We start from the raw sequence: 72,089 nt of genomic DNA on the forward strand, positions 1-72,089 counted from the left end.
GCAATCGGGGTGCACTCAGCCCTTGTAAGGCGTATTGAAGAGGTACTTGATTGAGAAGTATCAGTTCCGGTCACTAAAACTGACTATAGCCGCAAGAGCCGTGTGCTGGCCACATGTCTGCCCATATCCGCGTCTAGGGATGCCTATCGCCCAAGAATGACATGGAGGTCGAACGGTACCCTTATGCCTTCTGAGAAGTGTTCGGGCGGAGATTAGTAAATAATTTTCTAAGACCAAGTTCCTTTATTCCAAATACTCTTCCCTGCATGAATTTTTAGCTACATGAAATCGTAGCAACAGATTAAAAGTTTTCAAGACTAAGTTACTCAATTCCAAATACTCTTCCGTGCATGTATTTTCTACTGACGTCAAACCACAGTAACAGATTAAAATAATAGTATGTATAAATACTGTTGATTACTAATTGCTCAAAAAGAGAGGCCTCCATCTACTACACCGCCTTTGACTGTTCGATACAACAGTGCCACTAAGAGATTTTCAGCAGTATCTGGGTGACGAAGGCACACGTGACATTCTATACCAATGAAAATGCATATGAAATCCAAACTTTAAACTGCGTACAGGCGTTGACAAATATTAACGGGGACAGTTGAAAATGTATGCCCAGATCGGACCCGAACCCCGGATACCCTGATTACATGGCAGACACTTTATCCGACTGAGCCACTGAGGACACAAAGGATAGTGGTGAGACTGAAGGGAGTTATCTCTGGCACGCTCCACGTGAGACATAAACTTATAACTACTGCCCACACTCTACATTTGTAGTGCCCCTGCCCAATTTACTCGTTACTCGCGGCAGTCAATCTACTGATTCCCGTAAGAGTTCGGGAAATGTGAGTGCACCCGTACTGAAGAAGATCATTGGCCGGTAAGCCAATGATGGTATGGTATCGATGGTATCAAACAGATACTTTTGCTGATCTTGTAGCTCGCGAATAACGAAATTACAATGAAATCCAGACTTTTAGCTGCATACAGGGGTTGATAAATATCAACGGCGACAAATGAAAATGTGTGTCCTGACCAGGACTCAAACGCGAGATCTCCTCCTTACATGGTAGACGTTCTATCCGTCTGAGCCACCGAGGACACAGAGGATAGTGCGACTGCAGCGACTATCTCTGGAACGCTCCTCGTGAGACCCTTACGTCCAACAACTGTTCACACTCTACATTTGCAGTCTCCCTGCCCACTATACTCATTACTCTCGGCAGTCAATCTACCTATTTCAGTAAGAGTTCAGGCAATGTGAATGCATCGGCACTGAAGAAGATAATTGGCCGGAGATAATTGGCCGGTAAGCCTTATCTATATGAAGAAGGTATCTGTTCTTTCATATATGTAAGCAGGAGATCCTTCATTCGAGTCCCGGTAGATGTTTAACAACGACTGTATGTAGTTAAAGGCCTGAATTTAATTGTAATTTCATTCTTCGAGAGCTAGAAGGTCACCAGTGGTATCTGTTCTTTCGGACATAACCGAAAGAACAGACACCATCTTCGTATGAATTCTGTACCAATGTCTTGCATCTGCTATACATATTACTTGACTGATTGACTCTTAACATCCATCTCTAAATCTTCGACTTTCAATTTCACTGCCACTTAACGCTGTGTGCGTTGCGTGCTCACGCTGATGCCTGTAGAAGTATTATTTATGCCACTGACAGTGAGATGAAGCGGTCACGCCGTTCACAGTCTCCCACAACTCGCAGTCTGCTCATTACTCACATACGTCAGACCACGTCGTCGCTGACAGAACGGCCTTCCATGTGCGGTTTATGACTTGCGTGACATGTGCATTGCTACAAGGACATTTCCGTGATGGTAACACGCAATGCACATTAACTATTTCTACAATAAGAAATCAACCTTCAGAATACTCGAAATACTTTATCAATAGATTGGTAAACTTCTCGAGATTTTTTTCTATTGACTTCATTAATAAACCATTTGAAACCCACGTCAGTTAAGAGCTGTACTTGTAGCAATTACATAAATGTAAGGACCACCAAAAATTGTGCTGTAAAACAGGATGAAACAGTCACATGCATATTTCATTTGATCCAGCAGTTGGTGACATACGTGCGATTGTGATGACTGCGCTTCTTTGTGGATGATTAACAACACGTGTAACTATGAGCCGTGTGATTTATACGTATTGTAATTTTAAGTCTACCACCGCGTTCTTCTGTTCGTGGTGGGAATCTGCTTCTACAGCGGGAAGAATAAGCAGTGATCAGCGGTAGAAGCTACTGCATTAAGGACGCGTAATGTGGATCCACAGGATGTTAGACCTGTAACTGAAAAAGGGTCATGATGACCTCTCCATCGGCGTAAGATTCCGGAATAGGCCCCTTTCGGATCTCGGGGAGCGGGCTGTCAAATGGGAGGTGATCGTGAGAAAAAGATTGAATGACCAACGGGAAGATAACGTTCTACGAGTCATGGCGTGGAATGTCAGAAGTTTTAACGTGATAGAGACCCTAGAAAATCTGAAAAGGGAAATACAAAGTGTCAGTCTAGATTTAGTGGGGAGCAGTGAACAGTGGAGCGAAATGGAAAGAAGATAAGGATTTATGACCAGACAAATATTGGATAATATTAACAACAGCAGAGAATGGTATAAGGGCAGTAGGATTCGTTATGTATAGGAAGGTAGGGCAGAGAGTGAGTTACTGTGAACTTTTAAGTGGTAGGATCGTTCTCGTCAGAATCGACAGCAAACCAACACCAACGACCATAGTTCAGGTGTACATTCCAACACCGCAAGGTGAAGATGAAGAGATGGAGAAGTACATGAAGGTACTGAACGGGTAATTCAGTACTAAATGAGACGAAAATCTAATACTTATGGTGGACTGTATTGCGGTTGTAAGGGAAGGAGCAGAGGAATCGGTTACAGGAGAATTTGGAGAGAATGAGAGGGCAGAAAGACTAACTGAGTTCTATGACAAATTTCAGTTAGTAATAGCGGATACTCTGTCCAAGAATCACGAGATGCGGAGATACACTTGGAGGAGGCCGGGAGATACTGGAAGATTTTAGTTACATATCGGTGCTGAGAGTACACTGAATGCTTCTATGAAACGTAAGATTTGACTGGTATGATAGAAGATCGAGCTGGAGTCGATTTAGAGGAGATAGGCGATTCAATACTAAAATCAGAATTTAAAAGAGCTTTGCACGACCCATGATCAAATAAGGCACAAGGGAAAGATAACGTTCCATAAGAATTTCTAAAATCGTAGGGTGCGGTGGCAACAAAACGACTGTTCACGTTGGTGTGTAGATTGTATGAGTCTCGCGACATGCCTTCTGACATTCGCAAAAATATCATCCACAGATGTCTGAAGACTGCAAGAGGTGACAAGTGCGAGAATTATAGCACAATAAGCTTCATCGTCCAAGCTGCTTTCATTAATAAATTACAGAAGAGTGAAGACCGAATCATAGGCCTTGTCAGTTTCGAGAAAGAATTCTAGAGTGTAAATTTTTACAGGAAATAAGGGTAGCTATAAGGAGAGACGTTTAATATACAACATACACAAGAGGCAAGCGGGAATAATAAGAGGGGACGACCAAGAACGATATGCTCGGATTGAAAAGGGTGTAACATAGGGTACCACCGTCCTGATCAATCTATAATCTAAGAACCAATGATACAAATGAAATATTCAAGAGTGGGAATATAATTCAGGGTGAAAAGATATCAATGATAAGATTAGCTGATGACATTGCTTTTCTAAGAGAAAGTAAAGAAGGATTACAGGATCGGCTGAATAAAATGAGCATTGTAATAAGTACAATGAATTGAAATAAATCTAAGGAAGTCGAATATAATGAGAAGTAGAAAAATTGAGAACAGCGAGAAGCTAAACATCGGAATGTATGATCACGAAATAAATAAAGTTAAGGAAATTTCCTACGTATGCAAAAGAGTATCCCTTGGCAGACGAAACAAGGACGTCAACAGCATACTGCTACAGGCAAAAGGGTCAAGTGAAGTATATTAGTATCAAACACAGGCCTAACTTAAGGAAGAATTTTGTGAGAACGTACGTTTGGAGCATAACATTCTGTGGTAGTGGAACATGGATTGTGAGAAAACCGGAATAGAATAGAATCGAAGCATTTGAGATGTAGTGCTACGGAAGAATGTTGAAAATTAGGTGGACTGATAAAGTACGGAATGGGGAGGTTCTGCAAAGGATCGGAGAGGAAATAAGTCTGTTGGTCAACGGCCAAACACTGGTATAATTAGGGACGAGGGAAGGTATTAGGACAAGACAAATGGGAAATATAAGGTACTTTACGGATACTGAATACAAAAATCATTAACAGAAGATATTATCTCTCATCAAAATCATACCATTCTTATGAACCCACGCCTTTCCACGGTCTGGAGGGTCATAATATAATTAGATAAAATTTAGCTGTTTCACTTGCACACTTCATGAAAAAATGGGATACCGTTCCTTTCAGTTGCAATACTGAATAAGATTCATAGTCTCGCAAACTGCCACGTGATACATCCCAATAGTGGCTGTGGAAAGACTATTCTTGAGAATTATATAACCAGTGAAACATCAAAAAAAGCACTGTGGCAGCAGAAAGTTGTAAATCGTTCGCTTCTTTAAATAAGTATGACAAATGTTTTATTCTAGTATCCGGTAAAATCGAAATGACACTTGAATATTTTAGTACAATCTTTATTATCAGAGAGGGACTTCAGGGTGACACAAAATTCGCGTTAGAGAATGTTTCTCTACTGTGATTTAATCGTGTGCCAGCATTGCTGTATTTTGGCTCTGAATATTCTATACAGCTCACTCAGTGATGTCTCATTTCACATTTCGGAATGGGAGCGCTAATAATGGAACAGTGGTACTGGAGCCCAAACCGAAGCCGCTGATCCACTTCATCTATAAAAAGTTAATTTTGGTGCACGTTCCGAGCACAGTGCGTTACTGTGCTCATTCGTACTGAAGAACCCGTCACAGCGGACAACTACGGGCAAGATCAGGAAATTAATTTCTAACGACCGCACGACGACGTCGGAAGTTCTGAGACTACTGCTTTATGCAAGACGTCTTCCATTTCCTTCAGGCGACATTCAGACATCGGATAGTTGTCATGGATACCTTAGCACTAATTGGACGTGGTGTCGAATTGCCCTTAGAATCGCAAACTGAACCCGAATGAATGTTTCTTATGGGGTCTGTCTAAAGAACAGAGTGTTAAAGATGTAGCTGCCGCACTCTAGGATCTTCACACTGCAATATCCAAGGAGATTCGTGCAGCCGGAAATGGTGTTTTATAGAAAGTCATCGCGCAATTCTATTAAAAGGTCTACACACTCATTGCTGCAAATGGAAACCATTTTGAAAACCTTCTGTATCAAATTTTGGGTTATTTTCTTTAGCATAAATATAGTGACAAACATATATTACGCCCTAATGTGTCGTAGTTGACAAAAACTTTCTAACACATATTTCGTGCCACCCTGCACGTGTAGCACATAGTTACATGAGTGTCTACTTGAATCTGCGCCATTACTATAAAACTATTATTTAAGCATGTACACTACGTGAAATTTTTAACTGGTTGTAAACTGTCTGTGTTCAGTTTCTTCTGGTATTGGTTACTTCTACTTATTACGCCACTGTAAGAGACATTTTCCGATGATAATGAAAAATTATTTGGAGCAATTACACTAATTTCCATACGCCAACACACCCAAGTACTAGTCACTTATTACATTTTTATTAGTCATCGGAATACGTTTCAGCTAGTAACAACACTTTGTCCTTACATTCGATAAGTGTTGTATTTAAGAGAAAATGAAGCTATTAATTTCCTCTTAGATGTTTATTATATTAAAAAAGGCTGGCGTATGGAGGTAATGAAACTAACTGTAAAATCAGTTGTATATTTTAAATGGGGTGTAATATGTGTGGCAAAATGTGGACTTATTTGGTTATTTTCTACTTCCAATAAGTGCAAGCTCTTGTGCCTAGTGTCTTGTGCATAAGTTTTGGAACAGTAAATATACCTATACAGATGATAATAACGACCATTCTCTGTTCATTTTGAAGGATGGTGATATTTTGCATGCAATAATACGAAAAGATTATTTATTCGTTAGTCTGAGATTAACAGGAGTTAATAGCAAATATGGCTACAAAACACAATATCGTTACCGGGACAATACCTCTAGCTTAAGATTTAAGTTCTGTATTAATGACTCCCAAATTTAAACCTGTACACATCAGAGAACTATGCAAAGTGATATCTATTCACTGTAACGTCACTGAGTCACAAATAAAACAGTCGACTCGAACAAATACGTGGGTGTAACATTTTGAAGGGATGTTAAATGGAAAGATCTTATTGGTTCACTTGTGGTTAAGTCATGTGACAGACTTCGGTGTATTAGCAGGAAGCTAGGAAAATTCAGTCGATCTGCAAAGCAGACTGCTTACAAATTATGCGCGTGTCATGATAGAATGCTGCAGAAGTCTGAGGGATTCATATGAAACAGGGCTGGTAAGGGGTAATGGACCCATACGAAGAACGACAGTAAGATAGTTCACAAGTTGGTTTCACTGATGCGACCGACTCTCGGAAACGCTTTATAACATAAACTTCACACACTTCCAAATTATTGCTCATTGTTCCTCGAAAAACATCTTATAGAGTTTCTAGAACCAGTATTTACCACAGACCCTAGAAATGTTCTTCATGCCTCTACGTACAACAGCTTGCAGGGCCGTGAATACAAGATTTGACTAATTACAACAAGCAGAGTGGTATTTAAGCAGTTATCCTAGCAGTGCTCCAAACTCCTTTGAAACAGGAGGAAAGCCTAATATGTGTGATTGTACGAAGTACTCTCTGACATAAGTAATAATTGAGAATATACATGAGCGACAATCGTTTCCACCGTAAGAGATACTGTATGATAGAGGAACCATCAGGGTGTCAGTTCTGTGAACCAAACGGAAGATTGCCACTCATTGGCATCGAGCAGTGTATGCTGTATTGCTCTTTGGCGTTCCGTACCTCAATCACTACAATCTGAACCCTTATATAAAGGCCAATAAAATGAAAACCAGTCACTTGCAAAAAAAGTTCGTAGACTTTCTGTTATTTCAAAAGTAATCGACATCGTCCATTTATCCCACTGTCAGCCAATGCGGTGGGCGGACCCACGTGTTACCAAGGTCGTTCCGACTACCTTGCAGAAGTTTTGCTGGGAAGCCCTTACACATTCTCCATACAGTCCCAATCTTTCCCGTGAGATATCCTTATTTTTGGAACCACAGAGAAAGGCGTTCGTGGCCAGTGATTTGCTTCTGACAAAGAATGCGCACCTGCGTACAATCAGGGTTTAGTAGGCAGCCGCACACATTTTTCCCAGAGGCATTGGCCGTCCTTACTCACAGTGGAATAAATGTATTAAGAGTAATTTCGATTACCTTATAAATAGCAAACAGTTTAGCCACTTTCTTTCTACCTGCCTCGTTTCATTTTGACTGCTCCTTAGAGAATCAATTTTCTGTTCGTCTACTGACATTCCTTTGTTTCAAAAATGGCTGAAGGTACTAAGTTAAAATATACCACTGCACCACTTCTGTAATTATTTGACATTGCTAGGCTTAAGTTATAAATTTGCTTCAAAAACCTAAAACTTTCTCTGTAGTGATAGAAAAGCATGACACTTCGACGTTTTATTTCCGAAATTGCCAGTGTCGCATCCCTCCGTAATTACAAAAAAGGAGAGCGTAAGAAAGGAGGGTGAAAATGTAATGTGCACCCTTTGCTGGTTTGCATCACTTTCAAATTTCATCGAATGGTTTTCACTACCCCTTGTTGTTCCATACTGTGTACGGAGTAAAACTGCGGTCGACCTGACCTTCAAAATAGGACGATCACGTTCAGTGGGGTTAATTGCCACGGTGTGTTTAAAGAAGGCTTCTGGTGTCCATGGGATGTCAGTAATGTCAAAGATTGTGAAGATCGTCGCCATGGTTCTGATCGCACTGTGAGTTTTCGACAGCTAAATGTGTGGCAATCAACGCCTGAAGTGAAGGGGTGTTTACAGTGACGCCCTTTAGGCAAACACTTGAGACATTTCCGTGTCGCTTCTGAGCGCCGATGTGTCTGAAACGTTTTCCTCGGCCACACACAAATAAATTGCGTGATTTCAACGCTGGAGGTCGCTGTTCTAACCACTATCGCTGATGCGTCAAAAAAATGGCTTAAATGTGAGAGGAGATGCGACGATGTTCCCATCGCGTGATATGTCTACGACGGTCTTTGGCAGAGTTTTTTAAAAATTTGTGCCTATGTAATATCACTAACTCACCTTACACCTCGCATGAACTAATGAGGTCTGGTCCGATTCGTGGCATGTCTCGATACGTTGCAGTTTGAAGCATCGCCGAGCCAGAGGGTGATGTCATAGACAACCACGCTTTTGAACTTTAACGGAGAAAGGTTGTAGGTGAGTCAGAGCCAAATTTCAAACATATACTTGGCAAATGGAAATAATTACAGCATTTTGAATCAGTGATCCCATAAATGTGTTGCACGGTGTATGTCAAGTAGAAAAGTCTATGGCCCTCTGGCGGTGTAAAAAATTTAAACTTCTAAGTAAGTGCAATCAGAAGACATGTCCGTCTCTGTCACATATCCCGATACTCGAAAACTCAGTCACCTAAATCTATAGATGAACCTAGCCGAGTGGTCTACAGGCGGCACGAGAGCTCAGCGTGTTCCGTCAAAGAGCTGGTCGCTCTCTGTAATAATAAAATAAAATAAAGTAGAACTGATTGAAGAGATCAACAACGAACTTCAACGGATGTCGAGTGATGTCCGCTATGGCCAAACACAACGAACAATAACGAACAAAATACAAACAACAAAAAGTTCGCGAAATCGAATGTCGGCCAGCCCAAGAATTTTACAGTCTCTGTTTTTGCTTACCGATCACTTCGCATCAATGTGAGGAGTTGTCAGAAATGGCGTGTCGTTTGCATGCCTCGGTAAACTGCAGGTCCCTTTCCGTGAGTTGGATAACTGGGGTGGGATAGCGACACTCAAACGCCGTCGGCCTTCGCTTAACAAGCGAGAGCAGCAGCGTTTGTATGTTGTCAGTGCTAACAGTATCCGTTAGTACACTAGCGAAATTTTGCAGTAATGGGCTATGGCAGCAGACGACCGACTCGAATGCTTTTGCTGACAGCATGGCAACGTCTCCAACGGCTCTCCTGGTATCATGACCGTATTGGCTGGAAGAGTATTGGAAAACCGTTGTCTGGTCAGATGAGTCTCGATTTCAGTTTGCAAGAGCTGATGGTAGGGCCCGCATGTTGAGCAGACCCTACCAATTTCTTAAAAAAAGCACTGTGCAAGGCTCCATAACCGTGTGAGCTGAGTTAACTTTGTATGGACTGTGTACTGTGGTAAAAAGTGTTAGGTTTGGCTACTTGGAGATCATTTGCAGCCAATCATGTATTCCATGTTACGAAACAAAGGTGGAATTTTATGGGTGACAGTGCGCCATGTCAAGGCCACAGCTGCTCGTTATTGGTCTAATGAATATTTTGGAAAATTCGAGCGAATGATTTTGTAACCCCTATCGCCTAACATTCATACTATCAAACATATTTTGGACATAATGGAGAGCTCAGTCCGTGCACAAAATCCTGTGCATGCAACATTTTCGCAATTATGTTCGGCTGTGGAGCCAGCATGGCGTAATACTTCTATAAGCAACTTCCAACGACTTGCTGAGACCATGCGACGTGGTTTTGCTGCATGATGCCATAAGCTGTAGTTCATTCCAGGCAAAAGGAGATCCGAAAAGATGGTGGGAGTCATACAATGACTTATGTTACCTCAGTGTACGAGCCCTATTTCGTGTCATCTCGTTTTCTCTGTAGGCTCGTACCATGGGAAGCAAGAAGAAGATGATGTTTTGTGGCCGGTATCCTCTTTCTATAACTCAAACTGGATTCTTTATGAAGATGAACATAGAGCTACTTAAGCTTCCATGTGCTGTGGATGAAGCTGTTTGTAATAGTCCATGTTAGCCTCACTGCTGGTGAAGTACAAGTACGCTATATGTACTTTTCTGGTCGCTATGTGCTGCCTGCAACTGTAAGTGACAGGTCTGCGACTGATGTCTCGATGACTCCCAAGGTGACTGACAGGAACTAACAGGGCCCTCTGGTCAGCAGCGTGATTTAAATATTGGCGGTCGAGAGGGCGTTGGCCGCACGTTTCTTGCCAGCCTGTCTTTGGCCTGTATCAATCTTCTCGCAACCTTTCGCTTACACTAACGCATTCCTCCACCCCTGAAATGCCACACCGTTGTCGTGTAGTGAGGATGACAACGAGAATGGGGAGGGAGGCACGACATTGGACATAGAGACGACCTGCGAGTCATAGCTGTGGAGGACGGCATACTCCATACCTCACCATCTGACTTGCGAGGCAACCAGGGCACACGTCGAGGCCTGAGGTCATGTCCTGGAACGCTTAAGGCGACAGTGATGGTGACGACGCTGGAGTGTGCAGGTTCCTATTACCAGCCGGTGGGGACGGGGGGGGGGGGGGCGGGGCGAGGGCTCATCGTCCATGAACTTCTCCTGGGGTGTCCTGGTGGCACCAGCGGGCGGTTGTGAAGGTTGCACAGTCCAGTGAAGCCATAAATCAGAGAGAAGAATCACGGGGCAAACGAAATGTGAGAATTTCGTTCTGATTGGGGTGCTGCAAACCATCAATATCTGCAATCAAATACATGTAAGAGCAATTGCGCTTCAGTATCACACCTCTTTCCCAGAGGCCACAGTTACCATAAACCCTGAAAAGAACATGATTGCACGGTGAAAAGGTATACCTGCGGTCCATTGGCGCCGTATGCTCGGTGGTTGTAGGAACTGCTGCCGCATCCGATGTCAGCAGCCATGCAGAGGTTCCGCTGGTGATCGGCCGTATTCTGAGTGGGAGCAATAGGAGGCGAGAAGGAGTAGCATGGCCTATTCCCTTGTGTGAGTGGTGTGAAGCTTAGCCATCTGTCGGTTAAATGTGCGTACGATGTGTTCTGATTCTCCGTTGGACTGGGGGTGAAACGGAGTACTTGTTAGATGATGAATGCCGTTTCATTCACAGAACTGTTCAAAGTGACGTGAAGGGAACTGTGGTCCGTTGTCTGACACAAGTATTTCTGGTAAACCTTCTACGTAAAATATGACGGACAACGCTTGCATGGTGTTACGTGATGTAGAGGTCCAGGCACCGCAAATGGAAACACGCTAAAAGAGTCTACCACTGTGAGCCATCGAGTGTTCCAAAATGGTCCTGCCATGTGAGTGTGCGCACGCTGTCATGGCGATTGAATCTTAGGCCAAATTGGCCATATTTGTGATGGAGCGGACTGTTTCTCTGGGCATGCTCGACACCATTCTGTCATCTGTTCAATGTGAGCATCCATCCTCTGCCAAGTACAGTGCCGGCGCGCTAAACGTTTAGTGTGAACAATTCTCCTATTTCCTTGGTGGAGCAACCGGTACACACCCTTTTGCAACATTTTGGGAATAAGTACACGCCGTTGTCCATTGTCATTTTGAACTAGAATCACATCTTGTACTGAAAGATTACGCCGACGTGCAAAATATCGGCCTACGACTGAGTTCTGTACACTGTTCAACGAACGGGTCAAAGACGGGCAAATGTAATGCAACAAAATCATCTTGAGATCTGTATATGCTTCCGTGCCCTGTGCAATTTTTCTGTAATTCAAGATAAACGATTTCAGCAATTCAGAGTCATGTGCATCGATTTGGCAAGAATATGCGGTAGATACATGAAACTCAGAGTCTGGGGCAATCGGAAGGCGAGAAAGGGCATTTAGTTCTGTACACAATTTGGTACTGATACTGCGATAAGAAAATCCATCGTTTCAGTTTTTGAGCAGTCCTTATAAGAACCGGCTTTCACGTATGAAAGAAGGACTGCAAAGGTTCGTGATGTGTCACTAAAAAGAACTAGCGACCATACAGACCAGTGATGGAACTTAGTCACAACACACACAATAGCAAGACTTCTTTTTCAGTTTGAGAATAATTGCACTGAGTTTGAGTTAACATCTTTAAGGCAAAAGCAATAGGTCTGTCTTGTGCACCAATTCTATGCAAAAGCATAGTGCCGATCACATAGGAAGAAGCGTCAACTCGCAGAACCACTGACTTAGCTGGGTCAAAATGCACTAAACATGTGTCACTAAACAAAGCATATTTCAGTTTATGAAATTTCGCTTGACAATCTTCAGTCCACACAAAAGGTACATTTTTGCGACACAAGCGAAGCATTGTAGCCACGATTAGAGCGACATTCGCCATGAACCGAATGTAGTATGTCATCTGGCCTAGCACTGACTGGAGTTCAGACACATTGCGAGGAACAGGAAGGCCACGGACTGCCAGTAAATGATATTGGAGGGAGTGCAAAGCCTGACTGTTTATCACATGACCTAAGTACAGTAGTTCAGTTTGAAACAAGTCACACCTTTCGAGACGACACTTGAATCCTGCTACGAAAAGGATTACGCATATTGGCCATGTGTTCCTCTGGCGTACGACCTGAGACAACAATATTGTCAAGATAGTTTGAACAAAATGTTACTTTTGCAGTCAGCTGCTCCAAGTCACGTTGAAACATGGCGGGTGCGGAAGCACTGCCGAAGAGCAAACACAAATACTTGAATATTCCTAAAAGTGTATTTATAACAAACGCTTTCTGTCATTCTTCATCGAAGGGAATTTGCAAGTAGATATTATTCAAATATATCACAGAAAAATAACTTCATGCACCAAGCTTGTCCATGAGTTCCTAAGGGCGATGTAACAGATAAGTGTTAACTTCTTTCTGGGGGTTGACTATTGAAGTCAACACAAATGTAAATGCGAGCAGAAGGCTTAGGCAAAGAAACGAGTGGACTGGCCCACTGGCTAGGTTGAATGGGAGAAATTACACCATTATCTTTTAATTGTTTCAGTTAACTGGTTACCTTCTCTCTTAAAGCAATTACGGGCCGGGAAAATCTTGAACTGTGCAGTGTCTTTCAAAGTAACATGCGCTAAAAAGTTATTAGCGTTTCCTATTCCTTCGCAAAATAGTTCAGGAAATTCTTTAAGCAATGTAGCTACATTGTCTTTCGGATCAAAAGCCATATGGAAAGTACGTTGTCGTGGATGCTAAGTCCAAACAAATCAGGGCATCTAAGCCGAAAATGTTCTCACTGTCTCTTGATTTCAACACAGTAACATTCACTGTCCTACTGTATTGTGTATTGAACCTAGGGACCCGGTAAGATCGCCGACATAGTTTAACTGAGACGGAATAAGGGTAAGAGCCCACATTCGCCGAGGCAGATGGAATACCGATTTAAAAACCATCCACAGGCTGGCCGGTACACCAGACCTCGACACAAATCCGCCGGGCGGATTCGTGCCAGGGACCGGCACACCTTCCCGCTCGGGAAGCAGAGCGTTAGACCGCGCGACTTGCCGGGTGGGCCTTTGTCCTAGTGTGAGACTTGTAAGTGGCACGGAAACTACACTGTCCGAGCACAGGAATTTCCTGTATGTTGTTAGCAGCAGATTTAGAAAGGCGTGGTGAGCATAAGTGTTCGTACATCGCATGATTAAGCAAGATTACTGAGGCATTTGCGTCTAAGTGAAAGTTCTCACGACTGCCAGCAGTGCGCAAGGAGATAAAATAGTTTGTTAGTATGTCATTCCACAGCACTAGGGCGAGAAAGAGGCACAACCTGAATCTTACTTTTGTCAGAACCTGTTGTAGGTTTGGAAAATACAAAGTTCACTGCATGTGTACGAGACTGTTTTTAATGGGAGTGGGCAAAATATTCGTCTCTCTGGCGTTGCAAATAAACTGCTTGCACATGGCCTTTTCTCCACACGCTTAACACGTTCCGTTAGGTGATGGGCAATCCCGTCTTTTATGGCGGGAAAATTTGTAGGCAACACTTCACTAAATTTACAGGTCTGTTTACCTGTCTACGTGGCTCTCTGCGCGGCTGTGTACGCTCTAGATGTTGTAGTTGCTTGGGACGCTCGCGAGCAAGGGCGACTCAACCCGACAAATCGGAGCCGCTACAGCACCCGAATCATATTGGTCCACAATTTGCAACACTAGAGAAAGAGACGGATCAAAGTACTTTACGACATGTTCCCGTATTGTGCTATCTGGGATGCTCTATGTTATTGCGTTCCTAATCATTAAGTCATTGTAAAAGTCCCCACAAGTACACTTATATTTACACATCCTAGTCTTGGCCGTTAATTCTGTGTACCACTGACGGTACGTCTGTTCCGGCTTTTTCTGCAAGCGAAAGAACTGATACCTGGCAGCAGCTACTTGAACTTGCTTGTCATAGTACTTTAAAGCAGAGGTTACTTCGTCATAGCTAAGTTCCTCGGGAGACGGAGTTCGGAATAGTTTTTGTATCAACACTGGGGACTCATCGATCGAAGGAAATTATTGTAGCTTCACAGTACCTTGTACACGATGAACTTGACGATGTGCTTGGAACCTGTGTCAGGTTTCCGAGCCATTCCTCTTCGGTGTCGTTAAATTGCCGGATCGGTAGTACGCTGGACGGCGGCAATTGTTGGGTTGTCGATCTGTCTACTGTTGTGCGGCCGATGCGGCTTCTGCAGCCAGAAGGTGTTGTACAGTCGTCAATGCTTCAACATTCAAAGCTGCTGTTAGCAACTGATGCTGCAACTACAGCAACAAAGTTATATATTATTTTTACTATTTGATATTAGGTATGTAATAAACAAGTATCTTAATTCTCTGTTCGCGAACACCATCTGCTCCCCATTCCTGTATCCACTAAAGAACCACATAGCATGCACGGAAGTTATAACACATACTACGTTCAAAATTTCCCTCTGTGTCCCCATGACGTTCATCAATGCTGATTTTTCCGCCATTAAGTATGTTTCCTGCCCCAAGGGCAAGAGAAAGTCGTAAGTCTCTGTTGGCTTCTGCAGCCTCTCTGACAAGAACGTTGGCAGCACCGGTGTGTCATGTCATACCGGAAGTATTCATGATACTTATTCGAAATTTGGGCAGTGGCGACTTTTGAACCTGGGACGCAAGACCTTTTTACTTCTAGTCATAGACGTTCCCCATAGTCTACGTATACGGTAAAATACTACATAACAAAATGAAATTAAGTTTCTAATGTTCCTGAGTTCAGCACATTCATGTAGGAATGCATTAGTAACAAAAAGGACAAAAGGAGAGATAGGAACTCACCTACGCATTGCATTGCACTTTATACAGGTATTACATGTACATTAGTAGACACCGCTAACTTCCTATTTCGCCTGCTCCCTACATTCACGGTATCCTTATTTCAACCATGCACTTTTCCTGCAGCGCCTGGTGACTGCCCTTTCCTTTTAAGCATACCAAACATAATACGTTATGTGATTCAAGACATGGGGCTACATGACCAGGTCGATTACATTATGTACACATAACTCACGGCATTGCCACGTCCCTTGGGCCATTTCCAAGTCACGGAACCGAAACGGTTCCTGGCATAATGGGAACAGGACTGTGGGAAAAGGAAATATCTATGGATAACAGCTGCAAAGACCAACGAGTGGTCATAAAATGTTGATGTTGCTACTCATTTCCATTATCGATGATCCAAGCAAATTTGCCAAATTGACTCAAGAACATAGCGTGACCGCCATGGAGGGGTTCTTCCAGTAGCCTGGATGGCATTCAGCTCTCCACCCTGGGCTTTGGCAGTTCAATGGGTTGGCAATACGTGTGAACCCCAGAGAAGAGCAAGCTGGCTGGCTCAGGAGAGATGTTGTTCTCGTAACTTTCCACACGTTGCGGTAATTACTCGTCCATTGGTACAGCCTTACTTTGATCTACGTTGGCCTGGTTTCACTACTCGTCAGCCGTCTTTCTCGAGGCATTTGGTGGTAAGAAGGGGTGTCAGAAGACAGTAGTAACTCTTGCCCAGTAATGCCCGACCTAGCGTGGTCGGTATTCTTTGACAGTACAGCACCAGATGCCACCGCGGCAAATTTTTCTGCTGTGCCCAAAGCCAAGTCTATTTCGTCCCGACCAACTGAGGTGATCTTCTGGTGCTGGTAGGTGCCCAGAGGCTCGGTGAATAAGCGGGCTTTGGCTTGACCCATAGCACGTTAAGTGGCGGCGAGGACATCAGGCTGATGGTCAGGTTGGGCTGGTGGAATAACGCTGAAGGAAACACGTCGGGTTCGAAGCACAGCTATGTCACGACCAGACTGGCCGGACAGCTGAATGCTGCACACGACAGAGCAGGCTTTCTTGCGACTGACGCCATACGCACACCAAGCACCGCCGATGCGCTTCGAACACTCTCCATTAGCTTAGCGACCTGCTTTGCTGTTGTAGAGCCGGTGACATGGTGGAAAGCTGACCTCCTATCTCCAAGCCGCTGTGTTGTCGCACCGGACCTCATCTCAGCCCACGCTGAATCAGTTGTATACAGTGGCCTCCGTTTACTTTACTGATTTTCGATTTAATACACTACTGGCCATTAGAATTGGTACACCACGAAGATGACGTGCTACAGACTCGAAATTTGGCCACGCGGGATTAGCCAAGCTGTCTAGGGCCCTGCAGTCACGGACTGTGAGGCTCGTCCCGGCGAAGGTTCCAGTCTTCCATCTGGCATATATGTGTGTGTTTTCCTTAGGATAATTTAGGTTACGTAGTGTGTAAGCTTAGGGACTGGTGACCTTAGCAGTTAAGTTCTATAAGATTTCACACACATACTCGACATTTAACCGTCAAGAAGAAGATGCTGTGATATGCAAATGATTAGCTTTTCAGAGCATTCACCCAAGGTTGGTGCCGGTGGCGACACCTACAACGTGCTGACATGAGGAAAGTTTCCAACCGATTTCTGAGACGCAAACAGCAGTGGACCGGCGTTGCCTGGTGAAACGTTGTTGTGATGCCTCGTGTAAGGAGGAGAAATGCGTACCATTGAGTTTCCGACTTTGATAAAGGTCTCATTGTAGCCTATTGCGATTGCGGTTTATCGTATTGCGACACAGCTGCTCGCGTTGGTCGAGATACAATGAGTATTAGCAGAATTTGGAATCAGTGGGTTCAGGAGATTAATACGGAACGCCCTGCTGGATCCGAACGGCCTCGTACCAATAGCAGTCGAGATGACAGGCATCTTATACACATGGCAGTAGCGGATCGTGCAGCCACGTCTTGATCCCTGAGTCAAAAGATGGGGGTGTTTGCAAGACAACCATCTGTACGAACAGTTCGACGACGTTGGAAGTAGCTCGGAGACCATGCATGCGGTTACCCTTAACGCTGCATCACAGACAGGAGCGCCTGCGATGGTGTACTCAACGACGAACCTGGGTGCACGAATGGCAAAACGTAATTTTTTCTGATGAATCCAGGTTCTGTTTACAGCATCATGATGGTCGCATCTGTGTTTGGCGACATCGCGGTGAACGCACGTTGGAAGCGTATATTCGTCATCGCCATACTGGCGTATCCCCCGGCTTGATGATACGGGGTGCCATTGGTTACACGTCTCGGTCACCTCTTGTTCGCATTGACGGCACTTTGAACAGTGGACGTTACATTTCAGATGTGTTACGACACGTGGCTCTACCCTTCATTCGATCCCTGGGAAACACCACATTTCAGCAGGATAATACACTACAGCATGTTGCAGGTTCTGTTCGGGCCTTTCTGGATACAGAAAATGTTCGACTGCTGCCCTGGTCAGCACTTTCTCCAGATCTCTCACCAACTGAAAACGTCTAGTCAATGGTGGCCGAGCAACTGGCTCGCCACAATACGCTAATCATTACGCTGGACGAACTGTGGTATGGTGTTGAAGCTGCATGTGCAGCTGTACCTGTAGACGCCATCCAAGCTCTGTTTGACTCAATGCCCAGGCGTATCAAGGCCGTCATTACGGCCAGTGGTGGTTGATCTGGGTACTGATTTCTCAGGATCTATGGACCCAAATTACGTTAAAATGTAATCACGTGTCAGTTCTAGCAAAATATATTTGTCCAATGAATACCCGTTTACCATCTGCATTTCTTCTTGATGTAGCAATTTTAGTGGTCAGTAGTGTATATCTGTACCTGTTGTTTGACAGTTTATATCTCGATAGGAATATATGGAGATTTCCCATGTTTGTTAATCAATGATGTTGGTGTAGGTGTTTCGGTATACGCGTGTTTGTGGTTCTCCGCTACCTTTATTTTTTCTAACAACGATACGTTGCAATTAACATGGGGAACTGGTGGTTTTTCCTAGCGGAGTTTTTGAAGTATTTTAGCTGGAAACAGTAAGAAAGAAATCTGCGTGAAAGAATTGTAGATAATTTTTCTTTAAATCAATTATATAATATACGATGAGTTCATTAAGGTAATGGGATACCTCCCAAGATCATGTCGGACATCCTTTGGCCTGGGGTGAAGTACAGCTCACAGTGTAGTACAGTAAGTACAAGTGATATGAACTGAACGAGGTATTGCAAGCCCCCTTCAGAAATATTAAGCCATTCTGCCTCCGCAGCCGACCATTATAGCGAAAATGTTACCGGTGCAATATTTTGTGCATAGTATGACCTCTCCATTATGTTCCATAGATGTTTTATAGAATGCATGACAGGAGATCTGGATGGCCAAACCATTCGTTCGAACTGTCCAAAATATTCTTCCAAACAGTCAAGGGCAGTTGTGGTCCTGTGCCATGGCGCATTGTCACCCGTAAAAATTCCATCGTTGTTTGGGAACATGGAGTTCATGAATGGCTGCAAATGATGTCCATGTAGCCGAACTTAACTAATTCCACCACACGACCCAGTCTATCCTAAGCAAAGGCAGCTTATACCATTATGGAATCACCACCAACTTGCACAGTGCCTTGTTGACAGCTTGGTGGGTTCTGCACCACATGCAAACCAAGCACCAGATCCTACTAACAGAAATTGGGACATATCGAACAGATCATAGTTATTATGCCGTCTAGCGTTCAACCGATATGGTCACGAGGCGAGGAGATATGGTGCAGGCGACGTCGTGCTGTCAGCAAGGGCATTCGTGTCGGCCGTCTGCGGCCACAGCCCATTAATGATACATCTCTCCACGATCGTCGTACGTCCCACATTGATTTCTCCGGTTATTTCAGGCAGTGATGCATGACTGTCATCAATGACAACTCTACGATTCTGCGTTGTCCGTGTTATGAGGTCTCTTGACACTATGGATCTTGTAATACTGAATTCCCTAACGATTTGAAAAACGTGGTATGCCGTGCATCTAGCTTCAACTACCGTTTAGCGTTCAGCATTTTCAGAAGAAAACTTTGCAATGTGGTAATGAGCTGGTGTTGAGTGGAAGAATACTGATCCTCAGATTTATTGGCATGCTTATGGAAAACACAAACCAGTTTATTAAAACATAGAGACTGATCGAACAAAATCTGAGCACATACTCCAGAATTAATTAAATTAATTCCAGCAACTGAAGAGCAGGTGGATATTACTGAACCTTCACAAATGACTATATAAAATTTTAAAAAAAAATTGAGAAGAGCATTAAGTTAAAAAAAATTTGACAGATTCTTAGCAGAGAGCTCTAATGAGATCACAAATCTGTAGAATTAACCTGCACATTCCACAGTGCATGTTTCAAAAACATATTGAAAATTGCTAACAGGTCATTCGCATCAGCCATACACTGTGACGTGACTGTTTGCAGGTAATTAGAAGCAAGAACATTGGTACCAAGCAAGCGAAATAACTTGAAATCATGAAATTCAAAGTGTGATACAAGTGGGAGTTGCAGAGCTAAAAAAATTCTCTTTCTTCAATTCAGTGTGGTTGGCGATCGCCACTAGATGGACAGACGCTCTAGTAAAGCCATTTATCGTACACAAGCCTCTTTAGCTCTGCCCGCAATACAAACTACACACACACTGAGGTATCCTGTAACATAGGAACCACTAATTAATAATTTCCATTTGCAACATAAACAGACACTCCCAATACACCTGAAAGAAGCGAACGTTGCGCGTGAAGTACCTGAATCCAAAATAAACAAAAAATTTTCATTAGATGCGTGCCAAACTTATGTAAATAGCTCGAGTAGCACTAGTTAGCTCACGCACATTAACTGGAACGTATCTTGAGTGAGTTCAATTAAAGTACTGGTGAATGATGCTGTTTACATGTCATGATGGTAGCCATGAGCTCCATTCGCGATCAGAGTAGGGCCTCTCCAGTTATGGATGGTCGTCCTTACTTTATTCTCATGATCAACGTCACTGCGTTGTATGCCTTTGACTTAAAAGACTATTTGATCGTGCGCAGGTTGTCAGTTGCTCCTTCAAGTTTTGCTCCGCGATGGTGCGAGGATACTCCGCGATGTGGCGTGTCACGCGTCTGCTGTCAGTGTGAGAGAGCGAGCGGATGGTGAAGTGAAGAGCGTGTTGTCCGCCGTGACTGTGTGGAGGCGGATTGGTCGTTCTGCATCAGCCTGACGAAAGTACTGTGTTCGAGTCTGAGGGGCCACTTTACACTGGTGTTCACAAACAGCGGTGGCCGTTTCTTGATTTGGTGGCTTGAAGGCTGTTTACAGCTTCTGTCTGTCCCACAGCTTGGTTATAATAGAAGCACGACTATAGTTTACGCTGTGATGTACTACACTGTGACCGGAGTACACTACTGAGTGTACATGTTTTAAACTGACCTTTGGCGTGAGTGATATGATGTTAGTAATTGGCCAAAGTTGTACCGTTAAAGTTTCTTTGTCGCGTTAAGGAATGTCTTAACTTCAATTCACTGTAATTTAGCTGGGTGTGCGTATTTAAAGAAATGTCACGTCCTGTTGTTGTTTTACTCCACTTTAAATATTTTTTGCTTTGAAGAGAGTTTATTTTACTCAACCATTACCTAAAGGACAGTTCGGTTGATTATCACTGAAGTGTCTATAATTCTTGTACAATTAAATGGGCTGACGCTGCTACTTCTCATAAACCTAGGGGTGTTTTGTGAACTAGCCGATGATTTACTGAGTGCATGTGGAATGCGAGTAACTGGCTCCAACTATTTGCACTGCTGTTCATCCGGAACCGTTTCATAAAGTCAAGTACTCTTGTTTGCGTTGGCCGAGTAGTCACTTCTTGCTTGCAGTGTCTTGAAGTAATTCAGATTGTTGGATTTTGAAGTTGGTTTGAAAGAAACAATCATATATCGGATTTTTTTCACAGACAGCAAAATTAAATGATTCAGATTAAATGAGTTTATGATGTTTAATGCAAAGAGATAATTCTAATATTTGTAATCGTTTTTCATTGAAAATTTTCTCTGTGTGTGTTTGTGGGGTCACGTGTGTCGGTCACCACTATTAAACATATTAAATAAGTGCTGTGACTCCTTGTCTACGCCTGGTGCTAACAGGTTTATGTTGTAGGTATCGTATGTTATTCTAACCGGAAGGGCCAAGACATGGACCGTTGTAAAGAGAAAGGCCAGCAAGTGCACTAAAAGACGTACCAATATTGTAGTGCTTAGCCCCACCCCTCTCCCCTCGACACACACACATACCTGTTTAGGGTTGTTGTTTATTCCTTGGCTGTCAATGGTTTTAAAAGGTCTGTACCTATTGTTTCATAGAGTTTCTTGAGTGATTTATTGATTCAGTCTGTTTGTGACATTACGAGTTTTAATTATTTCTTGGCATTCATTGAACATATTGTTTATTACCGGTATTATTTTACTGTCAGCAGTCAGACTTGCAAAGTCAGTAATGTTCTATAATGCTGATTAACAGAATGTGTGCAACGATTTCTGCATTGACCACCTGCATTAAAGTGTTTGAAGTTTTGTTGACACTAGCAACAAATCTGTCATTAAATTATATTTGTGAAGTGGTTGCGCACTGAGAACTCCCAATGCATCAGTGTTATGTATGATATTTCTGTTGTTGTGTATTGCAAATTTTCCTGGGTAGTCTCAGCATTATGTTTATCCACTAAGAATGATAGAGTTTGACAATTTTTTCAATTATTCATCTCAGTGAGTAATCCATATCTCTATACTGTTTCAGTGACCCCTTCCCTATATCCATGTGGGGTGTTGTGCCCTGCTTCATAGGGGCACTATTAACTATCTTTAAATATAAAGTCGGCACATGCCATGATCTTATGGGGAGCTTCCCTTATGTGTAGGCCACCAGAGATCAGTCTATAGCATCATAGGGTATGCTAAACAGTACCACCACTGACCCACAAGACTCACTTTTGCAACTCTAGTTTGCCTGGGCACCCCTTAATAGATAATGATCAGTTATCAAAAGATGCTACCCTCATCTACTATGTTTTGTATTTAGGGCGAGCTAACCCAGTAAGTTACACATCATGCATTGAACAGAACAACAACGATGAATCAGGAGAGGAGAACATGCACATTTCCATTCTGAACAAGTATGGGCAGAAAACCGTTCGACCTACTCTCACAGGTATACCTCCGCAGACACCCACTTCATCAGAGAGGCTTTCCAACACAGCCTTTTATATACTCTGAAAATGCCCACTCAGGTTACGTAATCATGTCATCAGGCTGGATCTAGCATGCATGGATCGATCACCTCCGGGACACTCCAGCCATGCATGCCAGATCTTAAAACATATTTTCATTCACTATAAACCAGATTAAATGAGTAGGAATGAAACAGGTTAAGAAAACGTGCACACTCTGTTAAAATACCGAAAGTAACTGTATGTTTGAAGAAGTGCACATTTCACCTACCACAGAGATTGAAAATGTGTTTATGTATGCAGAAGTTGATTATGTGGAATACTTGATCTGGCAATGGAGGAGTGATAAGAAGAAAGTCTGTAATATAAGAAGAAGAAGGATATCTGACGTTCCACCAGATTGTTTCGAGATGGTGATGACCAGTTAACTGATCATAAAATCAAAATCAGTAGCATAAATGGCATAAGTACGATGTCTAGTAGAAAAATGAGTGTCCATTACGGAAATGTAATAGGACCGCCTTATGCTCTAGATGTATAAATGATCTGACAGACAGGGTGAGTAGTAATTTACATCTTTTGGCTGGTAACGCAGTGATGTATGGGAACGTGTAGTCATAGAGTAATTGTCGGAGGATGCAAGATCACTTACACAGATTTTTTAGCTGGTGTGAAGAATGAACCCTTCTTTATCAATAGAAAATATGTCGATTAACGCAGATGAGTAGGAAAAACAATTCTGCAGCATTCGAACACAACATTAGTAGTCTGCTGCTTGTCATAGTGGACACCACCAATTCGTTTTTCTTGTATGGTGATGTATTTATTGGTATTTTGTCCGTATGGTAAGGAAGTTCAACTCGTGAGTAGAAAAACAGTTACGTTCGTACTTAAGTTCGTAAGATATCTTGTAATTCTTCAAAAGTTATCAGCAATCCCAAAGTTAGCCAGAAATGCAACATTAAACTGTTTAGTGGCGATAGTACAGTGCAACGCTATGTGCATTGTATGCTTTAAAATACAGACATACCCTCATTACATCTATGCTAATAAATCTCAATAACTGCTGTGATTGTTGTCGTTTTAATTTCTGTTACTGAGAAACTCGGCAAAACAAAATCACATATGTGTGAAACTTGAAATAAAGAGACGAATAGTAATTGTACCCAGTTACAGTTAGGGTAGCTTGTGGGAGGCTGAGGTGGGGTTGCATGTTAAAAAAAAGAGTGAATATTACTAGAAGCCAGAATATTAGGGAAAATTTTTAAAGATGCTGAGGAAGGTATAATGTGGCAGCTGGCACTGCACTTATCAGTCCGTCTTTCAAATAAACGGGAATATATTCACATTTCTTTGGATCCAACAGTATTAGTAGTATTATTATTAATGCAATGTGGGTTGAAGAGCTGAGTTTAACGGCTGGATTTTGCTAATGCTCTAATACATATGCACCCACCGCCTCCGCATCCAGTTCCACTACCTCTACACAAAGTGTACTCTCTGAGATATGTGGATGCGCTTTTAGGGTTGCAACCGCCGTCTCCACATCCACTATTGCCCACAGTGGAATCACCATTACCGTAACCAGATCTACTGATTTAACGAGTTCAACCTGTGAGAAATACTCTGAGGAGATGCTGTTAAGAGTCTCTTCAGGACCAGCGGAGCTGCGGTGATTCCTTCCAGTGCCAGTGATTATAAATACTAAGGATTTCGCCATTTATTATGATGATGGTGACGACACTGGTGATGATGATGACAATACGGTTGTCAGAATCTCGCCACATGATGATGGCAATGTAATTATTTTAAATCAACCCACAGAGGTCACCGATAATGATGTGAATAAATGATTTTCAAACGGTGTCTAAGTCGTTTGCATCGTATGCTCTGGTTTTATGTCAAGACTTGTGAGTGTTCTGATGCACTGATGATTTCATGTTGAGTTGTAGCCAGGAGATAATAATAAAAAGTGGTTTTCCTTTCCCTACATGCGGTTTCTGGTACTGATAAGGTATGCTGATGGTTGCTGTTTGTCCAATATCGTGTGGCTTATCTTCACATGCTACTATGATGACGTGTGAAATAATATCATTTAGATGCTTATTCAGACAAATACTCTGCATGTGAAGTTCTATTATCATACAATAGGTAACCTCCTTGCAGTTCACACTTAATTGGTTGGTACAGGCTTCATACATAGTTTCTCATCCATCGTGCCCATGTGGAAATACTACATACGTCTGTGTGGCAACCGCTGTTGCTCATAGTCTGCTTTCATAATGTTTTAATGATTGTTAATCATTCAACATGTGAAAATCTGTGATTATACAGTAAGAGAATGACTTAGAATTTGACATCTATTTGTCTGCTATAGGATTCACAGACAATACCCCAACCATTCCGCTCATCTAGCTTTAGTGTATCGGTATGTGTGGTAGCTGTTACAACTCCCAGCGTGTTTAAATATGGTGTGAATGACTGTTCGTAGTGTTTACTGACAAGGCGGACTGTGATATCTAATTGTTCAGCAGATACTGCGTATTATATATGATATGTGATGCAAATAATATGCACTATCAGCCTCATGATCCATGGAATGTCTCATACATTGATGATCACACATACGAGACATTAGTTATAGCACGTAGTTCGTCTTTGCATGCTGTTAGCTTTCAGATGACGGTAAGGTTAGTAATAGTAACTTCGTCTATACATGCTGTTAGCTTTCAAATGATGGTAAGGTGTATGGCACTGTTTTTCTTGTAGTAATATTGTACACCCTGCTATTTGGTTTGGATTTCTGAACCTTTTGTTATAGAGTACCAATGTGCCCATGAATCCATATATCCATGGGGTAACTGTTAGAGATAAGTGTGTTTTCAGTAATATGTAAAATTGGTGTTGACATCAGTACAATTATATGCAAAATTGCTATCACACTGGTTACAGCTGTCTAACTGGGGTGAAGCTTTTTGCACGTGTCAGTCTCGAAGATGAGGGACATTAGCGATGTACTGCACCTCCCTCATCATCTTACAAGTTCTTAAACCATCCATTAAACCATTGCAGGGCAGAGACTTCATGGACTCCAGGTTGCACAAAGAATGTACAGTCACAGTAGCTTAGCCAGTTCGATAGTGACTATATCTGCTTAGTTAGCGTATTAACTGAGCTTAAATCATGGCCATCTTTATTTCGCATTTGAATGAGGGGACTGAGACAAAGAGAGTGTGGTGGAATATAGTTTTACTATACATCATACATCAGTTGCAGCAAATCAACTTTCACCGATTGCATTTTATACAGTGGTTTCCCAATAATTATTACTTATTACCATAGTCTCAGCGTATATGGCATTTAAACCAATAGAAACGACAAGCTACTTCGGAGTTCCATCCATAAATTCAGCAAATATGGATTAAATACTCATAGTGCAAAAGGAGTAGATTTAAATACTGTGCAGACACATGAACTTTGTAAATCACTCTGAGTCTTCCACATTTACACTGTGCTCATACAGATAATACATTGAATAGAGGCTAAACATTCGGCTGTAATCGATTCAGTCTGTCTGGCACAACTGTTAATACACTCTCTAAGTCCAGTAACATTTGAATGGCTCAAATAAAGGAATGAGTCTTCAGATCCTACCTCTAATGTTGTATTTCCGTACGTCTCTGTGATAACGACTTCAGTGCCAAGTAGGACAAAGTCTGAAGGACAAAGATGAGATAGTTTGTACACCGCAAACATATGAAACTTCAAGTACACATTGCATGACATAGCTAGTCCCACTCAGTCTGCATAAACTGCACTTTAGCAATATGTTGAACATTCTCGATTTCTATAATTGGTTAACATTTGACGTCTGATGATACATCTTTATTTACCTGTTTCGATCCACTACAGTAAAATTACATATTGTGGAAAATAATAGTAAACCGAAACGACCTCCTTGCAGCTGTATGACTGGTTGTGTGCCCTGATCACACATCGAGTCCAGTAGCCAATATGTGCCCAACAATTGGTGCTGGCCTGGCCAGAAGAGCACTGAATTCAAATTCCATGGATGTTTGTGTTATGATCCAATATATCTGGAGGGCCGGGTATGTGCACTGCTATGGCTCAAAAAGTGGTGACGTTGATAGATTCTCAAACATATGTATGTCTTGCTCCAGCATGGCAGGTAGTGCTGCAACAGGCTGCTTTTGCATTGCTGTGTGAGAAAACACACAGATTACAGAGAGGAGTGATGTACTGAAACATAAATATATTAAAAAATGAGGTACATGGCATGTGTCAAGATAGTGACAACAGCTACAGTTATTATGGAGGGTGTGTAACAACATATACTATTTTCGGAACAATGAAGAATTGGTTAATTCTTATATGTAATTATTCATTTCTCTTTCCGGGTGTGTTGTTTGATCTCTGCTTCATTACAGATGCCAGAAACTCAGGTGCTGAAAGAGGATGATCAGATATATCCGGTGGCCCATCTGTATACTGCTGTTGCTCGACAGACGACAAGGCATCCGTTGGAAGACCGATTGCATGTTTGTCCTACTCCAATACCTCAGTGGGTTATTGCGCTGTTGAAAATGAAAAGAGCGTAAGTATTTGAGACATCACATTGATTGACAACAAGCAGTACGGCGTTTGTTGATAACAATAGTACAGTAGTAAGTGTGGCAGCGCCAGCCTTGCCCTCTACTACCCACACTTACTGTTCAGAGAGGGTCAACAATTACTTAAACTGTGCTTTAGTTATCTTCGGCTGTATATTGCAAAACTATTTGTGAGAGGTGTCTGGTGTGGATCAACTTTCCCTGAAATTGGTAGTCTATGAGACCCATAAAACCACGCCAGCAAAGTTGATACTCTTGAAGTTGCTCAGTTCAGCATTAGCAAAGTTATGGAATATAATATCAGTGATATGTTACTGGAGAAAGTAGATGACAAAATAATTTAAAACAACTGTCCTAGTGCAGTCAGAATTATTCACATAACACAATGGGGAAGACCAGGTGGAATAACCAGGGGAGGCGCCCTACCTCGATGAAAATCGGGGATTTAGGACAGGACAAGCCTAATGTAAGGGTGATGAGAAAATTTACCGGAAATTAGTGGCAAAATTAATGGGTCCGCATAATGTCATGGTGATTCCTATACCTGTCAGCAGCCATGGATCAAGTTACGAGGGTTCATTAAAGCCACTTTCCTGAGTCATATAAATGACTATTTACTGCCATCTTATTAGAGAAGCAAGGTTTTGTTAATTCTAGTCAGCATTCATTTAGTGAGCCATTCTGCCTTGTTCTGTGGGAGACCGTTTTCATTGTACGGTCCTGGCCGTGCTTTGAAGATGGTAGAAGTATTTGCATTCAAAATTGTTTTACGTGCTTGATAACGTGGTTGCATCAGCTGTATTCTGATTTGTTTCTAGGAGTTCGTTAAGTGGAGGTAAATGCCAATCAGACATTGGTGTTACATAACTGACAGTATGCGTGCCTGTGGATTATCATATTCAGTTCACTGCCGTGTGCATCTTAACTACTATTTATTCTTGGCACTCATCTCATCTTTTACATGTATTTGTAATTATGTTTCTGATAGATTCATCTGTATGTTATTTGTGTAAATTTCGTTTTTCTGTGTTTTAGTCAAGTGACATGTTGGTGCTAATGGTATTTGTAACTTTGAAGGCAAATGTATCACATGTATGGAGCCAAATTCATTTGGTGTCTCTTGATACGGAGGATCTGCTAATGAACTGTTATTTCGTTTGAAACCAGTCTGTCTTTCATTCTCGGCAGGCATCAGATATTTAATGCAATGGAAATGTGTTACATTGTGATTTTATTGGCTTTAAGACTCCTTTGATAATTGTAATTAATTATTTTAAACAATAACCTTAATGGGAAAGATTTTTAAAGGCATCTTGTATTAATTTTAATTTACTGCTGGCTCCACTGAAAGAAAAAATCAATTACAGTTCAATTTGTTCAGAATGTCTAATTTGGAATTAACTAACTGGGATACCTTATGAAATGATTGTGCCAGATATCCGCTGTGTAGACCTGAAAAACACAGAGTGTAAGAAGTATTGAATTAAAATCCTACTCTGCCGGAGCAATGTCCGGACCGATGCTTAAAGTAACAGTTTATATTCCTACTCGAGGGTCAGTTTCTTTCGGCATCATGCTAGGTGACACTGACAGTGTTCAAGAATAATAAATAAAAATTTCTGGCTTGCCTGTGACTTTGTGGTTGTGTCAGAGACGGCGGAGGACTTCGAATAGCAATTGAATGTAAAGCATAGCGACTTGAAAAATCGGATAAGATGAACATCAACGAAAGCAAAACAAGGATAAATAAATTTATTAGTATTAAATTATGTAAACTGACGGAATTAGATTCGCAAATGAGACATTATAAGTAGAAGATGTACATTGCTATTTTAGCAGCAAAACAACTGGTGATGACCGAAGTAGTTAGGATGGAAAATGCAAAGCATTAGCAAGAAAAATGTTTGACAAACAATGATATTTTAATTTAATATATAATAATTTAAGGGATAGGAAATCTTTTCCGAATGTATCTGGAGTGTAGCTTTGTATGAAAATTAAACCTGGAATGTAAACCTTAAGGACAAGAAGACAAAGCAGCTTTGGAGGTATGGTGCTGCATTCGAGTGCTAATGAGGATGAATCTAACCTTCGTGGGGGAAAGTGATGTTTTTGACTCAACTAGAATAACTGAAAGGGTAGAAGAGATTGTAACGTGCTAGACTGTATCCTTGTATTAGTGCCACTTAAAGTTCACGTCACAACCGGATGTAGTAGATAGTGTGCAGTAGATAGTAGAGATGGGGGATCCGCTCCTGAACTAATTCATAGAGTTGAATCTTTCAAAGGAGTGAACAATCAGTGATTCAGAAAAGAAGAACGGTAGCTCCAAACGTTTCCCACAGCAGAGAGAGAGAGAGAGAGAGAGAGAGAGAGAGTCGGAGCAGACCAGTGGGGCCTCTGCTGGTCAGAGCACACTGCACGCCACAGAACACAGCCAGCGCCGGCCTCCACCCTGCTTCTGCCTTGGCTGCCTGCATTGTGCAGTGCCCCATTGGATTTTGTGTTTCACACATGCCGTGCCGTCTCTGTGCTTCCTCTGCCACGTGCAGTGTCTGGCGCACCTTAACTTAACATCGCACTCCGTCAGCGATCGTTTCAGTCGCACGTCCTGCCCTCTGGGCAGTTGATGCGAGCAACAGGACAGAGAGCCTCCTAGCGGAGAACATAAGAACTACTTGCAACAACCTGCTCGCAAGAGAACGGACGATTTGTCTCCAAGCGGGTGAGTAGTGGCCGTTCACCGCTATCCCCACCCTCGGAACTCGCCTGCTCAACGCTCACCCCACCGTTCTCGACTCTAGCCAGAGCGTTGAGCAAAGCAACTCAGGTGTCACTCTGGTCTCTGCGGTCTTAGCTCGCGCAGTAATGCAGCTCGCGGCTCGACCTGCTTGACTCAGTGCCTCTGCATCGGAATTTGTCTCTACTGGATATTGTTCTTCGTAGTAATACCGTTATGTATATTACATAATTATGTTATGTATACATCATTTGTTTTTATTTTATTTTTATTTGTTTAAACTGATCAGATTAGGTTCCTGATGGCTCCTCTTACTATAGGATTTTTTATTATGGTCACTCGAATTTACACTTTAATTACGAGCGAACCGATAAATGTATAGCAAAAGTGATATACCAATTTTTCCTTGTTTTATTCTGCGGAAGGCTATATGCAGCACTTTGGTCTTACAGTCAAATTTATGTATTTTTTTCTTATTGTAATACGGATTTTGCGATTTTAGGCGTGTTTGGAGGGAAATGTTCACTTTAAAAATATATGGCTTGCGATGTATTTGTACGAGGTTAATGAAATTTTAGTATATTATAGCCAAATATATTGTTAATGTAAATCTCAAGTTACAACATTTTCCGATCACCCAAAAAACCATGATAGTGCAAAATAAATCAATAATCAAAAACTTTGTCATATCGTGGAAATTTCAATAAACAATACAAAAGTCTTACTCACTATCTGTGTTACTTCAAAATAGGATCAAATAAGATCAAAATACAGGTATAGTACTGGAATAAACCAAGTTTAAAGGGCAATGTGCCTTCCATTTATTTTCTGTTGTGAATGAGTGGTGAGTCATGAAAAAGAGGTAGTCTATTTCAGGGAGTGAACAGTTCTGATCCGATCTCTGAAAAGAACAGTTTTGCCCATCTCTAGTAGATAATGCGCAGTGTTCCTGGCCTACCTTGCTTTGCTTATTCAATGTTGTCTACTCGGTAGCTGCTCCCGTCTCACCTAAATCACACTGCAATTAAGATGCCAGGATCCTAGATTATGTTTTCCAAAATCAAAAGTCAAGACAATATTCATTGTTGAGCACTTATGACAACCACAGTGCGATTTATTTGTTATCACTGACACACACAATATTCATGTTACCAGGCCTCTTACACTTAATAATCGTCACATTAGGTAGGTCAAAAACTTCCAGTCTTTAACAATGTTCACTGTACGCGTTAACTGTTCAAAGCCGAATACAATTACATTGTTTGGTACCGACAGCAAAAGTTAAGCTTCTGTTTGAAGTATTATCACATCACATTCCGGCACCGACTTGCTGTACGTTTGCTCCATGAGAATTTGACCAAGAACTAACTAAGAACTGCAGCAGCTCGGACCTTATATAGACGAGTGCTTGAATATCTGACTATTTCTGTTAATATATTATAGTTTATAATTTCCCAGGGCTAAAACGATTCTTTCTAATTGGTTTTGAAGTTAAGTAATGGGTTTTATTTCTTAAACGACATGAGTGAGCTGTATCAATTTAAATACGCAGAACTAACTTATGCATCCGCAATGGGAATTTCCGACTTTTAACCATGGCAGCCCTCTTATCCAAATTTACTCAATTCTCAATTAATGCACTTATAAAGTTGAGACTGGAGTCATTTTACATAGAAAAATATAGGTAGCGAAAGTATCAAAACATATCTCGGAATTATTCAGTAGTTTGCTCACAATTGGCACAGAAAGATATACAGACTACAGATTTCAAGTCTTAATATCTATGAGAGAAGTGTTAATGTGTAGCAAAAACCGAAAAATATTTTTCGTTTTCTTCATTGGTTTTCTTAATGACGTAATGTCAGACCGTCTCAATGGACGCTTTTCTCTCGGAAACGTTTATATTAATCGCCTAGAAATGAACGTCGCGTGCTGAGGTATGCAGTCGCCCCACTCTGTACGAAATAGAAGCCTCTAAGTTGATGCAGGAAAAGTAAGGAGCAGTGCAAGTCATGTTTTAGTTATCGAACATTCAATTATTTGCCGCATTTTCTGCCTTGTAGTTGACCTAGGACCTTAAGATTTTGCATGAACCAAGGTCTGGCAGCCACATTACACGAGAAAATGTGAGAGATGTTAATGTATAGTATAAACCAAAGAAATCTTACGTTTTCTTCATTTGTTTTCTTAATGACGTAATGGAAAGTCGTCACAAGGAAGGCTTTTCAATCGGAAACACTTTGCGGGAATCAGTAAAATTTGGGCTTTCTTTTAAATGCAGTCTTATAGCTGAATTCAATCTATTAGCTCACTCGAATTTTACTTAATATGTATTGCACAATATACGTCATAGTTCGTAACTTTTAATAGGATGCATTTCCAATAAAACTAATTAGCCCATTACTTTCAGAATAGACATTAGAATGTACTGAAATAATAGATTTTACTAGGGGAATTTTATTTAAACTATTTCTGAATTCTGTGCTGTGAGGCTGAAGGCCACAGAATCTGTAGCCGGAATCTGAGTAGTGATAATGAAAAAAAAAGTTCATTACTTAACTAAGTTACTGAAGCAGTGTAAAACCAAAACAGGAAAGCAGTGGGCATCCCTGCTTCGTTAAAATCTTCTCTGGCAAAAACGAATCGTTAGTTTGGTTACGAAGTAATGTGTGTGGGGGCATGGGTAAGAATAGCTGAGTGAGACAAATCCTTGAACACAGTAAGATGGTCCATATGATATGTAAATTGCGGTAATTATGCAGATATGAAAGGGCTTCCACGGTATAGATTCGGGTGGATAGATGCATCAATCAGCCTTCGGACTGAAGACCACAACACAATGTCAATTCCGATGTATATCACTGTCGCTGGTAGTTAGCGACGAAGAAGCTCGTAAACTAGATTTCCTTTTAGTGTATTTGAGCAAAACAGAATTACATCTTTTCATCCATTTCCCAAAAACTCTTTACTGAATGTTCAGTACCTTAGGTGGGATTTTATTTTCCTTCTTTAAAAGAGTAGAAATGCTCTTTACTGTTTGTAGGCACATAAATTTGATTTTTTAAGACAGTATTTACAAAACTGAAAAACAGACAAAGTTTCCCTGGTTTTCAATGTTTTTTATTGCAATTATTTTCTTCCAGCGTCTATCATCTTCCACCATATAGAATTTAATGCAGAAACACACACACACAAAATATTTCACGTACAATTAGTTAATGTTTGGCCTAACTGCATTATTACCAGTCGTAAAATTTCGAAGTAAATTAGTTTTCTAAATTTTTTTCATGTGGTTCGAAAATTCCCGTTACAAACCTCTAGGTCTTATAGAAGGAAGTGAGTACATAATATATTTAATAGGAAATCATATTTGGAAACGTACTGTTTCTGTTCTACCACATTTCAGTTCAGATATGTAACCCGTCCACGGCTGCAGAGGGAAAGAGAAAAGTCTCAGAGTTGCTTCTGCTGGTACGCAACATGAAAGAATGGAAGACGTGTACCACGTCAGACCGTCACCTGGTGTCACTCAAGGTCTGCCTTTCAGCATAATGGTGCACCTCATTATTTCTCACATTTCAACAGACGTTGTTGCGATGGGGCTGAGGTGATCCAGCCTAGTGACCGCCGAGATCGCAGGATCGCAGGAAATAACTCCTATGCAAAAATTCTTGTGGGGGGTCTACACAAATTTTAATTTACGAGACTCCTGTAGAGACAGTGGAAGGTCTGCTGCCATGAGTTCTGGTCGCTGCACTAGAAATCGAAGGGACTACAGGTGGGATGGAGAGCGTGTACCAGATCATATTCAGTCGATTTAATATGTGTAAAAAAGTTGGTGATATCCACATCGAGTCGCTGTTGTAATGCACCACTACTGTTACGTACGTACCGTATGCCCCGTTCTTTTTTCTTTTCAGACTAATGTAAACGAGTAAAGTTTAAGTGTTAATACAAGCAAATGGGCTTCAGCTATAAGCGCGAGTTTTGTTGTGTTTCCAATCGAACTGTTACCTAATAACTGTAGAGTGTCACGCCTAATTCAGTTCCTGAAGCAAAAGAGGAATGCGTTGCTATTGATAATATTATTTATACTCTCCCCTCTGCAAACCCCAGAAGTTCGTAATGGGATTTTTCGAACACCCTTGTATGATTGCAGATGCCAAACTGTGAAATAAAACAAGTGCAATAAAAAAAAGAAAAACAAGTCGAAACTACAGTATGTGATAACAGGGTATACACTGATCAGCCAAAGCATAATGACCACTGCCCACCGCCACGTTGGGTGCCGGCTGGTGGATGGTTCAAATGGCTCTGAGCACTATGGGACTTAACATCTGAGGTCATCAGTCCCCTAGAACTTAGACCTGACTAACCTAAGGACATCACACACATCCAAGCCCGAGGCAGGATTCGAACCTGCGACAGTAACAGCAGGCGCAGGCTACTGGACGCATTACTATGCTATAGAAGACATTCTTCTGCGCTTGCATGGGACCTATGGCAGTAATCTAAGACAAGTTAAGAGATGCGAACCACCTGCATCCCTTCATGCTTTATGTCTTCCGCGACAGCGAGGTCATCTTTCAGCAGTATATGTCTCGGAGCCAGAACCATGCTACACTGGTCTGAGGAGCATTATAGTAAACTCACATTGATGTCTCGGCGACCAAATTCATCGGATGTAAATCCTGTGGAACCCTTCTGGGTCACTATCGGCCGCCATCCCCGCGCACTCAAATCATCGGCTCGTTACTTACGAGAAACACATGAACGGTGCGTGGACATTTTATTGCCACACACCTACACCAACCTGAAACATACTGTCGGATTCGTAATACGCAGAATCAGTGATGTATTTCGTTCCAAAGACGGACAAACAAGGATTTAAGCAGGTGATCATAACGTCTTGGCTGATCAGTGTATATACAAGACTTCGTATGTTTTTCTAATTTGTAAATACTGTCTTAAAAACTGGAATCTACATGTGTACAAGAAGCCCACTGACGGTAGTGAAACTTCATCGAAACCTGTCTGGGAGATAGAAGACGGACCTCTACAAAAACAAATCTATTTGTACGCAAACACGGACAGAAGAGCTTCAGTCTTAAGATGAAGATTCTAAACTCCTTCACTCGAATAAACCGGCAGTCTTTCCTGGACTTGCGAAGCGAGTGTTAGGGGCTGGAGTTCAAAGCTTCAAAGTGATAAGAACTGCTACCGTAGCGTGGTACATGAAAATCTCAAAAATAAAAAATAAAACCAGTCCTCTGGGTGAGGTGCTTTTTTGTACAGCCAAATTAAATGTTTTAATTTCACAGTTTTGGGAATGTTGTTAGACATCTGAGATTCTCAGGTACTGGCGTCATATGATGGAAACTACCTCTCCGAGGAATCCATGTAAGAGGCACCGTTTACGTTCTTACAAAGAGTTATTTGTAATGGAAATGCCACCTCGGAGAAAATTATTAACATCTCAATGAAGTGGAATGGATCTGCAGGAATTATAGAGTAACACCTCCACAACTAAGTATCAACCTCAGATTTTTAATATCTCTCGTCTGTTCTTGGATTACAAATAAAATTAATAATAAAAATCAAACGCTCGGTAATGTTCAAAAATTTATGGTATATCTGGCCTCGAGGGCTTCATAAACTTTAATTACCGTAATCATCCTTTGCTGATTACTTGCCACCAGCCCTAGAGTGTGCGATCGACAACTGCACTGAGAGCAGGTACACGAGGCGAGGGTGCTTCTGAGAACGCCTTGAGGCGACATGAGCTTCTACTCTGCAACTGAAGTCGGTTGGAGGCACTGTACAGGGTAGTGCATTAGATGAAGGCGGTCGATACGAGTAATGGAAATGTTAGCGCCTCGTGATCACAACCGGCAGCTTACTCTCTGGTTCAAAGGAAGATTGACTTCCGCGCCCTCCATGCTCTCAAACGGCACGTGGCGTCTCAATGCGGTACGTGCCACAGGGCTCTCTTCCTGTTGCTGCCGTCTCACATGTGGCACCTTCATTGCTCGCTCTCATATCCAGATGAGACTACTAATGCCACTGAGGCATTCATCCATTAACAAGTTCGCACTTGCCATATAGTTCGGTGACACTGTAGAAGCGGAACTAGACTGGTTGTAACGCACATGAGATTCGAATTAAGGCCCAATGCAGGCTACGCTCCTCTGTCGCTGCACGTTTCTAGAATATACATGAAGAGGCACCTATTCTTTCACATCAGATAACATTTGATTCGCTAAAGATCCTTGTAATTTCTTTTCAGACGACCAGATTGTGAAGAGGAGCCCATCTAATGTACACAAGTTCATTTTAGCAACTGATTAATCACAAGATACAGTCATCAGCGTTTACTTTCCTTAAATGTAACTATGGTATTGTTAGGACACAGTGAAACAAACTCACCGATGTAACTGTTTTGTTGGTTTGACAACAAATTACGAACAAAAAGTTATTGAACGTGCCGATTTTTCTACTTCTGTTGTATTAGTTTGAATGGCGCACTACCCGGGTGTTTACGCTGCTTGTAAGGATAGAGGGTACCCGTGTCGATAGCCTTGGTTACACAGCAGCTCAGCAGCTGCCATGTCATTGGTCAAAATGTTCGCGTGAGCGGTCAGCATTGTCGGGTGTCGACGAGACTGTACTTGTAGAACACGCACCGTTATAAGAAGGGTGGAAAGTGCCAGCCAGTAACGAGTGTTCGACTGTGAACGTTGTCGTGCTCATCTGGGTCCGAGGAAAAGTTAATATTTGTTGAAGGTAAAGTGTATGCACTACCTGATCCAAAGTATCCAGACAGTTAGTAGTGGCATTAAAATGGACTGTGTCCAACCTTCAAATTTGTGATGTCTTTATCACTGCTGTGAACTCTTTCTACGAGGCAATTGAATGTCTGCGGACGAATAAAAGACCATCCTATTAAATGGTTCATATGGCTCGAGCACAATGCGACCTAACTTCTGAGGTCATCAGTCGCCTAGAACTTAGCACTAATTAAACCTAACTAACCTAAGGACATCACACACATCCATGCCCGAGGCAGGATTTGTACCTGCGACCGGAGCGGTCGCTCGGCTCCAGACTTTAGCGCCTAGAACCGCACGGCCAGGCCGGCCGGCAGACCATCCTTCCTTAAGAGTCTAAATCACAGAAGGTTGTAGCGTTGGGCACTGTGTTCACAGCGAGACTTTCGGAAGGCCAGTCCATATCACTTACATTATAGTCCATAATCCATTTTCTCGCACATTATGCTTTATGACAGGCTGCATTGTCATGCTGTTATAATCATTGCCTCCTGACTGTTCTTCTACTGTACGCATTATCCTTCACCATTTAGCGTTTTCTTAGTGGCAATAATTGGACACATCCGCATCAAGAAAAGCACATCCATATCGTATCAACTCCTCATCCGTATGCCACTGTTCGCACTACACCTGTTTGCAAGTAACGTTCTGAAAGCATTGATCGAACACAAGCATTTCCATCATGTCGCTGCATGGTACAGCGTTTATAAACACTCGGAGGCTCTCGATTATAATAATCTAATATATAATGTCGTGTAATATTTCCGGCCTTAGCAGCCATCATATCTAGCTGAGAGAACTTAAGATGTCAGCACTAAGCACATGAAGTAATAACTTGTGTCGGTTACCTGCAGCAGATAGTATGACCGATAAACTTCTGGTAGGGAAGACCGATGGAGCTGTAGTCCGTCGCTGTGATTAGCTACTGTGTTTGGTGGCAGCGCTTCAGAACGCTAGTTCTCTATCACTAACATTATGAAAAATGTGCATTAAATTTGGTTGAGATTGAAATACAGGTATCTCTCAATAGCAAATAATCGCCCACTTAACTCAAAAGTTGTACATATCCCTGACATGCTCAGTCTGGGGGCGATTCGTAATGTATGATACCTGAAGAAAATTTCTCTTACCAAGATCGATAATAGAGAATTTTGCAAGACAGACAATATATAAAACAACTGAAGACGTCGAAATGACAACATCGGCTGCCGACAAGAAAAAGAATACTATCAAGTCTATCGCCGCGCACTCTCTACTGGATGGACCCGCCGTATTCTGTGGTTGCAGATTAAATTTTAGTATTGATCTGAATGATACCTTCTCCCATGGAAATGGCTGGTTAACAGTTGCAATCGTACGAGGAGGTACAGGCGTACCAAATGTATCAGGATTGGAGAGCTTCGTCGATCGGGACGTCATAGCCTATCGAACGTATCATGTGACTGAAAATGCTAATAAAGACTTCGGCAAGTCATCATATATGTCACCCTCACCCTTTTCCTTGTATACACGTAGTAGACGTAAAATATCTGTTAATGAAACTGTATTTATTTGGATCAAAGGTAAAGGTACCTGTGATTATGTTAAATTTGTAGGAGATTGTACAATGTATTTTCACAAATAAAGTGATCTGTAGCGTAGCTTAAAAACGGACAAGGGTACGGATTAAGCTGTCGTTGTGTAAAAGGGAGCTGAGATATTGTAACATACTGCTGAGAGTTTCCCCTAGCTAATGTCTTCGGAGCCCGGAAAGCCTCCATAGACACAAGGCGTCCATGGGAGAACAAGTTTCCCCAGAAGCTCTAGAAGGAGCCAATATCATGACAGCGCGTGATAGCATGGGAGGCCCGTCACGCGAGTCCATATAAGCGACACCTTAACCGGCCTGAGGATTCCGTCTTAGACACCGCTTTCGATGCCGACTCTGTGCTACTCCGCCCTCGAGGCAGGGTAGCGACGTCTCTCTCAGTTTCCTCAGTCAGTTATAATCACAGTGCCTCGCAGGCTTGCAGTACGTCATAAACCTTCCATTCTACTTCCTTTTTAGAGAAATATTTCCTCTGCATGCCGAGTTCCCTGGTCTGAAACCTTTTGAACATGCCGCGGTAGCTCAGAGAACTACAAGTAGGAAGATCCCATTCGGCCTCAGGAAGCCTAACATCAAGCTCCTCCATTCCTGATCCACACGCAGGAATTTCGCAGACGTGAAGGCAGGAGGAGACACACTTCAAAACTATACAATCTCTCAAAAGAAATATGGGAAAAAGAGGAAATCCCAGAAGGCCGTCATTATCCTACCGTATAAGGAACAGTAATAGGAATTGTAACAACTACTGAAGCATTTCCCTCCTAAGTTTACCTTATACAGCTCTATCTTTCATAGAATTCAACCATCTGTTTCTCGTGACGTTCGTGGACTTCTCAAACGCTTCTGACAGTACCCGCAGATTAAGTATGTACAACATGCTGAACGAGTTCGATACACCAATGAAATGCCATTATAGGTACGGTTAGGTAAATTTACTTACGTGGAAAATTTTAAAAACCTTGGTACATGGTTCAACAGGCAAAATAGCTTCAAACAGGAAATAAAGCAGCTTTTGTGAATTGGTCTTAAACTTATTTGAGTCTAAAGCAGATAATGTCACCAAAGAATCTGTCAATTAAGACCAAACGTAAAGCATACAATGCCGTGATAGTGCCAGTATTGTTGTACGGTACAGAAACCCTAGGCACAACAAAGAAGGATTAAGAAAACTTGTTGGTCTTCGAATGAAGAATTATGAGAAGGATCTTTAGGACTGTCCCGGAAGGGAGCTCATGGAAACGTAGGAAAAAAAAAAAAAAAAAAAAAACAGAATTTTATGAGCGGACGAGGCAACCGAACATCGGTCAGAAAGTGAAAGAGGGAGAATAAGCTCGGCAGGACACATTGCTAGGAGACCAGACACTCTCGGGCAAGAGCCTTACTTATGGGAAGACCCGATGGTACCCGTCCAATCGGAAGACCCAGAAAGCGATGGGACGATGAGCTACAGAAAGATCCGGCCAGCTAGGAGTCCGTGACAACTGGATCCAAAGTGCCCAGGATCGCCATCTATGGAGGGGCATTGTGAGATCGGTGCATAATCTACAGGGTCCTCGATCGCCGATTTCATGATGATGATAGAGACATAAAAACAATTTTCGGTACCAGGTGTGAGGTGGCCATCAGTTATTCACGCTAGGCATCATTTGGCACAGAGTTGCCACAAGTTAATTGCAGGCCCACATGCCTGAGTATTAGGTACCATGGTATTTCTGAGAAACTCATCCCGAAGTATAGACGAACTGACGGCTTAGACGAAGCACGGAAAAGAACTTTAGACGAGGCGGTTGTCGGGAGGCAAAGAGAGAAGAGAAAGGAAGACTATTCTGACAAGCCGTGTAGGTCCGTTACGCTACTACGCCAGAGGCGGGTCGACGATGAAGTGTGGCAGCACGCCCATCTACAGAGGAAGCTGCGCGAGATCTTCAGCCGTGCCAGGGAGGTCTGCCACAGCGCGGGTTCGACTACGTGGGAGGCAAGTTAGTAGCAGGTGCGAGAGAACGCCCTTACAGAGAGGGGAGGAGGAGACATCAATCAGCAGATGGGCTAGAGGGGTCCGCCAGGAGCAAGAAAGGAGATAGCATAATCGGGAGCGCGGAGCAGCCGGGTCTGGGCCAGTAGCGTTAATAGCGTGGCTGGTTGGCGACGAGACGAGGGATGCAGCACACGGATAGAAGTTACGACGCACCGCATTAGGTGAGAGATTCTTCGGAAAAATGCAGTCTAAGGAGCAGCAGGTATCTGGTAGTCAGGGAACGTCCTCGGCACTGCAAAGACAACATGTTGGTTTAAGTGATGCAGTTAACAAAAGAGATAGGATGTAAATCGTTGCCATTAATTTTAAAATCTTCTGGTCTTTTAGACCGCGTCGTATTTCCTTCTAAAATAATGGACGTTTCGACCCCTTTGCTGGGATCTTCTTCAGGATGTTTCGGTGTCCTCTATTGCTAGAACACAGTCAGAGACCAGAGTCGCGTTCTCTTATAAAGGGAATTTCCTCGCAGTTATGCTGGAGAAGTGGGAGTAATGGTTAAAATTCTTGTGGCTACCATTGGGGGACCATCGTCATAGGCTAATATTCCTGCGCTGATGGAGCTGAAGTTGCATGATCGGCAAAACTCTTGTGGATACTACTGGTGGCCCGTCGTCATAGAAAGGCACCATTCCACCCATTCGCTGGAGAGGGCTTACTGACTGAAATTTCTCCTACCGCTATTGGTTGGCCATCACCAATGGCTAAATGCCTTCCGTATCAGTAACGACAAATACTTGGAATCGGATTTTTTAAAGAAGACAGTAAAGGCATAGGGCTATGATAGTTGTTCAATCGACAGCGCTTTTAGTTGGCATACTAATCACACTAATGAAAATGACTAGATATCACCTTCTCACTCGGTTACGATAGCGTTCGTTTCTGGATTCACTAACTACATAAGCCGAATTCTAAAGAAAAATGGTATCCGATTGCCTTCACAATGCAGGCCTCTTCCAAGTGACGTGCGGTGGCGGCAAAGTGTATATGGATGACCCGGGAACAACTGTTAAGGAACGCATCAAGGAACACGAAAGGCACACGCGGCTAAGACAAAGTGTAAAATCGGCAGTAGCGGAACACCATGAGAACTGTGGCTCTGACATCGATATTAATAACGTTCGTGTGCTGGGTAAGGAAAACAACATTTATAATAAAACGTCCGAGAAGCATTTGAAATTTGCAAGAATGCATGTAATTTCAATAGAGAGGACGGCTATAGCTTATAGGCCTCCGGCATCATGGCTCCCCGCCATCAAGGAGGGTGAATATGCGGCCGCGGTGTGCGGGGCAATACAAACAACTGGCTGCATGTCACATCGGAGAACAATAATACTTTGGTTAAACGTTCCCCCTCTCATGCTCTGTCCGTTTCACATCTAGCCAATAACCATGGCCAACCAATAGCAGTAGGAGGAATTTCAACCAGTAACCTTCTCGAGCCGTAAGTGTGGAATAGTGCCTTTATATCCAATGACGATGGGCCACCAATAGTATCCACAAGAGTTTTGCCAGTAACGCACCTTCTTATGCATCAGCGCGGGAGTATTAGCCTATGAATATGACCCAACAATTGTAGCCACAAGAATTTTAACCATTACTCCCACTTCTCCAGCTCAAACGCGGGAATCTCCCCTTTACAAGAGAACGCGACAATGGTCACTGACGGTGTTCTAGCAATAGTGGGCACCGAAACATCCTGAAGAAGATTCCAGCAGAGAGGGTCGAAACGTCAATTATTTTAGAAGGAAATATGACGCAGCCTAACAACACAGAAGATTTTAACCTAAGTGGCAACGACCATGGCCTAACAGGCCATAAGATGTAAATTATTAACTGAGATAGTGCTTTCGACCTGGTTACACCAGAGCAGTAAGATATGTTGCTGACATTTGTAAAGACAAGAATGGTAGGAGCAGCATGAAGTAAACTGAGACTTGACTACTACCTGGTCTTCAGTACATGCTATATTAGTAGGAAAGTGTGGTTGCAAAAGAATTCTGCACTACTAAACATGCAAAATGTAAGCAAGTAGGCAGGGACCATGGGAAAACATGGCTCATTGGGGTTCGACAATACATTCGCTTCAGTATCAATTCAGAAAGGTGGTCAAAGGAACTATGACGGAAACAGAATTAGCAGATAGCCTTAATATTCAAATTGGGTAGAGCCGTCTTCATATAAGTACTATGCGACCAAGCGATAAAGACAGTAATAAGAGCAATAGGAGAGTCAATAACTCTATCTGAAGCTATAGATGTTGCCTCTACAGAGGAAAGTGCTTCGGCTTCATCAAAAGAAAAGCCCGTAAAGCGACGCACCACGGGACAGAACATCATAAAAGCCAGAACTGTTTTAATTGTGGAAAAGCGGGGCACATATTGAAAAATGGGTCTGAGCACTATGGGACTTAACTACTGAGGTCATCAGTCCCCTAGAACTTAGCACTACTGAAACCTAACTAACCTAAGGACATCACACACATCCATGCCCGAGGCAGGATTCTAACCTGCGACCGTAGCGGTCGCGCGGTTCCAAACTGACGCGCTTAGAACCGCACGGCCACACTGGCCGGCCATATTGAAAATCTGTCGTAACAGTAGGAAAATACAAAGTGTAGAGACAGTACCAGTTACAGTCACAACGCGCAAGGGAGATAAAAGTAAAGAAGAGTCAGTGAACACTCACTGGAATGTTATGGAACGTGAACTGTCCCACACTTCGGTGTTGAATTTTACTATTTTCAAGTGTAATCAGAAAGATAACTATGCTAGACAATGAAAGAATTGGCCGTTAAGACGAAACAAACCTAGAGAACAGAGAAATGAAAGGAAAGCACAGTGAAGCAGTCACATTTCTTCCTTACAGGAAATATATTTAAAGTACCCTTGCCAAATAGGAAGGAATATATTAACATAACGTGTAAAAGGGGCGTAAGATAATCCACGAGATTTTTGATAGACAGTCGTGCTGAATTATAGGGGTTGAGAAGTGCCATTCAGTTGACAGCATTAGAATAAAGGGAATTAGCAATAATGTTGTTAAAACAGAAGGCGCCTTCAAGATAGAATCAAGGGTTGAAAAATCCGCACCTGTGGAGTGCAAGTTTTATGTAATAGGAACAGACATAGATTAGCATTTGAGGCACTTCTCGGCAGAGACTTCCTTAGAAGCCTAAAGAAGTTAAAGATTACGGTTCGAGAAATGTCGTGATATATGGGAAACGCGCTTTTTTGATAATAGCACGTTAGTCGCTTCGAGAGAACTTTGTTAAGAAGGTGTTAAGTAACGGGAAGAGTGCCTCGTAGTCAGAATCATGAAGTGTTAATGCAGAATCTGTAGAACCCGATGAGCTGAGAGTGGAATACGCAAAACGGCGTAAACGTAGTTACTCAGAAGTGGTGAAAAACACGACATTGCGACGCGAGTCGGATGCGCTTGGGGCCGCAGAACGACAAAACGTTACGCAGAAAACAGGAGGTGCCGTTTCAATGGGGGTATGAGCCTGGAGAAAGCCACGTGTTTGTTCGTTTGCGGTCGGAGCTGCAGAACGAAGAAAGGGTGTGTCGATTACGGTAGGTGCCGGTTCGATGGAAGTCGGAGCCGCAGAAGTAGGGGTTTATGGCGAAAATAATCACGTCGGGGAAAGAGAAGGAAAACAAAATTGTAAGTTAAGTATAAGCCCCAGGGAAGAGAAAACTGCAAAAGTACGAATTTGTTTAAAGAATGTATCACAAGCGATAGTTCCAAAATAAGAGTTGAAACCAGGTGTACAAATACCCGAAATCTTAGTCAGAGAGAAAGTCGGTATGTGTATAATAAATGTTTTTAATGCAACCGAAGAAAAGTTTGAATCGATTATCCTCAGTTAAGAGCAGAACAACTGCCTTTAATAGAAGAGGTAACAGTAAGATTTGTAAAAAGGGTGCGTTCGGGAATGAAATCAAGAGCCAGTAAACCGAAAGAGAGCCTCCGAGATGATCACTTGAATATAAAGAGGGAAAAATTTGAGACTTGTGTCTAGCTTACAATGAAACATTTCGTCTGCCGGGAGACAACGTGAGCTTTAACGACGTTGTCAAACACGAAATGAAGTTGACTTCAGAGGAGCAAGAAAGGCTAATTAATTTAAGACCGTATCGAATACCTGAGTCACAAACGGAGATTTTAGAAGTTGAAATAGAAACAATGTTAAGCGATGATATTGTGGTACCTAGTAACAGGCATAGAACTCACCCCTCCTTTTAGTTCCGAAAAGGATGGACACCAGTGGAAAGCAAACTTGGCGTGCAGTAGTGGATCATAGGTGTCTACATGAGATGTCAATAAGTAATGTATATTCCGTGCCAAGAACACTTGAAAGATTAGATGGATCAGGTGAATTTAAATATTTCTCCACTCTTGATCCCTCTAAGGCTTATTATCAGGTCATATTAGACGAAAAAGATCAAGTGAAGATATATCTTAGCACTCCCTACGGTCTCTATGAGGATAGTAGAATGCCCATGGGACTAAAGACAGCCCCAAACACATTTCAGAAAATAATAAACTCTGCCCTGTCTTCAGGATGAGAAGGTTTGGATGACATAATTGTTTTGATGACATAATCGCCAGCTGGAAGAAGTCTTTGAGAAATTCTAAAAGTAGAGTTTAAAGCTACAAACCGACAAATGTGAATTCCTGCGTGAGGAAATTACCTTTCTAGGACCTGTCCTTACTGTCGATGAACTAAAACCGGATCCAAAGAAAGTGGAAGCGGTGCAGAAATAGGCACAAGCAAGTGCTACAGCACAACTGCAGGTGTTCCCAAGCGGATATTATAACCGAATTTTAAGTAATTTAAAATGACAAACCCATTGTATGATGTGCTGAAAAAGGGAGCTGTCTATACGGGGAGAACAGAACAAGAAGAGGCGTTTCAAATACTGAAGGAAAAGTTGTTGAACCCCCCAATACTGCAGTATCCTGATTTTAGTAAAGACTTTATAGTCACAACTGATGCGAGCATGAGCAGTATGGTTCAAATGGCTCAAATGACTCTGAGCACTATGCGACTTAACTTCTGAGGTCATCAGTCGCCTAGAACTTAGAACTAATTAAACCTAACTAACCTAACCACATCACACACATCAATGCCCGAGGCAGGATTCGAACCTGCGACCGTATCGGTCGCTCGGCTCCAGACTGCAGCGCCTAGAACCGCACGGCCGGCATGAGCAGTATAGGAGCCGTTTTAAGTCACGGCAAACTTGATAGTGATTTACCTATTGCCTACGACTCACGAACTACAAATAAAGCAGAGAGAAATTATAGTACTACAGAGAGGGAAATGTTGGCCATATCTTGGGAGTCAAATATTTCCGATCTTATTTGTTTGGGCGCCAGTTTCCAATTTGTACGGTTCATAAGCCACTAATGTCGACCAGCACTATCTCCGATCCGCCATCTCGACTATTGAGATTCCGGAGGAGTATGATTACCAAGTTACCTATAAAAGCGGTAAAGCGAATTGGGTCACAGATGCTCTCTCAAGAATACGTGGCGTTAGGTCGGCCGAAGGTAACGATACGAAAGAGTATTTAAGGAATGTTAATGAGCAAGAATCAAATGATAACGCCGAGCCAAACGTGCCCGTGAATGTCATGACCGATGTTCCCGAAGCCTCAGATAAGGATGATGTGACAGTAATTCAGCACGAGGGTAGTTTAAGTCAGGAAAAGAAATTGAAATTTCCTAAGCAGTATCATGACTTTCATATAACTTCCGGGAATTTAGCTAGTTAACACTTTCAGCGACCGCCGATATTTCGGCGGGAGAACACCCCGCCATTTTCGAGGCAAACTGCAACGGACAGGCGGCGTACATGCAAATTTAATAGCTCGGTTCTCAGACAGAAGCAGGAAAGATAACACACACACACACTGAACACTATTGCCACCAAAGATGAACAAAGTCAGAGCTATCGATAGTGAGACTATGAATTCGCAGGTGAGGTAGCATTGACTCTGTCCCTCTGTTTTTTGACAAGGGAGAGAGCCGGATTCCAAACAGAGTTTAAACAGAAACCTCCATCCCTGTTAACGAGGTTGCTCGCTAATTTAATCTCAACTGCCTCCCTAATAACACTGTCGCAATAGCTGGACGTGCATGCCAATATCTCGGTGTTATTATGTAACATGGGGTAACCAGTATCCAAGCAATGTTCGGCGATAGAAGATCTACTTGGCTGCTGTAATCGTGTGTGCCGTTTGTGCTCAGTACATCGGTCCTCCACGGTTCTGATAATTTGGCCAATATATGCCATGCCGCCGCTATAAAGAATACGATATACACCCGCCTTACGCAGTCCAAGATCATCCTTAACGGAACTTAAAAGTGCTCTAATTTTAGATGGAGGTCGGAAAACACATTTCACATCGTATATCCGTAAAATACGACCGATCTTGTTGGACGTGTTACCTACGTAAGGCAAAAAGGCAGTAGACTTAGGTGTTGACTCAGAATTATCATCAGTCACCCGATGTACAGTTGGTCGATAGCACAACGCACGTTTTGATGAAATGTAACTTCTAGATGGGACAGCTCAGCTGGCAAAGTCTGAGGGGTACTAGTAAGCTTCTGGAGAGAGACGAGGAGGACAGTGCGTGATCGCTTGGGAGGCGCGCTATGTGAGCCTATGTAAGCGGCAGCTTAACCGGCCTGAGGTATTCTCTCTTCGCCATCGACGCCGTCTCTGTGATACTCTGTTCTCTGTGAGGGACAGATTTTGCGGCACCTAGTTGCTGAGGGCTGCGACGCCTCTCCCAGTTCTCTCTGTGTCTCAGTTACACTCACAATACCTCCTAGGCTTGCGGTACATCACAAGCCTTCCCTATGCACTTCCGTCTTAGAGACGTATTTCCTGCACATACCGAGTTCCCTCTTAGAGACGCATTTCCTGCACATACCGAGTTCCCAGGTCTGAAACCTTTTCAGCCAGCAGCTCTAACATCAGAGAACCACACTTCTGGAAACCTAACATTAAGCTCCCTCACACCCGATCCACTCGCATGAATTTCGCAGACATGACACCAGCCACTTTATCATCACCAGATCTTATGCTTTAAAAAATTTCTAGACTATGCTGTAAGAAATTTTAAAGCATAGGATCTGATAATGACAGTATAGTTTCATGAATCGAATAAAAAGCATTTTAGCGATCCTGCCTTTTGAAGTTTTTTTCTGGTATCAAAAGTCATAATAGTAAACAAAACTAAGAACGAGCTCGAAACGAATACGCAGACGAAGCACTTCGGATATCTTCGGATCCCGCCTAAACTACACGTCTAAGCCATTTGCCTTCCCTAATCACTCGGGAACGAGCAGTGATGAGGCACGGACGCGTTGTCTGGTGCGATAGGCTGTGTTTATGTTAGTTGAAATATTAAGCCTAGAACTGTCAAAATATATGTGAACGTGCTTTCAGAGAGAGAACTTGTGAAATATTTAATGACATGTGAATTGTTAAATGGGCGGTGGAAGTTACAGTTTCTTCTGTCCGGCCAGAATAAATATGAATGGAATCCGAAAAGGTGTTAAGAATTAGTCATTATGTTGTCTCTGTCGCTAGCTAAATTTCATTACAGCCTCAAGCCAATGGGTTTACAACCTACGTGCTGTTTCTGGAGTAGGGGCCGTCTGTAAAGAGCAGTAGGTTGGTGAACGTTATCAGAAACCTCTTCATCTCATTCAGAACTGTGACAGCAATTCGGCACCTCGCGTATTCTACATTCTCTATACAAATGGGAAAAATGATACGCAATTCATCGAAACACACCGTGGGTAAATATTTTTGGAAAACACACAATTCCTTTCTCAAAGTAAAGTTGTTTCAGGCTGTAGTCGTCCAGCCGCTTTTAGCATTGACTCCATAAACTTGTGGTTAGCCCGAGTGTTAGTACTTTGAATCAAGAGTGAAATCCCACCTTTTTTGTATGACACCACGCTCCAGAATGCCCAGCGTCCCTTTTCGTCGCCACTTGAGGTCTGACGGGCCTTAGTTTAGCAGTGGGTGTTCCATCGCGTTCACACGTCACAGCCAGATCATTAATATTCGGCTTCATCAGCTTTCAAATGGTTGAAATATCCCATATCGATCTCACACTCAAGTGACATACAGTGACGACGTTTGAAGTCACTGATGTGATCTGATTGACCCATTGCTCTGTTAGTGCCTTTCTGCTGACAACACAGCAATCTATACAATTGCAGGTTGCTGTCCCATGGCATCTAGTGGTCAATGCCGAATTATATACGGGTATCCAGATATTTTTGATCTGAGACTTTATGTACCTGTGAAGATGTATTAGAGCTGAATGTGTATATCGGTAGAATTAGTAAGTACTTCAGAATTATAACGAGTTTATTTGCTGTTACGGACGCGAACGGATACATTCACACACACAAGTGGCCGCTTGTGGTGCCAAACTGTCCTGGGGGAGAAGTGGAAAATTTGTACGCAAGATGTATCATAATTAGTACCAGGAACTGACACGAGTGAAGGTATACAGTAATTTAAGCGAGAGCCATGTGTCAGAAACAGACCGTTGTCAGCTGAACATGAACTTTTATTTACTAGAACACGATCGATTTCTGTGATAGTAAATCACATCTTCAGGTATACATCTACAAAATAGGTGAGCCGCGCGTGGCTCGTGTAAGTGCCATATCTCATTTGACATCCTTTTTTTACTGTACTACCACCTCGTTAATTTCAATTACTGGTGTCACTGAGTTTCCACCTTGCCTGCCCGTGAGCGGCAGCAGCGGCGCTTATCGATATAAGCGCTGGTGTATTATCTTTACTGGCTGTTATTACTTCCCGGTTGTCGCTGGGAGTTAGTTCGTATCTGCCAGTGAGTTGGGAGGCGCTAGCACTGTAATTGAGACCTGGCAGTGTTTGTGTTGCCACGCAGCACAAGTTCAGTCCGGGCGCGGCAGCAGTGAGGTCCACACCCCCATTACTCGCCCGACGGTTGCCGACACACATAATTGGAGTGGGGACGACTTTAGTTGGTCGTCGGTCGACTGCCTTCCCGGACGACGTGTGTTTGGCCGGCGATAGCTTATGGGTTGGCTGTGTGTGCCGACTCGTGATTCGTCCTTGTTATTGTACAGTCACTGCCTTTAGCATTGCCTGGTTCTTCGTGCAAGTGTACGTGAAATTGTGTCAAGTTTCTGTAGTTCGGATTGACAAGTTATTTTAAATGTCGTCGGCGTAATAGCTCTGTGGAGTCCGTCGGTAGTTTTGCCGGGGCCCGCTGGCGGTCTCTACGCGATGTCGGAGAGTGTGGCGTTGTTCCCATTGCTAGAGGTTCGTGGCTCACCGACCCTGGACACGAAAGTTGAGTTTTGGTTTAACCTACCAATAAGTGAAGACTGTTCACATTGTGTCGTTTGGAGTTCGTTGTCGGTTGTTGGGATATTCCCGAAGCAACACCGTGGTTTTCAAGTTGGAAAACTCTAGCCACCCTCAGATAGAGTTTCACTGTATTTGATTATTTGAATTAAAGTGCAGCAGCGGAATCTTCTTTCTTGTGGCCGTTAACGTTCCGGTTACCTGCACTGGCCTTTGACGTAAATTTCAGGCAGTGTAGTTTCCTCATGGTGTTGTTGCTGTCCAGCACGGTGTGTAAGTTGACAGCTCCATGTGTGATTGGTTGTGGGCGCCAATATCTTCTACGTTGTTTCGTTGAACTATCTATTGTGCCCTGGTTGGGTGGAGTGGAAGTTATCTTGTCGGTGGGTCCGATGACTGTCGGACGATTGGGTTGTCGTTGGATTGTCAATGGTTGGCCCGACTACCTGTCTCACCTAAGAGCGTTAGTGATTGAATTACAGGCCGACCGTCCTTGTGTGTACTGCCTTTTTTTTAAATTTGTTGCATCTAGTCGGTTTTATATTTTAAATTAAGAGTTGTTTTACTCTTAAGAGTCTTCAGCCTAGTTTAAAGTAATGTTTCACGTAAGACCTTTGGCATTTAATGTTGTTTTTTATTTTTAAGTCTTAGGCCTTCAGCCGGTTTGAGTTTCAGTTGTTTGTTCTTAAGGCCTTCAGTCTAAAATTATTAGGACAGGTATCCAGCTTTTTTATCGTGATTCCGATAGCTTATTTCCCATTGAAATGCCCTGCTTTTTTTAAAAAATATATGTTTTTGAGTTTTAAGTGTTTGGCCTTCAGCCGATTTTACTTTTGTTTGCTTACCTCAGTCTAACTCAAGAACTGTTTTAGGATTAGGCTTGCCTTTTAAATTCCTGATTATGCTTGCGTTTTAATTTATTCGTCTTCAGCTGGTAATTAAGTTCCAAAGATTGGAGTGTGTGTTTGAAAAAATTTCTTTGAGCTCTTGTAATGTTTGATCAAATACTAAAGTTGTATTTTCGAGTGTAACTGATAGCCTCTTATTTTGACCCTTTCCCAAAATTTATTCTGTCTGTCCTGTCCTGATGGTTAAGCAGGGCATTTCAATGGGAAGTACGCAATCGGCATCACGATAAAAAAGCTGGATACCTGGATGCTCTATCACAACCAATATGAAATACGCATGCTAGTGTAACATGCTCAGGATCAATAAGCATTCAGCCGAAAAACTACGATATTATATCTTTGAAAGGCAATAAAAGTTAGATAGTATATTGTAATGGCTTAATCCACCTGATTGCTATTTTCTTTTTCGTTTCCTACTTTCCTCCTCTCATTGTAGGTTAACGCGCTTTTGACATGTCGGTTATTCGATTGGTGAATTTCATGTATGACATCCTGCTTATGGCAGATAACAGGATTTTATTGTGACAACAGTTATTTGTACACTTTAGATGTGACGATGGGAACACCTTACACTCGCCTCTCAATTTGACCTAGCCATGGCCGAACATACAAGAAGTTCTAAATGTGTGTTAATTACTATGGGACCAAACTGCTAAGGTCATCGGTCCCTAGACTTTTACTTAAAGTAACTTACGCTAAGGGAGCAACACACACACCCATGCCCGAGGGAGGACTCGAATCTCCGGCGGGTGGAGCCGCGCAATCAGTGATGTGGCGCCTCTAACCACGCGGCCACACCCTGCGGCATACCTGAAGTTTTCCCCACTCTCGATTCATATCTGCTATTGAGATGTTCATCTTGCTTTTATGAGCCAGTGCACTCTGTTCGTCTCAGTAAAAAAGGATTACAAATATCTTCAACGAGTCAAAGTTTATCTTACGTAACTAAATCGAGCGCCCAACTTTTTACGTAAATGGTGCTGAGAATACGCCATCATTATTGATTCTTATACAAACAGTGAAATGTAATGAACATACAATCTACATTTTAGAAAGATGCGATAAAAGAACAGAGAAAAAAATTAATATTGTAAACGTCCACTTATAAATTTGGAGAAGCCCGCCCAAACCACATGACACTCAATAAATTGGTCTTCATGTTTGCGCTAGAAAATGTAAACATTATCTACCAGATTCACTAATTGGTTGATTTTTGTGCATCTTATCCCTCACTGGCCATATTCTTGAAAGGTTTGGTGGGTGGTGAACAGGATGTGTATCCGGCCAGGAATGAACTGATTTTTGTAGCGTGTGAACTTCTTGATCATTCCCTGAAACATGTGAACTAATAGTTTTCTGGTAAAACACAATCACAGGAAACATCTACAAGAAGCGTACAGCTATGAAATGGAAAGAAGGATGGCAGCAGGCATTCTAGCGAGATAATAGTTGATCCAGCACTGGCATATTACAGCGGATGCAACTATGGGTTTCATATTCAAGGTCACCCCGCACTCCCTCGACCTCTCCTCTCTATACTCCCCATTCATATTTCCTTCTCCTCCACTACGCCTCTCCGCTTTGCACTCACTCAGTAAGAATCACTCAACATCCGTATGCAGCAGTGAAAGGATCTTGATGAAGCACCATCAACAGAAATCGGCCACTGTCTGCAAAAAGTAGAAGAAGAGTGAAATTAAGTATATTAAAAAGAAATGGGAACCACACAATAATTCATTGAAGACCACACAATTATGGAGCGATCGCCGTGCCATCCTCAGCAATTCTACATCAGATGTGGTAACAAGAGGCATATGGTCATCACACTGCACTCCCGTCGTTTGTCAACATTTAGATCTTAGGGCTGCTACTTCATTATCAGACAGTTCCTCAGTTGGCATCATGAGGCTGGGTGCATCTCAGTCTAGTTCTCCTACCCAGAAAAATCAATGGGAATCTAACCCAGATCAACCAAAAGAGGGTCTGTCACCTTGGCCACTCAAATACAGAGGTGAATGAAAGAAACTATTGATTGAACAGTTATTACTATTATTATTAGTATTATTATTATTACTGTTGTTAATATACCTATTAATAGTTGTGTCATTTTTCGCAGCACTGCAATGGATTTATGACCTGTTAGTGTCTGGAAAGCCATATTCCACAGATACTATTCCAAATTTGTCAGAGTATTCTGTAACGCCACAGTCACAGCTGAAGCCTGAATTATGGGATTATGAAACGCAGTTGGCGTATGCACCCCAGGAGCAGTGGCAAGGGGATAGGCTCTATGATGTACAGCATGAGTTACCATGCATTGCATTCCCATTGACAACATCATCAGCACAACTCATCAGAGCTCCACCATGCCATACTTCTTGTAGCAGAGAGTTGTTCTTGTAACATACAATCTATATGGGTGTGGATGCAAATGTTTGATTACAACTTTGTCCCCAAATGGAGTGTTCAGTGTGGTGGTAAGGACTGAGAACCCTCGATACAGTGTATTCATTTCACATGACGAATGGCATGTGCTACATCAAAATTTCTCAGATATATGTCCCGTGTTCAGTGGTCAGACGTCTACTGTGTTACTATACAATCACGCAGTATGTGTTGGCAAGTACCTGAGAACGCTTAATTTCCATAGTAACTGGAATACTGAGCAGCACAGTCACGTTGAGGTATCCACATTTAAAAGCCCTGTGTGTGCTGGCTTGGCTATTCAGAATGCTGCAATAGAACACATGGGATGGTATGAGAATATGTACAGACTTTTAGGAAATGTTTCGTATGCCTTACAGAATTCACGTGCGAGATCACTTCACAGCTCGTTCTGCCACAAAATTTTGATCATTTTTTGTGCTTACGTATCAGTCATTCATGGTGCATCATCACTACCTGATGTGGGTTATATGTGTAATTGAATTAATTATAATTCTTTTCCCATGTCACATAGTGGGTACATAAAGGGTGAGTCACTAACTATTGCCACCAAGAATATCTCCGGAAGTATGGTAGCAGCTGACAAGTTTGTGGGACAGAAGTTGCATGGGACAAAGAGTGTCATAATATGATGTTGGTTTTTTGTTGCTAGGTGCGGTCACTTCATAGATATGAACGTCAATTTTTTTTTTTAAATGGGATGCTATAGTTTGGTACTTATTTTCTGACAACGGCTATCGAGACGAATCCAGTGATGTGTAAGAGTAAAGACTTTGTAGGTCAACGAAGGTCAGAAAGGTGGCATGAACTCCAATTTACAGAAGTTCGAAGTGATGATCATTGGCATCATTGTAGTGCTCCAATCTTCTTATCATCGAATGAGTGGTATTCCTTGTCACATCGGCACTTATCGAAGTACATGCTCTGACAATTCGTTCTCGCATATCTTCAGGTGAGGTTGGAACGCCTTTATAAACATTGTCTTTTACGTATCCCCACAAGACGAAAGTCTGGCGAACGAGTCGGCCACGACACATCTCCTCCGCCTCCAGTCTCTGTAACTCATTTCCAGCCATCAGCGTAAAATGTGCCGAACACCCATTGTCTTGATACCACAGTCTCTTCCTTGCTCCTAAAGGTATTTCTTCTAATAACACACCCAATGATTCTTATAGGTATTTGGTGTACTTTCTACCATTAAGATTTCCTTCGATGAAATAGGGCCCTATAATTCTGTTCCAGAATCCCACAGCATACATTCATCGACCACGATTTTTGGTGTGCAACTTGCCACAGCCTACGTGGATTTACAGTTGCCCAATAATGCATGTTATGAAAATTAACATTTCCAAGGTTCGTAAATAAAGCCTCTTCAGCAAATAAAATAAAATCAATAAATGTGTCATCCCTCTGAATCTAATGTCGAGCCCATAGGTAGAATTGAGTGCGATGTATAAAATCCGTACCCTTAATTCTTGGGGAAGACCGATAGGGCAAGGATAATATTTATAGCGATGCGGAACAAGGAAAACACTACTCTGGCTCATGCCAGATTTCCTTTCGATTTCATGCCAACTGACACAAGGATCTCGAACCACAGTGACTAAACTACCAATTTCCGTTTCCTCGTTAGTAACTTTCCTTTGCTGGATATGTTTCCGATACGTAAAGATCCAGTTGTTCTTGATTTATCATACACATATTTAAACGTACGATGTGTACTGTGATACGTTGAGAATATCTTTCAGCGTATTAATCTCCAGCTTTCACTGAATTTCGTCGGCATTCTCCGTAGATGAAAAGCATATCGACTTGTTCTTCGAAGGAATACATCATACACATTCACTTGATTCGACTAGTCTTACAGTTCCTATTAGTGCGGTATGGTGAAACCGTAGAATGGTGTTTACATGTCAATGGCACGTTAGATGGTTACGCCATGTTCGGCGAATATTTACTATTTGCACGATATATGAGAGAGAATTGTCTGAGAAAGTGTTTTGATAAGTGCGGAAGTGATAAGGATTACCACTCAATCCATGACAAGAACATTGCTGCACTGCATAGATGTGAAAGATCATCACTTCGGATACCTTCTGTAAATGGAAGTTCATGCCACCTTTATGACTTTAAATGATTTTCAAAGGCCTTACTGTTACACATCATTGGATTCAGTCTCGGTAGCCGCTATTGGAAAATAAGAACCAAACCATATCATCCCATTATAAAAAAAAAAAAGAAAAACAAAGTTAACCTTCATATCTGTTAAGCGACCCCACCTAGAAACAAAAAACAAAAAAAAAACGTCAAATTATGGCCCCCGTTGTCCCATGCAACTTTTGTTCCACAAACGTTTCAGCTCCTATCATACTTCCTTAGTTGTTTTAGGTGGCATGAGTAGTGACTCAACCTGTATTTCCTGTATTTGTGTGTGTGTATGTGTGTGTAATTCTGTTCCTAGATCAGGGAGCCACCCCCCCACACACACACAAACACACACACACACTCACACACACACACACACACACACACACACACACATATATATATATATATATATATATATATATATATATATATATATATATATATTGTAACCTCCCCACATAAAATTTTATAAAAATTTTATGAAATAATATTCTCATTTAAAACCTCCCCACAATAGTTCAATCTCTTTTGTGACCTGCCTACAAAATTCTTTCTGATTTAATCTAAGCTCAAAAATCATTCACATTTAGTGTAACCTCAAAACAGAATAAAATTCCGTAACCTCTCAACAGTAAAAATTAGGGTAAATTTAGGACGACAGCAGTGCTGCGTCATGGCCCTGAAAGATCATTCAGAATAAAGAAAGAAAAAATTCTTACCTCAATGAAGTCGCCGGGTATATCTGCTCTTACGATAAATTTTCCGGCACAGCTCTGTGCAATGCAGGCCGACCTATCTGTGATTTATGAAAGGAAGCAACTAATTTTTCTATTGCAATAATCGGGATGATCAAGGATGGGAGAAATTAGTAAATTCTTTAAATTGAAATGAGTGGTTGTTAAAAGTTACTTTTTATGAGAAAGATTATTATTACGAGATTTTTAAAGCATTTACATGGGACTTACATTAATACTCAGGCTCCGACATCGCTGCACCGCGACCGGGCCAGCCAACATGATACACCATAGCAGACCAGAGCAGACTCCAGACCAGACACAGACTAGCAAATACTTACTGCTACAGCTACACAGTTCGTTCTGAGTCAACACTGCTCTCTGGTCAGCGATTCTCTTATACCTTGCTTATCGCAGGCAGCGCATGAACAATACATCGAAATTACGTCTGTTCGGACCTCTTAACATAAAATTACATCTGTATTACATCTGCTCGGACCTCTTGCATAAAACTACATCTGCTGTTATTGTATAATTTCAAAAACTATTGCCATATTCCGCAGTACATGGTTGCTTAATGATAAATTGCAGCTGGCAAATATTACCATAGTTTATAAGGTAGGTCATTTGAACATTACAATGTGGGTGTGTATATAGTATATTCTGCAAACAGAGCTGTAAATGTTAGTGGACATTACAGTGTGTGGTTGAATTACTATTGTTTCATGACACTATAAAAATTTTTACAAAGGAAATTGTACACTAACTGCAACGCATTCATTACAAAACACGATATAACTTCTGTATTTGATTTGCAACCTCCAACCTGTCAGGAATTGTCGAGACGATGAAATAAAATATATCACACATCTCTGTCTCCTCTCTCCCTCTTACGGTGTAGCTCTAATTGATATGCGCTCAAGCATTTTGTGAATATACGTCAAAGTTCGTCTTGCTACATATTGGAAGAATTATGATAAGTAACAGCTCAGATATAGATGGCAGCACAATACATCCAATTTATGAGGGGTGGTGAGGCGCTGTAATAATAACAAAAGTATACCATCGCATTTATCAGCCCAAAACTCATGCGGTTTTGCTGTTTGGCGACAAAGTGGCAAATTGATCGGATAGGCCAATTGTCTTACATAAAGCACTTAATATTTAGTGACATATCCGGAAATACTTTGTCTCCACATTCTCAAATTCAATCATGGCTGTCAAAGAATTTTATGTCAACATGTGATTTAATAGGCTAATAGGGGAGCGGAAATGAAAAATATTTTTTATTCGGTTTCTGGTGACATTTCTTAGCAGCCATTTTCTAGTTTATCAAGAATTGATATATTAACATTTGTCGCTGGCACGATGATACAGCTGAAGTTCAATATCCTTGTAGTATAGAGACCTCTGGCATACTGAGGCGTGTACACGTTCTTTGCCGGCACCGGTTGGTGACGCGCTGCGCTGACGGAATCGAAGAGTGCAACCTGTAAATTTTCTCAAACGATTTTACGGAAATTATTTAGTAAAATATTTGATTTTTGCATTAATTGTAGTGTTATATGTCAGCTTCGTGGTGAAGTGCGCGTAATCTCGCTCATGGGTATACTTGTTGCCATATACACATTTTAGTAGGATACTGTTGCTGTGATTTCCAATGAACATAGTGAATTTGATCGTAGAGTTGGGAGGAGATTTGTATCTGTCTCCGATCAAGAGGAAATGGATCGTATGCAGCGTGTTCATTGCCGGTCGCACTCTCACGAGAATGGAATATCTACAACACCCTTCGTGTCTCCCAATCCGGTCGAGACACTGAAACGAGATTTTGGCGAATGACTGCGCACGTTGAGGAGAGTACTTCGCCAAATCGTTAACACACGGAACTTTATTATCTATGGCGATGTATCGGAAGTTAAAGTTTTTGTTACATTTTTTTTTTTTACTCCCGTACTGTAATTTTGTAAGAGCCATCGACAGTTAGTGAAACGAGAATTTCCTAGTATGAAGATAAAAGTGAAGTTTCTTCTCTTACTGCAAAGCAACACAACGAGCTTCTACATAAGCAATTGATTTCTCTAATGGCCAACTGATTGTCTAATGTGGCACACAGTACCAGCATTGTGTCGCAATAGTGCTTGCAAGGGAGGAGGTGCAGGAGGAGTTTATGCAAATCACATTGTGTTTTGTCAAAAGAACCATAAATAAAACTTCCAACAAGAGAAATGTGGCCGTTAATCGTAAATGGTGATGCTTCTTAGAACGAGAAAAGATTAAAAATTCACAAAAAATAAATTGTCAGTTTTATTTAAGTTTTGGTGAAATCTCCGCAACCCATCGTATTTTTAACACTAAATGAGTGGAATGGAATTTCTGTTCTTTATCCGAGCAATGGTAAATAATGGGGAGGCTATGCTTCAGTCGGAGCGACGCGCAAATGCCAGACGCCGAACTACCGTTTGCCAAACTGACGATGTGTGATTCGCGAATAAAAGATCTGTTATTGTTAGGTTTGAGTCCCAAGTCAGATTCAGATAGTATATCTGAAGACAATGTATTGTTTTATTCAGCTATGAAGAAAATCTTAATACCGTCAAACAAATATATTTTGTTCGAAAGGAGAAAGGTGGACAGTTTAAAACTACAATTAAAATGTGTGACACTGATTTTACGAATAACTTCCGAATGACTAGAAAGCAGTTTTCCGAAATACATGGAATCATTCGGCACATCATTGACTCAAGTGGGTGTAATGCACAGGAGCGTATTGCAACTGAACAAACACTGGATGTATTCTTGAGATAGTTGATGAACACTGACATTCATTTTCTTTCTTTAAGGAATTATGAAATGCTGCACTCATGTATCTAGGTATTTTATTTCAAACACACCGGCTCAAAACATATTATAAATATCCCTGCTTTCCCTCAATGCCTCTTTTAACTTTTTTCCTGCAACTATTAACTACTCCTTCCTTGCACAACACGACTGTCTTTTAATGTCAGCAGCGAAGAATAACGCACGCGACAGGTATGCGGAAGCTAGCCACCAAGTAAGCTTTGTGAGAGGAGGAGTTCACGTCGGTCGAAAGAAATTGCCACGACTGTAGGTGTGCCTTTCTCAACAATACATTTCAGCAAATGAAATAAATCAGATGATCACACTCTTTCAAGACATTCATGCTTTCGGAATAATATCGACCATTCAATAATTTGTGTTGCTTGGTTATCAATACTGATACCGTGTATATAACCAGTGCAATGCCTTTTCTCATAACGACAAGCCAATTACAACATTGTCATTCGTGACGGTTTACCTTCTGTTTATTGCTTGTAGCGGAAATGCATGTAGCATAATGTCTGTTATTACGGTAAACTCCAAATAATTACAGTGAAACGTATACTTCAGATCTTTGACGCTTTTTACCGGGAACACAAAGAGCTCACACCCTGCGGAAATTACCCCTTTTGAGAGCTTTGCAACAGATCGTACAGCACGTAGATAACTTTGTGTTACTTTCCTGCCTTGCTTCTTGATCACATGGTTCTGTAATATTCCTTACTTCCTTATGAACTACCGTACCGATGAATCGGCTGTGCCTTTTTGCTACATGAAAATATTGTGGAGGCAAAAGATGTAGTCCCAGTGACTAATTGCTCGCCGGTTATTGATCTGTGCATTGTTCGTGGCAAAAAAATAAAACTCTGCAAGTATAAATAACTGAAAAATGTAATGTACTATGGAGAAGGATGGTGCGCCAAAAAGGCGAAAAGTGCAACACTGTTCAGTGACAAATAAATTCAGTATACAATAAGGCAGTATTATCAGACGGCCACTACTACTGCAACCCAAATGCGGCCAGCTGATGTGAGCATATGGCAGGACTGCTGTCCTTCTCCCCGCCTCACCCCTCCCATAGTGCTACCTAGCGTGGGACGCGGAGCCAGCAACCGTGGCACAACCACGACGACGCTCAACCTGGCGCAGGCGCGTGTCGCTTCCCCATCGCGTCGCGTCCCAGTTTGCGGGGTCCCATTTGAACCTTAGGAGTTACAAAACTGCGCACTGTCCTGCGCCACGCCACACACACTACACAAGTCTCAATCTGGATGAAGCAGATGCCACTCTCATGAGTATGTTCCTCCCCAGAGGTTGAGCAGTGAGCATCGCAAGTACATTGTGCATGCAGTGTGATTCGGCACTGTAGAATTCGCATGCAGCATCCGTGCTGTGTCCACGCCATTTCGCAGTGGCAGCACGGCACCACAGTGGCACTACTGTAGTTAAATTGTCATTGTTTGTATCATTTTACAATAAAAAATATCCAAACTCTGTCATCCGTATGTGCCTGAGGGGTAGTCATTTGGAAGACACTATCTTCGTACTCTCTGTTGAAGAATATTCACATTTTCAGCCGCTGTTGTATAGGGTAGCTAGGGCGTTCCATTTCTGCTAGATTAACAGAAGTCATATGCCCTATAGCCAACAGGTAAAGGAATAGACTGGCCAGGGCACTCGTTGATGCCAGTTTAATAGCAGCTGCCCACCTCTTTACTTCCCAGTGGCTGCTAAGATAACTGCAAACAACTTGGTTTTCAGGACAGCTGTTGTTGTGGAAGTACATCTTGTAAAATGAAAACCGCAAACAGATTATTATTTGAGACTACGACAGATTTTGTTGCTTATAGCCATATCCACAGATGAATATATAAATTACATCATGTGTTGTTGTTGTGGTCTTCAGTCCAGAGACTGGCTTGATGCAGCTCTCCATGTACTCTACCCTCTGCAGGTCTCTTCATCTCCAAGTAACTACTGCTACCTACATCCTTCTGAATCTGCTTACTGTATTCATCTCTTGGGCTCCCTCCACGATTTTACCGCCCCTGCCCCCCCCCCCACACACTTCCCTCCAGTACTAAATTGGTGAACTTTCGATGCCTCCGTATGTGACCTACCAAACGATACCTTCTTATAGTCTTGTTGAACCACAAATTTCTCTTTTTCCCAGTTCCACTCAGTACTTATTAGTAACATGATAAAACCATTTAATCTTCAGCTTTCTTCTGTAGCACCACATTCCGAAAGCTTCTGTTCTCTTCTTATCTAAACTGTTTATCGTCCATGTTAACTTCCATACATGACTACACTCCATACACGTACATTCAGAAGGCACTTCCTCACACTTAAATCTGTACTCGACATGAACAAATTTCTCTTTTTCAGAAACGCTATCCTTGCGATTACCATTCTCCATTTTATATCCTCCCTTCTTCGGCCATTATCACTTATTTTGCTGCCCAAACCGCAAACCTCATCGGCTATTTTAAGTGTCTCATTTCCTAAAATAATTCCCTCAGCATCACGTGACTTAAATCGACTACAGTCCAGTATCCTTGTTATGTTTCGTTGTGTTCGTCTTATATTCTCTTTTCAAGATACTGTTCATTCTGTTCAACTGCTCTTCCGACTCGTTTGCTGTCTATGACGTAATTATAATGTCATCTGCCAACCTCAAAGCTTTTTAGTTCTTCTCCCTGAACATTAATTCCTACACATAATTTATCTTTTGTTTCCTTTACTGCTTGCTCAGTATACAGATTGAATAACACCAGGGATAGGCTATAACCCTGATGCAGTCCCTTCTCAACCACTGGTTCCCTTTCGTGCTCCTCGCCTCTTATAACTGCCATCTCATTTCTGTAAATCTTGTAAACAACCGTTCGTTCCCTGTATTTTATCCCTACCTCCTTTCGAATTTGAACGTGAGTATTTCAGTCAACATTATGAAAAGCTTTCTCTAAGTCTACAAATGCTACAAGCGTAGGTTTGCCTTTATTTAACCTTTTTTCTATGAAAAGTCGTAGGGTCAGTAACACCTCGCGTGTTCCTACATTTCTCCGGAATTATAACTGATCTTCCTCGAGGTCGGCTTCTACCGGTTTTTCTAATCTTCTGTAAAGGATTCGTTTTATTGTTTTACGGCTATGACTTATTAAACTGATAGTTCACTGATTTTCACGCCTGTCAGCATCTGCGTTCTTTGGAACTGGAAACATTATATTTTTCTTGAAGTGTGACGGTATTTCGCATGTCTCATACATCTTGTACACCAGGTGGTAGAGCTGTGTAATGGCTGACTCTCCCAAGGCTATCAGTAGCTCTAACGGAAGGTTGTCTATTCCCAAGGAGGTTGCTTCAATTATAGTCTTTCAGTAATTTGTCAAATTCTTCACGCAGTATTATATCCCCCTTCTTATCATCTTCTACGTGCCTTCTACTACCATAATATTGCCTTCAAGTACATCCCCCTTGTATAGAACCTCTATATACGCCTTTGATCTTTCTGCTTTCCCTACTTTCCTTATGACTAGTTTCCTATCTGAGTTGTTGATATTCATATAGGTGGTTTACCTCTCTCCAAAGGTCTCTTTAATTTTCCTGTAGGCAGCATCTATTTTGTCCCTAGTGATACATGTTTCCAGATCCTTACATTTGTCCTCTAGCCATTCCTGCTTAGCCATTTTGCTCTGCCTGTTGATCACATTTTTTAGACGTTTGTATTTCCTTTCGCCTGCGTTATTAACTGCATTTTTATATTTTCTCCTCTCATCGATTAATTTCAATATTTCTCGTGTCACCCAAGGATTTCTACTAGCCCCTCGTCTTTTTACCCACTTGACCTTCTGCAGCCTTCACTACTTCGTCTCTCAAAGCTCTCCATTCTTCCTCTACTGCATTCCTTTCTCCTGTTCTTGTCAATCGTTCCCTAGTGCTACCTCTGAAACTCTCTACAGCCTTTGGTTCTTTCAGTTTATCCAGGTCCCATTTCCTTAAATTCCTACCATTTTACGGGTTCTTCATTTTTAATCTGCAACTCATTACCAATAAATTGTGGTTAGAGTCCACATCTGTCCCTGGAGATGTCTTACTATTTACAACCTGGTTACGAAATTTCTGCCTTACCACTACATATTCAATCTGTAAACTTCCCGTGTCTCCAGGTCTGTTCCAAGTATACAACTTTCTCTCATGATTCTTAAACCAAGTGTTAGCTATCTTTAAATAACGCTCTGTGAAAAACTGTACCAGGATGCTTTCTCGTTCATTCCTTTCCCCCAGCCCATATCCAACTACTAATTTTCCTTCTTTTTCTTATCCTACTATCGAATTCCAGTTCCGTAACTATTAATTTATCGTCTCCCTTCACTATCTGAATAATTTCTTTTAACGCATTATACATTTCCTCAAACTCCTCATTCGCAGAGCTAGTTGGCGTGTAAACTTGCACTACTGTGGTGCTTGTGGGCTCGGTGTCTATCTTGACTACAATAATGCATTCACTATGCTGCTCATGCATTAGTGAAGTTCGGTGGCAGGAGGAACAAGACTTCTGGTCAGGTGACTACAGGGTTATAAACACAAAATCAAATAGGGGTAATGCAAGAGTAGGTTTAATAATGAATAGGAAAATAGGAATGCGGGTAAGCTACTACAAACAGCATAGTGAACGCATTATTGTGGCCAAGATAGACACGAAGACCACACCTACTACAGTAGTACAAGTTTATATGTCAACTGGCTCTGCAGATGACGAAGAAATTGAAGAAATGTATGATGAAATAAAAGAAATTATTCAGATAGTGAAGGGAGACGAAAATTTAATAGTCATGGGTGACTGGAATTCGAGTGTAGGAAAAGGGAGAGTAGGAAACATAGTAGGTGAATATGGATTGGGGCTAAGAAATGAAAGAGGAAGCCGCCTGGTAGAATTTTGCACAGAGCACAACATAATCATAACTAACACTTGGTTTAAGAATCATGAAAGAAGGTTGTATACATGGAAGAACCCTGGAGATACTAAAAGGTATCAGATAGATTATATAATGGTAAGACAGAGATTTAGGAACCAGGTTTTAAATTGTAAGACATTTCCAGGGGCAGATGTGGACTCTGACCACAATCTATTGGTTATGACCTGTAGATTAAAACTGAAGAAACTGCAAAAAGGTGGGAATTTAAGGAGATGGGACCTGGATAAACTGAAAGAACCAGAGGTTGTACAGAGTTTCAGGGAGAGCATAAGGGAACAATTGACAGGAATGGGGGAAAGAAATGCAGTAGAAGAAGAATGGATAGCTTTGATGGATGAAGTAGCGCAGGCAGAAGAGGATCAAGTAGGTAAAAAGACGAGGGCTAGTAGAAATCCTTGGGTAACAGAAGAAATATTGAATTTAATTGATGAAAGGAGAAAATATAAAAATGCAGTAAATGAAGCAGGCAAAAAGGAATACAAACGTCTCAAAAATGAGATCGACAGGAAGTGCAAAATGGCTAAGCAGGGATGGCTAGAGGGCAAATGTAAGGATGTAGAGGCCTATCTCACTAGGGGTAAGATAGATACTGCCTACAGGAAAATTAAAGAGACCTTTGGAGATAAGAGAACGACTTGTATGAATATCAAGAGCTCAGATGGAAACCCAGTTCTAAGCAAAGAAGGGAAAGCAGAAAGATGGAAGGAGTATATAGAGGGTGTATACAAGAGCGATGTACTTGAGGACAAAATTATGGAAATGGAAGAGGATGTAGATGAAGATAAAATGGGAGATATGATTCTGGGTGAAGATTTGACAGAGCACTGAAAGACCTGAGTCGAAACAAGGCCCCCGGAGTAGACATCATTCCATTGGAACTACTGACGGCCTTGGGAGAGCCAGTCCTGACAAACTCTACCATCTGGTGAGGAAGATGTATGAGACAGGCGAAATACCCTCATACTTCAAGAAGAATATAATAATTCCAATCCCAAAGAAAGCAGGTGTTGACAGATGTGAAAATTACCGAACTATCAGTTTAATAAGTCACAGCTGCAAAATACTAACACGAATTATTTACAGACGAATGGAAAGACTAGTAGAAGCCCACCTCGGGGAAGATCAGTTTGGATTCCGTAGAAACACTGGAACACGTGAGGCAATACTGACCTTACGACTTATCTTAGAAGAAAGATTAAGGAAAGGCAAACCTACGTTTCTAGCATTTGTAGACTTAGAGAAGGCTTTTGACAATGTTGACTGGAATACTCACTTTCAAATTCTAAAGGTGGCAGGGGTAAAATACAGGGTGCGAAAGGCTATCTACAATTTGTACACAAACCAGAGGGCAGTTATAAGAGTCGAAGGACATGAAAGGGAAGCAGTGGTGGGGAAGGGAGTGAGACAGGGTTGTAGCCTCTCCCCGATGTTGTTCAATCTGTATATTGAGCAAGCAGTAAAGGAAACAAAAGAAAAATTCGGAGTAGGTATTGAAATTCATGGAGAAGAAATAAAAACTTTTAGGTTCGCCGATGACATTGTAATTCTGTCAGAGACAGCTAAGGATTTGGAAGAGCAGTTTAATGGAATGGACAGTGTCTTGAAAGGAGGATATAAGATGAACATCAACAAAAGCAAAACAAGGATAATGGAATGTAGTCTAATTAAGTCGGGTGATGCTGAAGGAATTAGTTTAGGAAATGAGGCACTTAAAGTAGTAAAGGAGTTTTGCAATTTGGGGAGCAAAATATCTGATGATGGTCGAAGTAGAGAGGATATAAAATGTAGGCCGGCAATGGCAAGGTAAGCGTTTCTGAAGTAGAGAAATTTGTTAACATCCAGTATTGATTTAAGTGTCAGGAAGTCATTTCTGAAAGTATTCGTATGGAGTGTAGCCATGTATGGAAGTGAAACATGGATGATAAATAGTTTGGACAAGAAGAGAATAGAAGCTTTCGAAATGTGGTGCTACAGAAGAATGCCGAAGATTAGATGGGTAGATCACGCAACTAATGAGGAAGTATTGAATAGGATTGGGGAGAAGAGAAGTTTGTGGCACAACTTGACCAGAAGAACGGATCGGTTGGTAGGACATGTTCTGAGGCATCAAGGGATCACCAATTTAGTACTGGAGGGCAGCGTGTAGGGTAAAAATCGTAGAGGGAGACCAAGAGATGAATACACTAAGCAGATTCAGAAGGATGTAGGTTGCAGTAGGTACTGGGAGATGAAAAAGCTTGCACAGGATAGAGTAGCATGGAGAGCTGCATCAAACCAGTCTCAGGACTGAAGACCACAACAACAACAACATGCTGCTCATAGCGGACTTCCCCCAATGCTATTTTCTTATCCATTATTAAATCTTTTCCTGAATTACCCCTATTTGCTATTGTATTTATAGCCCTGCGTTCACCTGGCCAGAAAAGTCTTCTTTCGGGTACCGAACTTCAGTAATTCCAGCTATATCGATATTTAACTTATCCATTTCCCTCTTTAAATGTGGATGCTGATAATAGGAATTGTGTGTCTGGGGACATACCAGATAGCCCATCACTGAGCCACTGCTCCTGGCGTGCATATGCCAACTACATTACCCTATCCCATAGCTTAGAACACTGTTCTGGCTGTGGTCGTACAGTATAGTCCAATAAAACTCACAGACCATCTGTGGGCTGCTGCAATTCACCTGCAACCAGATCAGCGACCCTTCGTCTTGCTGAACATAAAATAATAAAACATGAATGTAACCGAATATATGGTTTATAGATTTACTAATAACTGAAAAATACTTACTTACAGTCTTCTTCCGTTTTTGGGAGGTAGTTGCCGATCTCTGCTGATAGCCTCTCATGAGGAATCTTTCAGTACTGCGTACAGACATCGAGCGATCCCTTTTGGGCTGGACCAAAGAAGGGCAAGAAGGGGAATGGGGAAGGTTGGCGATGGGGGAGGGGAGGAGAGGGGAGGCAAGCGAGGTGCGTTACCTTGAGTATGGCATATACGTTAGCATTAGCGAAAATACAGCACTGCTGAATTAGTTATTTTCTGGCCAGAATAACCACTGCCATCCAATTTCTTTCGCGATAGAGGGCGTTATAGGTCGAGCGGATTCTCAGCTTGCGGTAGGAGGTTGAACGGAAATTCTCACACATCATTAAATACTCCCTTCTACATGTGTAATTCTCAGAGGCTGAAAAGTAACTAAACAGTCAACGAAACAAATAATATTCGTTCATTACGCTTTTGCTTAATTTAAAATAAAGTCTTCATTTGATTGGCGATTATCTACTTTTGCACTCTTGCTGGTAATGGTGCCACTGGCCAAACGAATGATGTGTTCGTCTGAAATAAGAAATTGTGTCACTTGAATTGAATCTGACGCGGCTGTGGACTAAAGTGTAATAAAGACTATTGAGACGTATCTCCATGCATGAAATTACATGTGATTCGATTCTCTCAAGTTCTAAGAAAATCTTGTCAGTTGGAACTGCCAAAACTATTCAGAGAAGAATAGGGTTGATCATACGTTTTCAGTTTTTTTTAATGTAACTGGTATCTTCATGTGAATATCTTGACAGTAAAAAATATATTTCTTTGGTAACTGCTTTATTGGAGTAGCCATAGGAATAGCAGTGCGAGGGCCTCTTGATAGCATGTAAATTTCACTGGTAAAGGCTTCATTTAAAAAGAAGCAGTTATCTCAAATGACGGTGTGATGATTTTAGAGTAATGTTGCAAAAGTTATGCGATGATTTTTCAACCAGGTGCCGATTTTTCAGTTTTTTAGATAATATTGTACGTGACTATTGATCCATAACGTAGCTTTGTTAAACCTCCGGTCTGTCACAGGATATTTTCTGAAACCAAAGGCATTTTCCTCCTCCGGCAGGGTCACACATAAATGAAACATCTGAAATTTTTCTGTGGTTCCCAGCCGGCGGTAAATTTTAAATTCTTGTAACTGACTGGGTAAGTCACTCCCAACTTCGGAGGAAGGCAAGAGTATACAATCTCTAATAACCACACCACTAACTAAATAGTGTAGTGACGAGGAGCGCTTCGGTTTCACTCGTCGTTCTTTTATAGTGAAAGAGTACCAGTTATTTTTTGTTGTTCTTCTAACATGGACAAACCTGTCAATGATCGTTACCACAAAGGAGGGATAAACACACCATGCTGTTAAGGGTTTTGATTCCCGTGAAATCCTAAATATATTGTGGGCACTGCTGCCGTGTCAATTCTATTGAAACCTTCTCTCTTAGTTAGCATGTGGTATGCATTTATGACCTCAAATCGATCATAGTATTAAAAAATTTGGGAACTCACAATGTTTAACACACATTAAAATGAAGCATTAACGAAAGTGGATATCACTCATCCTACGTCAGGTCGTTAACTGAGTTACTCTAATAAATTAAAAAGCAGGTTAACGTAATTTGGATCGATGGGCGCTTTCATAAGTCAGAATAATTCTGTAGAATGGTTCTAATATACACTATTCTTTTACATTGGACCTTCGAGAAATCTTTATGTGACCTTGATACCTGTTCATTTTTTACATGATTCATACTGCTAACGTCAAAGCCAAATGAACGTATGTGACTGGTCATAGTGGACTGATCATCTGTCCCAGTAGACTGGATAATGCTATTATAAATTATCTTCCTTTCGAGGTATTTTACTTCAGTCGCAAGTATTTCCTTATAATGATGAAATGGTTGTGTTGGTTTTGCAGACGCATAAATGTGAGAATGAAGGTACTGTTTTTTTTTTATTTTTTATGCACGGGGTTACCGAATATTTATGAGTAAATCGCAGTCTGCTGCACCTCTGCTGGATACCTCTAGGAATAATCTGCAGGAATCACGTGAATCATTACGTAAATCCGTCAGAGTTTCAAATATTAAAGCTGGACATAAGTATAGCGAAGGAAGAAATTGGAAGATCCATCTTTATATCCTAACTCAGCACCAACACCACTTTGTTTCTATCTTCGTGAACATCAGTACGTTGTTTTTAGTACATACTTACAAATTTTCGCAGAGTGCTCAACTGATATTTGCTGAGATTATAGAACAAACAATCTGCTGTGTATATAAATAATTAAATTTAAGTAAAAAGACATACAGAGGGTACGGCCCTCACCTTAAATTAGTGCAAAAGCATGGTAATTAAGTGAGTTAAACAAGCTGTTGATTGGAAGTCGACAGCGGTGGAGACTGAGCAAGACGCTATTATTCTTCACACATTCACTGTTTTTTAATATATTATCGATAGTAAGAGCGAGGGTCGACCCTTGCTGTATTCTATGTGAACCAGGTGGCACATGCTGCTCATCGACATTGGTGGAATTCTCACTGGATGATGGGGACAGATAAACCTTGTTTAAATTGTTGCTTTATGTGTTTGCTCTGAATGGCTCTAAAAATCTTGTTATCTCTCAGGTTTTCTCGGTGTGACTGACTCGTTGAGTAATTTCGGGTGTTCAGCCGAGTTTTTGTTTCCATTTTATGCTCAATATTTCGACGAGTGATATAGTCGTTTTCTTTAGGTACTACAAGTTTGCGATCGCTGTCTGGTTGGACTTCAGCAAAAACTCTGTTGAACACCAGGAAGCATAGTATTATCCAAGGACCTTGCTGAAACTAAGGTTAGGCCCCATAAAAATATCGTGCAATTTCAGAGTCTGCTTAACATTGTCTCACATCCACAGACATTCACTAGCCACGACGGCATACTTCCTTACATATAAGGAATGAATTTCGTCACTTCATTTGAGGTGTTGTTTAACGCTCCACCTCTAGTAATCACGGTATGTATTGAATGTTATATCTCGCATTTCAGAATTACTATCGCCTATCTATAATTTGACTTTAGTGATGTCTTTACCGACACTATCAGGCATATGGTCTTTGCAATATCCGGCGAGGCTACCGAATCTAACGAGGTCGCGTTTTAAACCGACAGCAAAGAGCTCAGTTGCTGCGTTATACCATGTGTGGCGCCAGGTGCTATCACAGATCACAGGTAAACGATCACGTGAGTCAGTCTCTCCAGGACGAGACAGTGCATGGGCCAATGCTGCACAAGAGACGTGTCCTAAGTGCAGTCTAAATACCTTTGACGCCGGCCTAGCACGACGACTTCGTCTTTCGACTTCAGTGTGTTTTGTACTCTACCCGGCCAAACTGGATGCATTGCTGTCGATTACCGATTATTAATTGCTGCTCTAAATCTTTAATTATTTATAAGGTTGAATTTCGTTCATTACAGACATTCAATAGTAGTATACAACAGTGGCCATGAACAAATTCGAACTACTACCAGACCGTCCTAAAGAAATCCATGGGAATAATTTTTAATATTGTCCGTCTTTAGGGTCGGTGATAGGGTTGTTAAGATAACCGTCATAAATAGTTTAGCCTACGACCACTAATATTAGGAACATAATCCTCGTAAACGCGTTTCCGTAGTCAAGTTCCCATCCCCTGGGAGTCTTACTGTAATGACGAAAATCAAATTATTAAAATAAATAAAATTATTGAGACGTGACGACCTCGTCTTACTTTAAAAATAGAAACACCAGATTTCTTTCTCACCTGTCCTTACTGACGACCAGACGCCAAAGCGTTCCTTCTCTGAAGCATTAAACACTGGTCACGTCTCTCTGTACATTTTAATTCGTTAAGAAGTGTACGCCTCTGATAACCTGCGCTGAGCCAGCAGTCAAACCATAACATTTCACAGATGTTACAAATGATGTAGAAAGAGGTCACACCAATGGTTATCTGCGCAGAATCATTCGCATTGATCGTACTAACGCCTATTTTAATATACAAACTTGCCAGAATGGTAATGCCTTCTTCAATATTTCCTTATTTGATCTTGTAAAGTTGGTGTTAGTTCGATAAATATCAAAGATTTAGCAAAGATAAACATTGGTATTATGTCTCTTCATATCTTTTGGAACATCTGTGGAATGCTATGGAACGGCTGGTGACTCAGTGCAGTCTGTCAGAGCCGTAGAGCATGTTCACGAACTGGTGGTGCACGGAGAGTCACGTGATGTGGCCGCTGTTTACTGCATTATGAAAGGAACACTTTGGTGGACCGGCAGTAACACGGATAATCGGAGCAGAGGAATTGGTTTTGACGTTTTTAAAGTGAGACGAGGACTTCATTTTCAGTTAATTTTGTTCATTTTTATAATTTGATTTTGTGTGCTTTTCAAGTGCATATTTATGTAGAGATGGGAACTTGACTACCGAAACGCGTTGCAGCAGATAATGTTGCAGATGTCCGTAGTTGAATGCTAAAATTTTTTTAAGGGAAACGCTTGCAATAAATTGTAAAGGAAACTCTCCTTCATACAACACCTAATTAAATTACTTCATCAGCAAACAGTTTATGTTCTCGAATTTCCTTCATTGATAATAGGATTTGATGATTGGAATTTGTACCTTAAACAATTATAACCACATCTTCAAGTCTCCCGGACAACGCATCTGAATATGCAGTGCCCTCTCTGTTACCTTATACATCATAACTTAGGGGGAAAAAATAAATTAGTTCTTATAACTTTTTTTCTCCAAATTATGCTGCTTACGGAACACTACTGCACTGTAAATCCTTCAAATATGTGAAATCTACTCGGAGTACGATACCCATTACACCAATGAAGTGGGAACTGAACTGTAATTCGTTCAACATATTAAGTAGCAACCAAATTCCCATTAAGAGTGTGTGATATGATTTCACAGAAGGAGTCGTAGTTTCTGCTAGCAAAACTTCTCAGTTGTAATTATCTTTTGCAGAGTCAATTAATATACTAGCGCACTAGGATTTCGTTAACATAAACTTTATCTGGTTGTGGACCCTATTCTTCAGATATCATCGTTTCAAACTTTCGCGTCCGGATGAGAAAGATGAAGGAGCTTTCTTCTTCAGTTACTGTTACATTTCAAAGCATGTGAGAGTATCACTTTACAGCACGGTTACCTTGTCTCTAGTAATCAGAAAATCGTAAACTGCAGATTTTATCGTCGTCGAAGCTAATGTTATCTCAGGATATTGTATCACTAGTAATAACATTATGAGCCAATATTTCAGGTTATCGCTTTTCAATTAGGTTTATTTCAATGTCGCAAAAGCGAAAATCCGT

Source organism: Schistocerca americana, chromosome 7 (assembly GCF_021461395.2).
Source record: "Schistocerca americana isolate TAMUIC-IGC-003095 chromosome 7, iqSchAmer2.1, whole genome shotgun sequence".
Lineage (NCBI taxonomy): Eukaryota > Metazoa > Arthropoda > Insecta > Orthoptera > Acrididae > Schistocerca > Schistocerca americana.